We start from the raw sequence: 59,640 nt of genomic DNA, 5'->3' as shown, positions 1-59,640 counted from the left end.
TCAGACAAGATCGCACTAGAAGTATGTAAGAAGCTGTTTGAGACGCAGTATGTTGCCACTCAGCATCCACCCAGAAACACCTCGGGCATCTTTTGGGGCAGTTTTCCTGAAGTATTATCTAAAGAAAAGCAATCTTTAACGGTCACCGTGGCATAAAAGCTGCATGTAAAGAATCACCAGTAAAATCTGATGAATAACACTTAAAGGTTGGCTGACTTTACACGGAAACAAGGTTTTAGAAAAGTAGATAACTTAAACTTCTTCCACCATCTTTGCTGTTACAATTCCTCTCACAGGTTCAGGATCCACACTCAGTGGGAGTGCCTTTAGCTGAACATTGAATACAGAAATAGCAGACAAGCTGATGCACTGAAACAAGTTTAGATACTGTAACTAAAGTAGATTACTTTCGTTAGAGTAATCTTAGAGGTTGAGTGTGGAGGTGAACCTGCTCTTGACTTCCTCGTTTTATTCATTTAAAAAAGCCTCTGAACTCAATTAAAAGGAGGCGGGAAAGCCGGTTATTGGAATTTTATACTCTATTTGATTGCTCATGGTGCTTTCTTACTACTATCCTCAATCACACCAGAGGCCTATAACCTAACAGTTACACACTCACACTCTGATGGATGTATTGAGGGCGACTGTTGTGCCCAAGGATACTTCAAGGACCTCCAGCCTTCCAGTTAGCAGCTGACCCGCTCTACCTCCTGAGCCCCAGCCGCCCCAAATCAAACCATTTCTCACCTGCTGCACGACGTGAAGCTGTGAGCGGTGAGCAAACAGCACACGAAGGCATGTCTGAAGGTTTGTTTGTTCGTCCAAACCACAATAGTGAGTACAAAAACCTCCACAGGACCACGGTCAGAGGTCATCTAAGGTCGGGTCATTTCTAGTATGAAAACCTATTGCAGGTTGTTCACAGCACTCGGTTTGCTGGCGTATTTACCTTCCAAATGTTGTTTTCCTATCATCTTTATCTCTGGCTGTGACCTGCGGTCCTGTTTTTGGTTTTATTCATTTAGTTTATTCAATAAGTTTTTAAAAATGTATGACTTTTCAGGTGTTTTTGGAGTGAATTCGAGAGAATCTGTTCATTAATTACCCGCTGTTAATTCAAACACTGATAGATCGCCACCCACTGAGGTCACAACACCAGCAGACGCAGCCAGCATCAACAGAGTTACGTCCTGTACCTTTTTTAGCATGAAACCAAAACAGAACATGAAACAGGGTGCGAGGTGTCTGAGTTCAGTGACTGACGCTCTGACAGCTTTCATGGACGCTGCTGTTGGGAAGTTCTGAGGAAATGTTTAAAATAAGCTGACTCAACAGGTTTTTGGTCTTTGAGAAATCTCATCTGCCAGCATCAGTCAACTGAGCCGATAACAGACGGATATATCAGTGCGTCTCTAAAAGCGTTTTCTTCTCCCTGATGAACTTCTGAGCATCGCTGTCACACTCGGAAAGCTACAAATGAGATAATTTTAACAAAACCCTAAATCTGTTTCATTGCTGTGAAAGAGGTTTGTGTGAAGTTCAGCACCAGACTCGTTTTCATCAGGCTGACGTGTGAACCTGAATACGGGACCTTTAACCGTCTCTGAAGATATTTAAAGTGAGATCTTGCACACTGTGCTGAGTGTTAGTGCTGCATTTGTGTTCATCAGATGAACTAAATTACAATAATCCGTTTTTTTTAACAGTAGAGCTACTGTCAGTGTGCTTGACAGAGACGAGACAGGGAGAGAAAGAAGGGAGGGGGCAGAGGTGAAACTATCCGGACTCACTGGGCTTTCCTCTGAAGAAATGCCCAGTTTGAACCAGCCGCCGGCCCAACAACAGGACCCCGACCCACCGTTTGAGAAGCCGATCTGAGGAGAAACAAATCCAGCGACTTCCTGTTAATGTGTCTGTGTTAAATCTGTCCCACAGACTGTTCAGCTGCTCCGGTTTGACAGAAGAAGAAGGATGCTTTGAGAAAAGAAAACCCCCCAAAACTAAAACTTTCATCCTCTTTTCATGCTTCAGCCACGAAACACAAACCAGACGTCCACTTTCATCCTCGCACAGATCCCAGCACGCACAGCCAGTCGAAGTGTGCATCCCTAATCCTGTCAGATCCTGTTTAAAGGAGTTTTTTCTCCCCGCTCTCTCCGAGTCCTGGCTGATATTAAAAACAGCGTAATACTAAGATTCTTCAAACTCGATAAAATATAAAAATGTAATCATTCGGCTGGCCTGAAGTGCACTCGATAGTATTTCATATTATTTTAGTTCTGGTATTCAGATCGTTCCTTTAATCGAAAAGTCAACTCTTTATTTAATTACCTCTGGGCTGAACCACTGCAGTTAACTGTTGCTGGGCTCCTGACTGGTTCTAGTGGTCATTACACATGTCAACGTCACTGGATGACTTTTATCATTATTTAAAAAGCAGATTTGAGAGAAAAAATGCAGACAGAAATTTTTTTATCCCACATAAAATAAATTTGTGATTAAAATTGGACTCCACATTTTTTTCCTTTGGTTTTGAAAGTGTTTAGATTAATAGACACCAAGTGGCTCCAGGCTCTGTGCTTCTGACGCTTGACAAAACAGTCATGACCCTAATTTTAAGGCCTTGAAATCATCCAGATGGAGTTTTTAAAAAAGAACCTCTGTATGGTTCCATTGAAGGGGGAAACTATCCATACAGGTCAAAACTGTTTTTTGTGGCAGGCAGAAAACATGTTTATTTCTGCTCTAAAAGTAGACATTTTAACATGGGAGTCTATGGGGACGGACTCACCGGTGGAGCCGGCCTCAAGTGGCCACTAGAGGAACTGCAGTTTTTCATAACTTGGCTTTTGTCGCTTGATGATTTGAGAAAAACTCAATTTAAACTGCATAAATGAACTGACTTTAAAGGCACCTACACAGCTGAGTCTACCTGGAATGCAAGTGGTGACCTGGAAGAAAGGAAATCGATCAGATTGACGGCTGATGATGGGAGGTGATTAGCGGGAGTGAGCTGGTTTGGAATAGATGGACTGAAGCATGAAAAAAAGTCCCTTAAGAAAGCTGAGATGGGTGTCCTGCTGCTTTAATCAGTTCACACACCTGACCTCGCCGTCATCTCTTTGACTGTCAGGCTCCTCGCTGAGTCACATGACCCTTTTCATCCATACAGCTTCACTTCTGTGGTCCTCTTGCCCCCCCGAGTGTCTGTCAAACCTCCCCCTCCACCCTCCTTCAGCTACCACATGTACGTCTTTGTGGTGTCGATCTGACTCCCCCCTGCCTCCTCACCCCTCGCTCCTCCCTCCCTGTCTTCCTCCTCCTTGTCGTCTTTGTCCTTCTCGGTCTCGCTCTCCCACAGCGTGATGAGCGGCGGGTAAAGCTCATTCAGAGGGATGGATGTGGCGTGCTGCATGTACTTCTTCAGTGAGTGGCCGCAGGACTTGTGCTGCTGCACGCGCCGGCCCATGTACACCACCAGCAGCGCCATGATTGACAAAGCGAACATGGAGCCCATGACGGCCGCCAGTGCCACGCTGCTGCGCCGCGACGCCACCAGCTCCACTGAGAAACCCGCCTCTTTAGTGGTGATGTTCAGACAGGAGGTGTGGACAGGACCAGAGGGGAGGGAGGAGGAGGAGGATGGAGACAGAGGGGTAGGGGAGGTTCTAGGAGAGGAAGAAGGAGAGGTGGGGTGAGGAGGAGAGGAGGAGACAGTGAGGCAGACGTGGTACTCTGTGGCAGGAAGGAGATGAGTCAGGTTGTACTCCTGCACGTCGACTGGAACCTGGAGGGGGAGGGGGAGGCAGAGAGGAAAATGTAATTAGCCCATCGAGTGCCTCCTGCTGGGTGTAAACCGAGTGTGATAAGATAGGGTGTTGATGACAGAGCCCGAACAGGTTGAGCGATTGATAGCAAGTTTATATTATTCGTGTTTCCCACGCCACGCGTCAAACTTAGTTAAAGCTGAGTCAAAATAATCTGTAAATGCAAACTCCTGTGATGGCTTCACGACTTCCAGCAGTAATGTCATTGGGTGATATGTTCACCTTGGCCGTGTAGCTGATCTGAGGGTTGTCAATGTGCACGGTTGCACTGGTCCACCGGGGAAGAGGGCCGGGGATGTCATGATGGTTTGAACCCACAGCTGAAGCTCCTCCGCTGGGATATAACTTCCACTCCAACACCACAGACTGTGCGTGAACCACCTGCACATGAAACAAGAAACAGTGAATCACCAGATTCATGGAGGACAAACTGTCTGGAGCATTAGATAGTTTAATAGCAGAAGAATAGAAGGAGGCACTAGAAGAATAAAATATAACCAGAAGAAGTAAAGAAGAAAAACTAGATGAAGTAGAAGCTGAAGAACTAGAAAAAGAATAAATTATAGAAGAAGAAAGGACCAGAAGAAGACCTGAAGAAGAATAACGTAACAAACTGGCAGAAGTAGAAAAAAAATAAGTAGTAAGTTTGATGTAAAACTAGACAAATAATTAAACTAGAAGAACAACTTTAAGAACAAATAGCTAGAAGAAGAACAAGAATAACAAGAAACAAAAGAGGAGTAACTACTCGATGGCAAACATGAAGAAGAGGAAGAAGAACTTCATGAAAATATGGATAAAAATCACACGCTAGACGAAGAACAAAAGAGAAGAAGATGAAGAACTTGAAAAGGGCAAGAATAATAAGAAGGAGAAGATGCAGAAGATATAGATGAATTAGTGCAAGAACTGGAAAAATATTAAGAGCTCACAGCATATTTCTAATAACACCTACACCTGTTCGTATAGCACATGAAGGACAAAACGTACCTTAGCGAGCACCACCAGAGACCCTGCACCACTGGATGAGTTCCCCAACCAGGTCCTTTCTCTGCTGGGGTCATTCCCCCCACCAGACCAAGAGCCGGCATATCCCTGAGAGTCTACGAACACCGAGACACTCTTGGTGTCTGCTCCTTCGATGTTCCAAGCCACACAGGTGTACACACCTGTAAGAGAAGAGCAGCTTTTATGCCACTGAAGGTCCAAATTAAAAATCCACTTTAAACTGAACTGGATTTGAGCCTGCAGCTCAGACTGACCTGCGTCTGATGGCTCTGCGTGTTCGATCACCAGCGCACCAGGATCTGACATCCGATGCTTCTTCTTCCTCCTGCTCAGGCCACGCCCCTCCTCTGATATGATTGGTGAAGCCACTGCCTCTGAGCTCACCTGAGCAGATTCATAATGTCACTCTTTGGTGTCTCTTCACAGGATCATGCACTTTTTTAGTTCTCACTCATTGCATGAATTTATTTGACTAATTCGTTTTTTTTAGGTTAAATATGGTATACATCAGGTAGTTAAGGAATGGGCACATTCAGTTTTTATTAAATGTACGTTCAGTTTATGCCAGAGCTTTTTTTTCTTAATGATAAATTGTTTGGATAAATAAACCTTTAATTCTATTTCAGATGCCATTGCTCAAAATTTTTGCTTCATGTCATGTGAAGATACTTGTTTTGGGTTAAGAAAAGATTTTAGCTGGGGTACACGTACACACAACAGCAGACGTAGACTGTGACAATAGGACATGGAACACATGACGGACCGGGGAGACAGGATGAAACACGAGTAGAGGAACACGGGAACAGTCAAGGGGGCAAAACACAGAGAGCGAGAGGGGAACAAGTAGCCAAGAGAATGAAGAGAGCACAAGAGGGACATGACAGGCTGGGGAAATGTGGGATAAACAGGATAGAGGGGGGAACGTGAAATGGAAGACAAGACACAAAGACACACAAACCCAGACACACAGAGAGGGACACAGAGGACAAAGACTCAGGGGAACCTAATAACCAAGGAGCTAAACAGGACAACCTAGGCAATAAAGAATAAACTCAAGACTAACAAAATAAACCATAATACAAAAATGACATCAACATACAAGAAAACTCAAAACGGGTCAAATGACCCAGGACGATGACAGTAAGTGACTCCCACGACCCATCAGGGCACAGATGTCAAAGCTGTAAATGTACATGGCAGGAGATTGAGTCGCTGTGGTGATTTAAACCCATTTCCAGGGTGTCTCATGCTCTCACGCTGAAGCTGTGTCTGCTGGAGTGAGTCATTTAGTACAACTTAATGTTGCACTTGATTAATGTAGCTCTGTTATTAGCTAATCGCTAATTATACAGTGGAACAGACAGAACAGTGGAGATGCAGAGGGAACGACACACTGGGGAGTTTATTCACCACGTCCAGCATGAAGAGGAAGTAACGTGTAATAATCACTGTCTGTTGTGATAACTGATTAACTGAAATCAATGAAGTGAAAATGCTCAAAGCTTTGTGTTTCTCTCTGGGACTTGGACACACACAAAAGTTTCTGCCCACCTTGTCACCATTTGGCGTCACCCAATAGAACTGAGGGGCGGGGTCGGCGTCTGCCCAGCACTCCAGCGTAATTGGCTGCCCTGCGCTGACATTTATGGTCGGGGGGAAGGAGTGAGGAGTTATGTGAGGCAGGCAGCTGTTGGTACCTCCTCCGCCCCATCCAACCGCCACCACCTCCTGCAGCTCCTGACCGATCAGGTGAGGCGGGGAGGAGCAGATGGTGATGGAGGAATCCAGCAGCTTGAGGTGTGATTGGTTGCCAAGGTGAGGCCCCCAGGAGGAGAGGCAGTCGCACCGAAGAGGGTTCGAGTGAAGAGAAACCTCCTCAAGAGAATGGAGGGAGGAGAGGAGGTCTCCAGAGAGGAGGCTGAGCTGGTTATTATGGAGGAGGAGAGTCCGGAGGGAGGGCAGGTTACTGAGGGCAGAAGACCGAAAACAAAAGACATTGAATGAGGAAAAAGAAACGAAGAATATGGACAGATAGAAAAGAAAGAAGAGACGAAGAACTAGGAGAATGTGAAGAAGAAGATGAGGAGACAACAGCTGAAGGAGTTACAAATGTACAAAATCTAAAAAAAAAAAAATCTAAAAAAAAATCACTTTTACTCATGAAAAACATAACGTATGTAAAAATAAAACATAACATCAGTGTGGGGTGGCTCAGAGACCGTTAGACACTCACCTGAAGGCCTGTGGGTCCATGTAAGAGAGGCGTGGGTTGTTGCAGAGCTCCAATTTGGCAAGTTCTGGAAGGTTTTGAAAAGCTGCTCGCTCCACCATCAGCAGGTCCTCCATGTTGTTCAGACTGAAGCCAAACACAACACTGCATTTACTACAACGTGCAACCGTGGCAGCATCCTAAGGTGAAAAACAAAGCCAGAAAACTCCAACAGCTTGGAACAACGTGATCTCTACTTTGTGTTTTCCAGCCAACCTGAGTTCCTCCAGGTGCTCAAGGTTCTGGAAATCTCCCTGCTGGACTCGACCAATCGGGTTCCTGTTCAGGTCTAGGAACTTCAGGTTTGGGAGCACGCTCAGAGCATCGCGAGGAACAGACCTGCCATGAGAATGAAATTCAGCCATGGCTCCAGTGGCAGAAGGTTATGGAACTGAGACCTTATTTAATCATTGTACATCGCCTTGAAGCTAAAAGTGTGTTATTAGTGGACATTCAAGGCTCTGACTGCTGAGAACCCTTTAAAACAACTTTCCCCCCACCCTGTTACATCAACAGTATCCTTCACTACCACTCGTATCAATCACATCACCATTTTCCTTTGATAATGGCTATTTCATCTGTCAACAACTACAAGTTGCCATTTTCAATGCTCTCTGGTCACCACATTGCTTCTATTCTTGCCCTTTATGCATTTAAGACAGGAAAGTCTACTTAATAACAGGGTTATAGCTAGGTCTAACAGGCTAAGAGAAAGTAAACTAGGGGTCCTGTGCTGACGAACCTGAGCCGGTTGTCGTAGAAAGAGAGGCTCTCCAGGTAGTCAAGGCCCAAGAAAGCAGCAGAGGGAACAGAGGCCAGTCCCATTCCTGCCAGGACCAGGCTGTGGAGGCGAGACAGAGGCAAGAAGTTCTTCTCCTCAAGACCCAGGATAGGGTTTTCCCCAATCATCAGAATCTCCAGGGATGGCAGAGACTCGAACCAGCGACTGTCGATAGCCACCAGATGGTTGGAGTTCAGGTGGAGCCTAGGAGAAACATCAGAGAATAGAGAACTAATTCAGATGAAGCTGAATGGTAGCAACATGACAGGTTTTTGAAAGTTTTGGGGTGGATGTAGTCCCTGAGAGTGACCTAGTGAACCTTTAGGAACTTTCAAGATCTGATTATATTGGTCTTTGGTGTTTTTTTAAATTGCTTTTAATCTTATTTATCTTACTTCTACCGGTATAGTGAATTTGACATGAACAACGACCAACTTCACATTTGCTGGGCCCAGATCTTCGACAGTTAACATCAGAGATGGATGACTCCTAGATCCAGCCTTCAGATTTTGTCTGCTATGATTCTGTTCTCAGAGAAACCCCCACGTTCTACCTCCTGAGTCCTCACTGAGAAAGGTGTACTGGCTTTAGCTGGCTCTGGTGGTCTTTTTAAGGTTCTATTCATCTCATATGCAGTTCTGATGGTCATCTGCAAGATTCTGGGATAAGTTAACAGTCAGAATGAGGTTTGATAGAAGAAGTGGTGGTGGCGATTACCGCAGCAAGTTGGTGAGGCCGGCAAAGGCTTTGGGTCCGATGGAAGAGATGTGGTTATGGTTGATGTAGAGCTCTTCCAGACTGGAGAGATTCCTCAGACAGAAGTCCTCCAGCTCCTCAATGTGGTTCTCCTCCAGGTACAGAGTCACCAGGCGGCCAAGAGAGGACAGGCCCATGGAGCCCACCTGAACAGACAAGAAGAGACAGTATTTCGGTATGAAGCTGACTTAGAGCGGATTATCAAGTTGGACCAGGATGCAGATAAATGTAAACCACATTTTTTTCACTTCAGTTACAAGTTGTAAGCAAAATCCGGCATCTGGTGTAAAGATTTGATCTCAAATCAAACATGCAGACCTACCCACTGCGCCGAACCCCGTGTGAATATGTAGCAGCTGAAAGCTTTCATCCAGCTGTTACTGACATCTGTATCCTGCTGTTCAACAAGACTGTGGATAAATATTGAGAATCGAGAAGCGCATACCTGTGTGAAGTGGTTCTGAGACAGGTCGAGCTCTGTCAGGTTGGTCAGACTCTGCAGTTCAGTAGTTATAGAGGAGATGTTGTTACTCTGCAGCAGCAGCACCTGAAAGGAATGATGAAAAATCACATTCAGAATATATTAACAACATAATGACTGGTCAGTCTTTCAACTGGCTCATTAGAGTCAGGTCAGAGTCAGAACCCCAGTTTATGTTAATGTATGCAGGGTCTCATTAGTCAAGAACAGAAAATACTCTCCTTTTGATTCAATCCCAAAGCGATGCTCTCTGCAGGCATGAACTGAGAAAGACGCTACCTTGTTCTTTGGGTTCATGAACTAGAGCAGATGTAACAATCAAATTTCACAATAAATCTCTGTCATCTTTGTAAGTAGTTCGGTGTTGTCTGATCCTTGTGTGCCTGCAGACACCCCTGAGGGTCAAAAGAGCACAACCATACACTATATATAGTGATGGATTTGAAAGGTATGTAGGCCAGAAAAGTGAATCAAGTGCATGAATGCATTAAACCTGCTAACAGCCAGCAAGGAGGGTGGGGGGTGGGGTTCCTCTGGTTGCCATTGAAAAATTGATAGAAGTCTGGGAAATGAGCCTATTGCTCCCCTGCTCTATTACCACTGTAAAAATGTTCCTGATGAGTTTATGGTCTGACTTGCTCAAAGTCTCATGCTTTGTTTTGGGTAAATGATGGTCCCGAATAGAGCACAAAAAGGATAGAGCAACGTTTGCTTTGGGTTTGCATCCCGTGACTGACAGCCACTTCTCACATTGTTTAGCCCATGACTCAAGGAGTCTGAGTGTGTTATTAATATTTCTTAGCAATAAGTGAACCAAGCTGCTTCACACTTAAGCCTAAAAGTTGTTTTTTGTTACATTTTTATGACACTGTTGTATGAGCAGGCTTTTAAATTGAAGGCAAGCTAGAGACATAATACATAATAAGAAATGTATTGTAAAAGCTCATTTTTAGGCTCTGCATGGAGGTCCATCCATGCAGGGCTGTTACCTGCGTATCAGCAGAGATGTTGGCTGGTACTCTCTGCAGATGGAGTTCATTGCAGTCGACTGTCCTGGCCTGGTGATGCACAGACTGTGGGGTGTACCACGGCCGCGTCTCACATACACACTGCAGAGGGCACAGCACAGCGCCACCTGGAGGGAACACACACATGCACCAGGGCTGTCTTTAAACAACATCTGCGGATCATTAAATGTCCATTTGCATCCTTTATCCTAATCTTTACCTTGGCTGGTCCCGCTCATTTCAGCACACGCTGATGCTATAACCAGGGAGAGGAGGAGAATGGAGAGAACTTCAGATCCCATGATGCACTGGGCTGTGGCGCAGGATAAATAGCGATGACACGTGCCTCCAGATGGCTGGTCGGAGTTTCATCTACACAAATACTGAAAAAGTAAAGGATAGAATTTTTTTTTTTTTAAAGGAATTTACTCTGTTGAAGTTGCTGCTAGCAGATACAGTTAATCATTAGTTAGCCTAGCTTAGAATTTAATTAAATGTCTCTAAAGAAGTTGAGTAAGTGAAAACACCTGGGTTGATTATGTTGTAACAGCAGAAATGTGGAACCGTCACAGACTAAGCATGAAAAACTAAACTTTAAAGTGACAACGCTGCAGTTCCTTTAGTGGCCACTTGAAAATCAGAATCCTTTATTGATGCCTGAGGAAAGCACGTGGTCACAGAGAAAGTGAGAACATTAACTGAGTAACCTAAATTAAACAATACAATATATTACAAAGTTACAAAATACAACAAAACAGCTCAAATATATACAAATTATAAATAAATTAAAAATATATGGTTGAAACTGAGGTGCCCTTCTTATTTTCTCTGTAGAGGATGTGTAAATATAAAGGGTGTAAAGCTATTACACTGTGTACTGCGCTTTAGATGGAGGAGTTGTACAGGAATGATTTCCTGTGTCGTTCAGTGGTGCATTATGGGTAATCTCAGTCTCTGAGTGATTTGTAGTTGCATTTATTAAAATGTATCTGTACAGTTTATGCACAGGTACATTTGTCACTAGTAAACCAAACTTACTAGTGGCAGATGATAACTCTCTACCCTACCACGTTCCTAAAAAATAGGAACGTGGTTTATTCAAGCATCAGCTAAAACTGAAGCTTGAATAAACCAGTCGGCGGCATCATGTTGGCTAAGCCAGTGTTTTGTTTACAGCTTGTGACACACATTCGCAAACAAACATAAATATTTCATTAGCAGGAACTGTGTCAAACTCATGCTGCAGCATCCATCAACACACAGCAGCAATTAATCTGACAACGCAGAGGAGAGGAGGGGGCAGCGGCCTGGTGACACACAGGATCAAATCAAAGTGTGTCTGCAGCCGACCAGCCAATCCCAAAACACACACTCGCTCCTGTTTCCAACACTTCTGAGGACATTAAACTCTCTCACGCTCATTCACTGGGGCCACAACTTTAAAGTTTTACTCTACAGTTTTATTGCACAAGTTCCAGCTCTGGTCTTCATTATTTTTCTCTATTATATTTTATACATTTGTTTGCAAAGAAACCATTGAGGTTGTTTTTGCGTGTTTTTATGCAAAGTAGCAGCTCTGACATTGCACTGAGATGAACAGAATAGGATAAAAGAGCCATCAATATATCGGTCTAATTTAAAATGAAACCAAAATCAGGTCTTCAAATTAAAATGTCCTCAATGTGAAGAAGTTGAGTCCCCACAACATGAGTTATACAAGAACACACACACACACACACACACACACAGCCTCTGTTAATGTAACCAGACAGCCGTGCTGCTGTTGATGTTGCCCACACACACGCACACACACACACACACACACACACACACACACACGCACGCACAGCGGGATAGGAAATGGGGACACCTTGCCTCTGGTGCCATGGCAACCAGCCAGGAAGTGACATAGCAGGACAAAGGGGAGGGATTGACCTCAGTGCCGCCCCCTGATTGGTCCAGTTAGTTCTCACTGTGTCCCAAATCCACACTGAATATAATCACATGCACTTTATGTGTGTAACATAGACTAATGTTTGTATTTATCATATATGAAACCTTAAATTCTCTAGTTATTTATTTATTTGCTCAACTGGAATGATTTTGTAAACTTGGAAAACTGCACTAAAATAAAAATACAGAGAAAATGTCCTTAGTTGTAGCATTTCTTACTTTGGTAAAAAATGTATTCCAACTTGCCTGATGAGGCCATGATGGGCATGTTTATTGAGACTGCAAGACTGAGTCAACGGCTATCAGGAAGTTGTGTTTTTACTGTAATTGCTGTCCTGATTTTCCTAAATCTTCCATCTTATATATGCCATCCATACTACCGTATAATAATTAAAAGACTAAAATTAATACTGAAACTAATTAAAACAAAACATTTTCAAAAAGCAAAAACAAAACTGAATTAAAAATAAGATGTTAAAATGGCATTAAAATAAAACAAAGTTGAAAATTACAATTTTTTCCTCCCATCGAGTCCTATAATACCGAACACACTTTCAGCTGCCTGCTAGCTTTTAGAAAGAACGCACGATTATCACACTTCCATGTAGGCCTCAGTTTTCATACCTGGAAGCTACTTCAATTTTCACATACAGCCCATCATTCAGTTGTACTGAAATCATTCTATGAAGTCATCTTATTTTCAGGTTCAGCTCATACTCCCCAGTTCTTCGCTCCTTTCCTAATGTGGTCGCGTCTGCTTAAAAACAAACAGGACAAAAAGGAAAAACTTTAAAACAGTGGCTTCAAACAGTGTGTGTGTTTCTGTGGCAGGCTGATATGAAGCACGGCTGGTAGGTTGGACACAAAATAAGCCTCTACCTGCTGTCCTCCCCTGAGGCAGCATGCACATCATTTAAAAAAAAAAAAAAAAAATCATCAGAGAGATGAATGAACACAGAAAATCAGCTTGAACATCATGGGAAATACTACAAGGGGCTCTGGTTAGTTCACTATATCAAAGAACTTTGGGTCCTATGGAGCTGTAGACCAAAAATACACATTTTGGGAAGGGTAAACATTTATTTCTGGTAATTTCCTTCATGCTGTGGACTGATTTAATTGTGCTTCTGTGAATAAATTGAAGTTATTGTGCCAACATTTTCAAAATTCTTGATTAACCAATAAGTATGAATTAGCAGGACACTATTATTTTATGGATAATATGAGCTTTCCTGTGAGAAAACAGAAGAAAATGCCATTTTATTTCTCTTTGGTCATATTATTGATACCATGTTCTTTCTTGATACTGTCTTTCATAGTCTAAAAGCTGGTGTAAACAATTAATTTAGCAATTTATCTTAGTTTTGTGCCACTCTATGTGCCCTGGGCTGAATACCAGCCAATTAATGTGCAATAGTATTATCAGTAAAAGGAAAGGATTCTCTAATAACAGCCGGGCAGTCTAGCATCTGTGGTTAGTTCATGTCTGTATTAAGCTTTCAGGTTGTTTTTGCAGTAATTCTCATAAAACCCCAAATAAATGCTGACTTTGGAAGTCAGTCGTGTTTTCAGTCCGCTGCTGGTTCATAATAATACACTCCAAACAGTAATGATTGTCTGTGGCTTTCTGCCTTTTAATAAGCTTTTTGTGAGGATATAATGTGCAGTGAGTCAGACAGCAGAGCTACTGGGACAAAAGGTGCACAGGGGGGTGGGGCAGATTTGCCACTAGTTCGTTAGCATATTATTAAATATCGCTCATTAAGTTCAAAGGTTTGTTGATGAATTTGCGATGAACGTATCAAACCTGAACACAGCACGGTAAGAACATGTCAGCATTTGTCTGACAGATCGTTCAAATGTCTGAACCTCCTCCTTCTGGTTAGTGACAGACCAGAGGAGGTTCGTCTCTCTGCTCCAACATCTGAACACCCCCCCGCCCCTTTGCTGTTGAGCAGATGGAATATTGATGAGCTGATATTAATTATTTAAGCAGCTGTGAGTGCCTCATTTACTGTCCTTCTCTACAGGCTGTGATTGGAGGAAAGCAGGAGATGCTGGTTAATGAACTGTGACACACACACACACACACACACACACACACACACACACACACACGTCTGCCTTTGTAAGGACCATCACAAACATAATGCCAATCCGGGACCTGCCTGATTTTAGCTAAACAAATGTTTAAACACTCAGATAGGATTTAAAAGGTCTACTCTTGTTCTAATGTTCCAACAAATGTCCAATTTAAAAAAAAATGTCCTCACTTTTCACTGATGTTATTATTTTGTGAACATCTATTAACTTTTTTTAAGAAAATGTCCCCATTTTGTGTAAAGTTTTTCACTTTTTACAAATGTACTAAATGCTGTTGGGGTTGAACTCAAAAAAGTAGGAAAAAATACATTACTTTACTTAATTACTCCATAAATGAACTACTTTGTTGCAGTACCTCTTACATTGCTTTGTAACATGTCCTGAGATATATTACACTACAGCTACCATTTAACAATAAAAATGTTGTGCAACATTCCTGCACGCTGATATAACTTCCTATCCTAATGACAACACACGAGATCTTTCTTGTCGTGTTTAAGTATGAACCCAAAGCTTAAAATCAGCCTGAAGAGCATTTCACAGAAATTAAGGTTACAATGCTTCATGCCTGACTGTGCATCACTGCTTTTATTACCTGTGTGAAAAAGTGATTGCCACCTAAACCTAATAACTGGTTGGGTCACGCTTAGCAGCAACAACTGATGATTAAGCATTGAAGATAACTGGCAATGATTCTTTCACAGCGCCGTGGAGGAATGTTGGCCCACTCATCTCTGCATGATTGTTGTAATGAATTTTATAAAGAACTCCAACCCATTCAGGAATGCACTGTTAATGACTTGACTGGTTAAGTAAGGGTTAATGTGAGATTTAAAAGAGATTTAAAAAGTAAAAACCTTTTAGTCCTCTTCCCCTCAATCCCTAGCCACAGCAGACTGATGCCCCCCCCCCCCCCCCCTTCACTGTGGATTTTGCAGGGGTTTCTTCCTGTTAGAAGGATTTTTTTCTTTCCCACTGTTGCCAGATGCTAACTCTTATAATGCAGCAAGATGACTGGTGTTGTGATTTTGGACTAAAGAAAATAATATGAATACATTTTAATTGAATTGCTTAAATAAAGCTTGTAAATGTACTAATCTTGCAAAAAAATAATCAAATAATGGGCTAATCAGCTGTCATTTGAGCTCTAGAGTGGATATCATTGAATACTACTTGTCTACTTTTACATTTAACTACTATAACAATAAACTGTTACCAAAATTTGCCATTTTGTCTCTCTGTTGGTCATCGTGGCTTGAGCTGAAGCAAACCTGCCACGGCCTGCTAAGGCCCGAGTTTGAGCTCTTATGAAGTCTTCAAAGCCATAGATTTGTCATAATAGTCAACCTAATTTTGAAGTGCCTTAAACCTGCATTCTTTTTAACAGCCAGTAGGAGGCAGCACATCTGGTTGCATCAAAGTTTATGGACACTCGGCTCCTTCGACCAGTGACCTCACGGATCAGTCAGGTTGGTCTGATTAAATTATAAAGTTCAGTTTATAATTGAAACTGAAATTGAATTGAAACATCTCTCGTTTTAAAATTTTGGTCATTCTCCAGATTAAGAAAGCAGGATTATTTAGAGCAGGGGTGTCGAACTCCAGGCCTTGAGGGCCGGTGTCCTGCAGGTTTTAGATCTCACCCTGGGTCAACACACCTGAATCAAATGATTACCAGGCCTCAGGAGAACTTCAAAACATGTTGAGGAGGTCATTTAGCCATTTAAATCAGCTGTGTTGGATCAAGGACACATCTAAAACCTGCAGGACACCGGCTCTCGAGGCCTGGAGTTCGACACCTGTGATTTAGAGTATGAATATTAGCTGATGGTGTTTCACTCAGAAATTGTTACATAACGAGTGTGTGAGCTCGTCTCAGAGTCAGACCCACCCCCTTGCTCACAATGTCTCATCCCAAACTCCAAGACGGTGATGCTTCACTAACCGAGGAAAGGAGGAAGGAGGCGCAGCTGATTTATAACACGGGACACACCAGGAGCACTTTGTGAAAAGGAATGCATCAGAGTAATTGCTTTAACACAATTATCTAGTTTTCATAATCACAGGAAGCCATAACTGTAACTGAATGTGCATTTTGATTAATTCTTCTGCACTGCTGCAGGGACTTTTCAGTGTCTCTCGGTTAAATTCATCTGCTCTACAACCACAAAGAGACACAAAACAACCACAAAGGGACGGATTAACCTGTCTGAATCACTGCGAGCGTGTTGCTGCAGTCGTTCTGTGGAAAATAAACCTGAGGGTTAACTGAGAGTCGAAGAGGTAAGAGGTGATTACATAAAGCTGAGTCGGTGTTGCTGTGGAAACCTTGTGGATGTGAAACCAAGTCGACTGAAGTGCAGAAACTCTCTGACCTACTTTCATTCAGAAAAATCTATTATGCAACAATAAGTCAAGTCATCCTCCTTTCTGTCTGAATCTGCATCAAAATGCCAGAGGTTCACGTCTCCCGAGGAAGATGAGACGAGGGAGCTTCGTTTTAGACGGATGATGACGACTATATAGATGGATTTTGATTAAAATCTGCACAAAAAGCCAGAAAGTAGTTGCTGCTGGCCCGACACTGAAACGCCAGTCTGACTAAAGAAAAGAGTTGCCACTGACGGGTAAAACATTTACACGAGATATCTGTAATAAACTTAAATAGCTCGAAAAAAATTAGTGTTTTGTTTCATCGTTAGGGAATTAATTAGACTGAAAATACACATGCAAGGAGATGGAGTGAGACTCAAAAATACTGTTGATGACATCAAATCTACATTATAAACCCAGTAAATATTTTTACTTTAAGTGGTGCAACAACCTCACCCACAACACAATAAATTATGCAAACCTAATTAAAACAAAAGAATGACTAAAGTCTTAAAGCAGCACCACAAAAACTGCACACCTGGCCCACACTCAAACTGCTACCCTGAAACTGAACCCACGAGCCTGAACGCCAATAAAAGACTGGGGGCGGAGTCAAAAGAACCCCAAGAAACACAAAATCCAACAAACAAAACTCGAATCTAATAAAAGGAACCGGAGGAAAGAGGAATAGCAAGCTACACATACAGGTGGAACAAACAGGTGATACTAATAAAAGGTGTGGAAGATGATAAAAAGAAGGAAAAAGAACAACTGTAAAAACAAACACAACAAAAATACCAGGGACCATGACACCAAGTCTTAAAACTTTGTCAATCAGCCCATAAAAAGTGCAGACGGATCAAAGCAGCAAACACAGTTTATTAATACATCTGCAAGAACATCTGGAATAATAATGTTGATAAAAATGTGGAGGCACTGCAGACCGAGCGTCAACCTCACGGGCTGAAAGACGAAACTGCGGCTAAATAAAATCACTGAACCAGGCCTCTCAACCATGTTTGTACTGCTGGAACATTTTTTAAATGAGAAGTCCTGACAATTTCCATCTTTTATATACAGTCTTTGGATAGCCAGGGACAGGGTTTCTTCAAAAACACTCTTTCTACTCATTTTATAGCAAAGACTACAGTTCCCATGATCCCTGAATAAACTGGACTTTTGCTTCGAAACCCAAACTTCATAAAATGATTGTGTAGCACAATCAAGAGACAACAAGAATAACACACCTGTATAAACTTTAAAAAGACACCACATGAGACCCGATTTTTTTGTAAGTAGTTTTGATGTCATGTTTTATATCTAAAACTCTTAAAGTTAAAAATTAACAATGCCTGAAGACTGAAGTTGACTTTCCCTGCACAGTGCGGTAAACACAGAGACTGATTAGAGTCCCGTTCATCTTTTCTCTCTTTATCACTCAGTGTCATCAGCATCCAGCTGCATTTCGGCTCATTTAGGAACAAAGCTCGTGTTTCGCAGCAGCGACTCTTTTTCTTTGTGAAAATAAAGAAATGCTAAACTTTGAGGTGAGTACCCGGGATTAAACCCGGGTTTGATTCATGATTCGTCCCTCCGTCTCACTGTGGTGTCCCTGCAGAGCTCCGTGCTCCAGTGAGGACAGACGCCCATGTTCTCACCTTGCTCCTCCGCCTGCTGCTTCTCCTGCTCCCAGCCGCAGCTGCAGACACAGCCCGGGGCAAAGCCTCACAGAGCCGGGCAGAGCCTCACAGAGCCCGGGCGGAATGAGTCCGGTAGAAGCGGGCGGTTCTCCGGTCCGCTGATGTTTTGGTGATCCAGATGAGGGCGGGCCGAGTCCTGCTGCTGCTGGCGCTTTTATCTGAAGGATCCCTCCCTCTCTCCCTCCTGTCCTCTGTCAGGTCCGCGGCAGCTGACTTCCCATCAGCCAATGGGATTTATAGGCCACTGGACGAGGGACCAATCAGGGAGCTCGGATGCTGCACAGAAGCGCTGGAGGAGGAGGAGGGTGAACGATGATGATGAGGAGGAAGGGGAGGGTGGGTGTCTTCTGACATGACGTAATGCTCCAGATTCACCTAATGACTGAGAGTCTGCGCTCCCCTTGTTATCTCTCTCTACTTTGCTTCTTCTTCTTCTGTGGTGTCTCCGTGGTGCTGTCTGATCTGAGGCACGAACCAGCAGAAAGTTTAAACAGGAAGTTTGAAACTTCACAAGTCAAAATGTCTTCAGTCACACATCAGACGCAAAGAGTTTACTGTTAAACAGAGAGTATCTAAGCATGATGTCAGTGCTTTATAGCTTACATCGCACTTCATCTCTTTTTTATTGGGACATTTCATGGAAATTCAATCAGTGCCTATAAATATAAATTAAATACACTGAAATTAAAAGGTTTTTTAGTTTTAGTGAACAACAATGTAACAACACATTGCTTCATTTCCTCCATAAAACAAAACAATTTGGGGGCTTTGTTTGTATTTATTCTTATTTAGTATAAAAAAATAACCAAACAAACAAACAAACAAACAATGTTGATAACGAATCAAACAACAAACAAAAGAGAAAAGTTTGATAAGTTCTACAATTGTGATTGATCACATTTAGCAAATGTGTTCATGATAAAATGGAATAAATGAATTAATATTATCATTATCGCCTTCATAATACCAGCAACAATTCTAGGATTGTAACGCAATAAGTAAATAAGAAATTGTTAGTATTAAAAAAGCCACAGAGATTTGTGAGGAGCCACTGCTCTACATCAGAAGGAGCCAACTGAGGATTTTTTGCAATCCAGCCAGAAGGCGATCCCTCGACAGACCCAGAGCTTATTTCTGGGAACGCCTCGATATTCCCCAGAAAAGATGCAGACAGAAAGGTGAGAACATGAAGAAATCAAAAATGGAAAAAGGATCAAATATAAACACGCAGAAACATCCACAGTTATCTTTTAGTTACTGCATTTTTATTTAATTTCCACTGCGAGTCCCAGCGAGGTTCTCTGATCTCTGCGGACGTCCAGCACTCAACACTGTGAGGAAACCAAAGTAATGCGAGACACCTGCTGACATCATGAGTGATCTCACATTGATCCAGTAAATCCTCAGGGTGAGTCAGCGTTACTGTACATGGAGCGAAGGCGAGGATGAGGACATCGAGGTGACGATGGCTCACTTTAAAAATGACTGGACAGAGAGGAGGGAGATGATGAAGACGTTTAAACGGTGGTGAAAAGGAAAAAGAAAACAAGATGCTGAAGAATAAAAGAAGACTGATCGTCATTCTGATCACAGATATGAACCAAACTCCACACAAATATCAGCTAATTTAATATCAGTCAGGAGTTGTCACAGATTAGAGCAGTAAAAAATAAATCCACACCAAACACTTCTCGTCATATCAGACCTTAAATCTTTAAAACACTGACAAAGCAGTGTTTCAGCAGGACTTTTAAATATCTTTATTTTTTAAATCTGATTCTGATGGACATTATAAAGTCTTGAGACTTTGATCCAGTCAGGTTTCTGATGTCACAAAAGTTACTGATAAAAGCCTTTTAGAGCAGTTTCAAGTTCAGAGTGGTTCAGTTGGATTAAGTCCCCTCACTTCCTGTCATGGTCCGTGGGAGTTTTCCATCTGTGGCTGTGGGTCCTCCCCTTTTGGGTGGGGCCAGTGCCTCACCTGTATTCCATCTGCAAGCAATCAGCGGGAGAGCTACTTAAACCTGTGCAACCTGCCTTTCCTCACCAGTTTGTTATGCTCACTAGTGTGGTAACTAGAACGACCCTCTGAGACTCATGCTAGTTGCTTCTTCCTCGTGTAACTCTGTTTTCCCTGTGTTTGGAGGTGTTGCATTCCCTGGTTCAATCTCACCTGGATATTCTCCATCTCTTTGCCCTCCGACCTTCTCGTTTCACCTGCTTATGATTGTGAAGTTCCTGCCTCTCCGTCTGTTACAGAATCCCTCCTGTTCCTCTGATGCCTTTTCTGTGCCCGCTCCTGCAACCTGATTTACTAGGCCACTCCCTCTCCGTCCCAGTCACTGACCCTCCGTGGTTATTTACTTAAGGCTTTGCCCGCTCTGTATTCTGTTATTTGTTTGTTATTTATTTGGTGTGCATTTGGGTCCTTTCTTTGGGTGAACGTCTAGTTGATATTGTGGGGATGAACAAAAAGTATTTTACCAGCATAATATAATCTGCAGTATGATCATTGCTTTAACAATGTAACAGATAGCTTTAAGATGGCCTTAAGATGTTTATGATGATGTTAACTTTGTATTTCAGGTGCAGTTATAACTATTTTATACATATTGCATATCTGTGCTTATTTGAGTTGATGTTCAGGTTCTTTAAAGGTCGTAAGCCTCACTGACGTGACTGTTCAGGTGATACATGCTGAGGGAAAACTAGAACATAGAAGGAATTGCAATACATGCTTACAAAACACTTATATCAGTTTATTTTATTATCTTTTATATGTTCATATTCTTGTATTAAGCTTTTAGTAGGGGTTCTTGATTAAAACATTTATTTAGTAGAAGACATACACATAGTCTCAGTGAGCCTCTGGTCTGGTAAAAGGTCAGAAGTGCGAGAGGTGACATCGAGGCTGAGTGAGGTCGTGACACACACACTTTAAATTAGATTTATTTAGAGGATGTTTGGCTGTAACTGCAAAATTGTCTTGGTAAAAGAGGAACCGTTTCTTGGTGTCTCGGCAAGAAAGAGGAATAGGATAAGAACTGAAAGGTACACAGGAAGTGCCAGCCATGAAAATAGACGATGATGTTCTGTGTAAAAGGTCATTGTGGTGTTGATTTGACGTATGTATAAAATGTATCTGTGACGCATGAAGGGGCGTCAGTAAACAAACCCTGATGTTATAAAATAATTGTTTGTGCTTTAGTAAGTCGAAGATCAATTGCTGTTTCCAGTGATCTTCCCACGTGTGAATTAAAATCTTCGTTTGACTTCACCCGGCCGGACCAGTGTGGTTATTTTTCGATCACCTCTTGTACCCTTCCTCAATTTTTGAATCTTAACAATGACACTTGCTGTTTGCTATTATAACCTTTTCTCAATTTGTGGATAAAACATCATTTAAAAAATTCCCGTTTTGTTGGAGATGAATATGAAAATGAAAGCATGACTTAAATTAAAACAAAACAAAAACCAATTGCAAATATTTAGTGTTAAAAGCACTTCCTCAAAAGAAACGCCAGCAGTCCTGTGTTCACCTTCTTAGCCAATATGGGCGAGCCGGGGTCAAACTGCTGAGATAATTATTCAAACCTTTTTGTTTCAGTTTTCAGAGATGTAATATCAATAATCTTTTCTTTTTAAACATGAAAGCTAATTAGACCATAAAAACTGCACCTTGCAGAAAACAGTAACCATACATTAGCAGTACAGTTAAACCAGCGTGTGTGTGTATAGGAAGCAGCTGCTGGGGGTTGAAGCTGATGCTATCATGCTTCAAATCAAAATGCTGTAAGGTGGTAATGTGAGGTCTATGAGACTCGGGGCTTTAACTGCAATTGTTCTCCTCTATCGATGATGAAAATACATTTTTGGGCTACATCTCCTCAGAGCCTCCATTAATCTCTGTTCATACTGGAATAAATGATCAGCGTCTCCCGTAGAACAACAAGACCAACCACTGACAGCTCCAAGGCTCGTCCTTTCTTCTGGGTGGTTTAAGGACGCCAACAGGAGGATTTACTCCACCTGCTCTTTTCCTGACCAGAGGTGAACTCATGTTCAGAGGATCAGAGGTTTAATAAAAAGTAAAGCATGGATTCATGTTTTATTAAACCTCTGAGCTGCAGCTGGATGGAAGCACCGACATCTGATTCCCTCCTCGTTCGAGTTCAACCCAAATTCTCCCACAATGCAAAGTAGGTTTTTCCTCCAACCTGTTTTATCTGTAAATGTGTGTCAGCTTGTACCCTGAGAATCAGTGTGTGTGTGTAAGAAGACGCACACACACATCACATAAACTGTCATCAGCCTTCATGTTGTTATCTGCAGGAGATTTATGACAAATCAGGTCAAAGTTCAGTGTAAACAATAAAATGGAAGACTTATCTTTGAAAATTTGGTTGAGGCGAACACACACACACACACACACACACACACACACACACACACACACACACACAGAGCATCTTATGTGTGTGTGAGAGACTCGGTGTGAACTCCTGCTGAGTGAAAACAATCCTGCAGCCTCTCAAATCCAGGTTAGTCTGGATTAAAACTCACTATTCCCATCAGAAAAGTGTGTGTACTTGCATTACTGATGCTATGGGGACATTTGTCTGTTATCACACTGACATGTGGGGACAAAAAGAGGTCCTGGTAAACCTTTATCTTTAACTGTGAAGACTTGGTTTAAGGTTGGGACCTGCAGCCTCCGGCTCTCTAACCTCCACTGGGAGACTCTTGATGGAGAAATGGGAGCGTGTCACATGAGCGGCAAGTGAGGTGGCCCGAGTTAGCGCTAGCATTAGCAGAGATTAAATCCATGGCATTAAAGCGGTGCAGTAAAAGTACCCCACATCCACAGTGATCCACAATGCAACAATCAGCAAAATCCTGAGCGAGCGTTTCCTCTCAGAATTCTTACATTTCTAAATCTGAAGTTTATTGTTTTTTAACTAAGGGTAACTCATCACAAGCACTCAACATGTATGCTAGAAGTTTGAACTAAACGGCTTCCCGTGCCCAGGTATGCTTAGCATTCAAAAGTCATAAATGAGACAGTACTAACTGAACAGGACAAAATAGTTTTATTACCGTCCTCCCAGTGTGTGTGCATGTGTGTTTGTAGAAAACAAGAGGAATCATCAGCATAACATGGTACACCAACAAAAACTAAAGTCACGTCCATAAAAAATAGCTTTTCTTTTAAATGGTTCCAGTAAATAACATGTTAAACATGTAGCACTCTATCTCAGAAAAATAAAAGCAGGCCCCGCCACTTTACATCAATAAACTCCATGGCCAATCACAGCCGAGGAGGGGAGGGGCCACGCAGGATCTGACAGCAACGACAGGCCACAGGAACAACACGTCATTAACAACCCCCAGCCCATTGGTCAGGCCTGTCACATGGTACAGAATATATAGCAAATTCATATGTTCAGATTATATTTTGTGTCTATATACAGTGAAGATTTCCACACAAACTGTGGACAGAAAACCTCTTTACAATTAGGAGGCGCGTCAGCCATCGGCTTCCGGAGCTTTCTGTCTGTCATTCTGCTGCAAAGGATCATGGGTCAGTACTCTTTCTCTAAGTTTAAATTGCTAGTTTTGCCCTCAAGACTAGAAATTTAAACTGTGCAATTAAGGCTCAATAACCAAAGGATGAAACCGCTCGACAGACGTGCAAATGTTAATTCAAAATTGCAAAATTAAAAAAAAGTAACTGAATGACAGCATTTAAAAATTTTAATTTTTGCATAATGTTAAACTTTTCTGGCAAGAAAGATTTTAAGCTTAAATTCGAGTTATTTTCCACAAACCTTTGACATAAGGAGGCAGTTGTTGTTATAACAAAAAACTCTTCCCGGTGAAAACCAGAACCGTCATCATTTAATTTCTCTTTTTACGCCTTTTTTAAAACTTTTATTCTATCTTTGTCATTATAACAAGAAGCTGCTCATACTTCCCAGCATGAATGACCTATTTCATATTTAAATTACTAAAAAGTAAAGCAGATACATACATATGATAACAGGAAGCAGATTATAAATATTAGTTATAAAAAGAAATCACTGTCTTAAAAGAGGCGGGGATATTTATTCATTTTTCATGTTATGTTTTGTCATTGAACAAGTCATACATTAGATGTATTACCATATCAAAGTTACTATAATTCTAAACAGTGTTACAGTAAGACAAAGATTCATTAAGTTGCACTGAGCTGGTTTGCACACGAACAGTTTCTGAAGTGCAGCTGGACGGTACGCTCAAATGCAGAATGACCGGCAGCAAAGTCTGTCCAGGCTTTGGACGTCAACGTGAAAAACCCAAACAACTTTTGGTTTATGAGATGAAAACCACTGAGAAAACTCCAGGCCTCAAGTGAACAGACAGAAAGCTCAGGAACAACAGATGTTCCTCACTGGATTTAAGGAACGGCTTCCTTTATAAATGTCAAGAAACCAGAGCAGAAAATCTAACTGATGATGTTTATGAAGTGAAACTCATCACCAAATCCTGAGTACATGTCCACAGACCGCCTCTGACTGCAGGAACCAGCCGGCTGTTTTGGCTTTCAATCTTCGCATGTTCAGATCTCAGGAACCAACTCTACAGAAACCCTTTTCGGGGTAGGAACCGCTGAGTGGCTTCGATTCTGATTCTTTAAACCTGGAGAAAGCGCCCAAGAACTTTGTTAAGGCAGATACCTTTACAACACTTTGCCCCTACAGTGAAAAGATGCCTTATGTAACTGGAGGCAGGGGTTTGCTTTGCCTCTTCCATAACGTGCTTTCCTTTCAGTGATTCACATTCGAGAGAGACAGTTTAAGACTTCTGTGAATTAAAGACGTCTGAAAATATTGTTTTAAGACTTAAAGGCCTGCAGGTGAAGTATTTCCTCAAATGTCACTTTGCAAGCATCTTTCATCTGCATACAGGCAGCGTTTGCAAAGCAGACCCCTCGTCAAGTTCGCTCAGATGGTGATGAGTTTCAAAAACAGAAATCTGGACATTACCCAGAATGCAAAGCAGTTTCTAATCGATATAAAGACATTCGTCATGTTCTGCTGGTGAGAGAAAGGTTAGCTTGAAGTTAAACATGTCAGACTCAAACCCTGCGTCCAAAACTCGATACACAAAGTTATAAATGGCTTATTTTTCATCATCATGCTCTGAAAGAAAGATACACAACAGGTAGTATCTTTTTTCTTTCTTTCTTTTTTTAAATGAGGATGCATCTTTCTTCTGCTGCAGCTGAAATCTTTAAGGCTTCATCACTCTTTAAATCTTATACGCAATATAAACACATCATCTCTGATAGAAAAATAGAGTCATGCTGTAAAGAGAGAACAGTCGAACACGATGGCTTGGTGCTGCGTTTACGTCGCCGCAAAGGCTGGGAAATCCCGCCGTCAGGGACTGATCTGAGGCTGAATTCAGAGGAGCTGATGAAGGATGGTTCCAGCTTGGATCAGGTAGAGAAAACTAGAACCTCTATCTTGAATCAGATTTTTTGTTCCTTTTTAAACTTCACATTGTAAAAAAAATTAAGTAGTAAAGAAAGATGTTTCAGGTATTTAACGAGTTGCAGAATAACCTCAGTGAAGGTGGAAACACTGAATACGAGCTTCACTCAGTCCCTGACGCTCCAGCTGTGTGTGTGTGTGTGTGTGCGCGTGTGTGCTTGCACAGCTATCTTTGTGGGAACCAAATAGAGGGTCAACCTTGTGAGGACCCACCTTTGAAAGGTTGGGTAGTCGGGCTTTTCCTCTCATCTATGAACCATCTGTCCAAATCCAGAGCGCCCCTGTCCTCAGCCTGAACCTCACTGCAGACACTGCACTGCTCTTAGCTCAACCAACCTTGAACCTAAAAGCTTAGATACTTGATACTTGCTGCCATTACATTTGACTGTAAACAAAGACACATTTTTCCATTAAAAATAATCCAAAAAGTGCCAACAGCACACACAAGACAGGTCCAGTTCTACGACTAGCAGAGGGGAACATCTGTCAAATCAAAACAAATTACATTTTTCACAATAATATTTTGTAGGGTGCAAATAGGGCTGGGCCATATTATACCGTTCACGGTAATACCGGTATAATGTTAGGCAACGATAGGAAAATGAAATATCGCGATAGAATATGAGTAAAACGCGCATGCGCAGTGCCTTTGTTTTCATACACACATGGCCGATTGTTGAGTGAAACAGATGAACCAGAATTGGTTTGTAAAAATGGTGCAACTTCAGTGATGTGGAACTGGTTTGGTGTTTGTCCGTCAGATACACGACAAAGCACATTTTTTTGCAGAACATGCAAGCGGCCGTCGTTATTGTCGGACTAAGATGCTCTTAAATCTGGGAGTAATCTGGGTCCTAAACTCCGTATCGTTCAGGTCAAACAACACTGCAGCATCACTGAGAGTTAAAAACTGTCTAAATTCTTTCATCTTTAATAAAACGATCAGCATTGCTGCTTTACCAGGTGTAACTATAAAGTTTAACTTCCAGGCATCCATGAAAACAAAAGTTATTACATTTAACGGAGTTAGAAGTTAGCAGGAAGCTAGCGGAAGTTAGCTCGCTAGTTTTGCTAGTTACCTAAGCATGATATAGCATGTTCTGACAGAGATTTCTGAAAAAAAAAATCAAACGTACAGTTCTGCTATCACTTCCAACATAAATGAAGACAGGAAACTAAACAGCAGTGACGTTTGTAGGGTTACTGAAGTTGGGCTAGCTGGTATATAATGATGTGCTACGTGATCGCTAGCGACACAGCTATGTTAGCATAACATAAACAGTGAAGCTGGAGGACGAACACTAACACTTTTCCACTTATAAAAGTTAACGTTAAGGTTCTTCATGGTTAGAGACAAATGCAATCGCATGGCAGGATGCTGTAAACGGACCAAACTTCAGTCAGGAGAACAACTGAGATAATCCATCCACAATACGAGGTTAGTCATTAATATACTGCAACAACATGGGAATAGAGCAGCTGCCAGAGAATTCAACATTAATGAATCAATGGTACAGAAGTGGAGGAAGCAAGAAGAATGAGTTGAATAAAGTTTGATTTATCTGACTGCTTTGTTTCGCTTAATGTGCCTTATAATCCCGTGCACCTTATGGTCCGAAAAATGCGTACTGCACACTGCAGTTTAATGTTGCAAAGCACCTCTTTTTAACTTCAGTGGATATTATACATGGTTATGCTCAGGATATGTCAGCCCATTTCTACTGGAAATGCCTTTTGGTTAAACTTTCAGCAAGGAATTTGCATTTGCACTGTTACATTTTTATAAAGCTTTAATGTACATAAAAACCAGCTTCTTGTTTAAGTGAAAATAAATGGAAGGTTGTCTTTTTGCGCTAGTAATGTTGTGGAGTTGTATTTTGTCTCGCATCAATTATATCGTCGGTTATATCGTTATCGCAAATTTTCAAATATATATCGTGATAAATATTTTTGGCCATATCGCCCTGCTCTAGGTGCAAAGACCATTTTACCTAAGTTGGACATTTGAACATGAGTCAATAGTGACTGACTCACTTTGGCCATTAGTGGAAGTGCAGAAAAGTGCAGCTCCTGCTGCGCTTCAACGCCTGCCTAAATTTCTCCAACTTGTCTGTTGAACTTTAAACACTGTTGGAGCAAAGCAACTTCCGCTTTCTTGCCTTTTTCTGAACCGGTCTGCAACCCAAAGCATAGTATTGTACAGAAGAAATATGGATGACTGTGCATTTCTTTTGGCAGCCCTTCCCATAGAGACTACCACCAGTGGGCCTACCTTTGCCACCAAAAATCTCTTAGCTCAGTTAGTGCAGTATTTTCTTTCCCCCATCATACTTTTCAAGTAGAAACAGGTAGTTACAGATTTGGTAATGACACCATGCTGCTGGTAAAAAGCACAGCAGTGATGCTGCAGTAATTTGTGGCGTGGTCGGCACAGCAGTGCACCCTAAACTGTAATCTTAAGAGAAATGTCACTGAAATATCGAAACGTAATGTTATGAATTTGGAGAAAGGGGTAATTCAAATATGAACACAAGTTTTCGTTAACTTCTGTTTTCTTGGAGCATGTTCTGCACCTTCTGGGTATCTATGCCCGAGCTTCCTCCTCACCCTTGATGCAAACGTGGGAGATGATCTTATTTATGTGATAAAGACGTGTAAGTGCGCAACGAGCCAGAGCGCAAGATGTGCCAGCAGTAGCAACATCACAGCGAGTAACTGAGCAAAGCTTGAGTTAGCATGGACGGACCGACCCCTCCAATGAATCCTCACAAAGATTGCATTGTGCGTGTGTGTGTGTGTGTGTCTGCAGCCTTGGCGTCACACACAGAAGCATAGAAAAACGTTAACAGCTCCAGCAGCAACAACGATAACAACAGCAATGACAACAGCAACCTGCAGGGCGGCAACAGTCGGGTCAGGTTACCGTGGCAACCACAGCTAGCATTAGAAATAACACGAACAACAACAACAACATCAACAGTCTGGGTTTTTTTTTTTTTTTTTTTTTTTTTAAAGAGGAACATGAGTCAGTGTCTGTCTACAATTTTGGGGGAAACAAACAAACAAACAAACAAAACAAAACTTTTTTTTTGTCTCTGCAGGTTTTCGATGTTGCCACAAGTTCCCGTCAAACACGCTTTAAAAATCACATGTTCGTGTAAATCAAGCGAAACTACAGGTCATCGGAGAGAACCAAGTATCCAGTCTGATCTGCTCGGCTCGACTCTGTTTCAGTTGTTTTCTATTATAATACAACCGCATCAGTGTCCTTGGGGTTGCTGTGGCAACACCGCCAAAATTCCTGTGATGTCATTCGTATGCGCCACAACACAACAGGGGAGGATATCGAAGCGCTGGTATACCTGCTGCCAAACCGATGCCAAGTGTCTGCACCTCATCACCGGATCACGGTGTTGGTTTGTGTGGAGCCACTTTCCCTCACTGCCGGATTTCAAAAATGGCGGTTTGGAATTTTGTAAAGGACTTGCTCTCATGACACATCGAGGGACGCCACTGACTGGCCCATCTGCTGCATGCTGTCTGTTGACATGCAGTCACATTTTAGGACCATTCAGAACCCCAATGGAGCAGGTACCAGGTACTACCACCTAATGGGAAACCCTGAAAACCGAGCCGAGCAGGTATTAGTGGAAAAGGTCCGTAAACAAAACTAAAGACTGCACAAAATCCAACTAATCATTGTTCTAATGCATGAAGCCTCCTAGTTGTTTGTAAATCATGTACAGTAAAACTCATATGCTTCATAGCCGATGCTGAGAGAACAAAACATACGACCGCATGTCTCACAACCTAAAATTATCAAACTTTACCAGCAAGGATTTAAAAAATGTTTAAAACTGATAATCTGATACTTTGTTCTGCAGAGTTTTGATCTTTTAAAGTTCTTAAGTGGATAAAAATCACTGCGGTGCCCTGAAGATTAGAGGATGCTCATCTTTGAATAATCTCAAATCCAACTGTAAGAACTGACGGGACAACATTTAACACAGTTATGTTTAATCGTTAATCAGGTTTCAGTTCAATTTTAGTTTGTTTGAGTTTAGTTTTTAAATCAATGAAAGTGTTTAGTGTTAGTTGTTAGTTTTTAAAGGTTTCATTTCTTCCTTTTTCATTCAAATTTATTTAATTTAATTTAATTGGAATTAAATCAAAAAGAGTCTACGGGGTTGAAGAGAAAACCCCAACAATCAGCTGATCCCCTGTGTGCAACACAGAGGGCAGAAAGAACTTCTTTTTCTTTTTAAACATGAAGAGATCTCCAGAAGCACCAGGCTGAGGGAGGGGCAGACGTATACGTCACCCGAGAATCAAGAAAGAAAACGTTGCGATCTGCAGCAGGGAGTGAAGAGGTGGGAGAGGAGAAGGAACTCTCAGTGCATCATGGGAAGTCCTCCAGCAGGCTGAGCCTACAGCAGCAAAGCTGAGAGTCTGAAAGTGGAGATTAGCCTGAACACCGAAGGCTGTGCCTCTCACTCTAAATTTTAGAAACTCAGTAAACAGAAGTAAGCCAGCAGTCTGAGAGTAAGGTGTTGTGATGGGATTACATGGTACTACGAGGTCGTTGACATTTGATGTGGTCAGATTATTTATGACCTCGAGGAGTTTAAGTTCAACTCTGAGAGCAAATTTTACCAAACTGACAAAGACTAAAGTTAGAGCCAGTTCCTGTGTATTTGTATTTTATCTGAAAGTTTAGTTTTTATTTAAATTTCAGAGAACTAAATTTTTTTCACACACAGATAAACAGATAAATCAGCCCCTGCCATCAAGGATGTCTTCAGAGATCCAATTAAATACGCGTTTAAGCCATAAAGGAAAAAAAACATTTTCTTAGTCATCTTGTTCCAAGGTTGACACTAAAGACCATCTGATGCTTTTCTAATGCCTTTTTAATTTTGAAATGTTGTGCTGATGTTTGTACAAAATGAGGACGTAGACTTTGACTTGGATGTTGGAGAATTTATGTTTTTTATGGTTTTTGGTGCTTTATTAAACACAAATTGATCAAATTATTTGAAATGTTTCAATCATAAGCCCTGGTATGACAGAGTGTCATTAAACTCGGTCCTTTGTTGTTGGTTTTTGCACGGAAAAAGCTTTCAATATATTAAAGGCTATCCTACACTCTCAGTGAAAGGAGAATAAATGCGACTCTTTCAACTTGTGGCAACATGACTGCAGATTTGTTCCAAGGCTTTTGGAACAAAACATTTATTTTTCAGAGCTGCTCAAATAAAATCTCTGGAATGACTGCTGAGATTCAAACAATAAGCAGTTGTTAATAAGTAACGCAAACTCATCTATCACTGTTTTAAAAACCAAAGGAATGTGACTCTGTCCTCGGTAAAACCTTTAAATCAAGTCTGACAGACACTTCAGTTCAGTTTGGACATTAAACTCTGTGAGAAAATATACAATCTGTCACATTTAGACACTTTTATAGAGAAAGAACTTGGCTTTGAAAAACCTCAGGTCCACCGTCATCTTCATCCTTTGTGATTGGTCAGTTCGAAATGCTGCTGAGGAGTCCACTCGAAACAAAACAAACAATAAACAACCAAAAACAAAAAAAACAGGCCATGCAGAACCAGAGAAAGGCGTGACCTTTAAAATCGGCCAGTAAGAGCAAAGCAACAACCCTTAAATGGCTCTGAAAGTCGTTTCTGACGAAATCCAGCAGAAGGTGAGTTTATAAAATGTCAGTGTTGGTGCTGAAATTAAATTCCAACTGGGAGAGAGTCGCCTGGTAGCTTAAAAAATGAGGGAAAAAAAGATGAGACTGTTTTAAAAACAGTCAAGAACCTTTAAGGAATCTGCAGAGAAAGGTGCATTGAAAACAAGACAGAAATAAATAACCTCGAATTTAAAAAACAAAAGATCCCATCAGAAAAAATGTGAGATTATGAGGAACTGCAGATCCTTTTACACACAAACATGTGAACGTTCCCTCCTTCCAGTCCGCGATCAGTTACTCCCAGAAAACGTCAAGTCAAATCTTCTGTTTAGTAAAAACTCAAATAAGAGACGGCTCCAGCTTTTCTCCGGTTCCCCTCCGTCACACACTGAAGAAACCGTTTGAAAACAGACATTTGTTTGCTGTCAGTTTTCAGTAAGCAGACCGGCTATAAAAGCCATCTTCAAGGTTAAGCTGTTTTATTTGACAACAGTCACGTCAGAGCACTTTTGCATCGCAAGGTAAAGACCTCACAATATTATAGAAAGAAATCCAACGACAGGTTTAAAAAACACCAGTAGAAAAAGAGAAAAACATCCCTCCGTCTTCTCGTGGCCTTTAGTTGCCGTTTATGTCCTCGTGTCGGGTTCAAGTCGAGAGAAGCATCTGGTTCTCTCGAAACCCCGCTGTCATAGTGTTTGAGTACAAAGCTATGAAAGAAACAGGAAGGTGGAAGGAGGACAAAGCGCAGATTCCCACCTGTTGGAAAGTGTAAGAATCAGCAGAGGGTCTGACTGATCCTCGGCTGTGAACGCGTCCACCAGTGAAAGGCCCACACAAACCATGACACCTACCCAAAAAGAGTCAGCCGATGCAGCCTAAACTTCTCATGGCGTCGGGTTTTTAGTGATGCATTTCAGAGTCAGTGCAGATCCGGCTTTTCCTCCGACCCTCCAGGAGTTGAGGAGATCATTGGGCGAGGTTGTGCCCGGTGAAGAGCTGCTTCAGGCGGGCGGGGAGCTCAGGGCTTCTGGGGCCCCGGGGAGAGGACCACGGGGGTGGAGAGGCCGTCGACGCTCAGAGCCGGGATGTGGATCTGATTACTGCCGTTAGAGGGAAACTGAGAAGAGACAGAAAGAGACACTGAAGATGAAAACTTGACGTTTTATTTTGAAGGAATGTTAGAAAATATCCTGCCAACTTGGTAAAAATCAGCTGTTTTTCAGCTTCACTTTCTTTTTTGTCTTTCTGTAGAACATGATGCACACTGATGAGGTTTATGAATTATTTTTCTTCCTCAGTAGCCAATTTACCGATTCTAGGACATTTAAGGCATTTTTAAGCAAACTGAGCCCGTCGCTTCTGAACACTTTAAGGTTTGCACATTGACGGAAGAATGTGTAACTGATTCCTTTTTATTCAATTCAATTCAATTCAATTCAATTTTATTTATATAGCGCCAAATCACAACAAAAGTCGCCTCAAGGCGCTTCATTTTTATGCCTGCATGCCATTTTATCTGTAAACACAAACGCTTTGAATAAAGTTTTGATGTTAACAATCCATTAAAATTTGGTTCTGCAGTCTTTTATTTATTTATTGGTTGAAAACCGCCTCAACTTAGAAACCATGATTCTTACAAGTGTGGTGTGTGTTAAAGTAACATATTAAAATTTAAAGTATCATGTCACATTTGACCTCTGACCTCACACATCTGGGTTTCTTTCAAGTTGACCTATAAATATTTTATATCTTTAAAATATAGTCAAGAAAACGAGAATGAGCTGCCTAGTTAGAAATAAACTGTAGCATAATGTTACATCATAAGTTGGTGTTATTCATGCTGCTCTTAAACAATGTTTGCATACAAAATACAAACACTATTCCCTTAAAAGTAAATCGTGCCCAGAGACTGAGGTGTCTTGGTGGAGATTTGCGATCTTGCAGTTTATCTCGTCTCATTACGTTTTTCCAAGAATAACACATCACACAATGACTCAAATTAAACACTTTGTCTTCAGATTAAAGGTCGAACATTTGAGTCTCTGGAGAAAAGTACTTGAAATGGTTAAACTATATAAAAGCAAAACTCCCAAACAGTGCCTGTAAACTCTGTAAAGTCCCACTGGGCACGTGATGGAAGCTGAAAAAATATTCTGACACTTCATTTACTTAAAATACAGACATAACCCTGAGAAACCCAGGACTCAGGGGTACTTACTATGATTTAAGCCTGCCTGGTTTACCTGTTCTTTACTTACATTTTTAATGTAGTACTCATAATCTCAGGCCTCAAGGGTTACCTGTACCTCTGCCTGCTCTAAAACTGCACACTTTGCCCTTGTACACTGGTCTGTCTTGATAAAGAGGCAACCTGTTTAAATAACAGATATTTATTTATAGTCTCACTAGATCACTGAGGTCTGGTGAGCACATGGTGGAAAATCTTTCATATTTGAACATTTCCGCTCGGACACAGAACGCTTAAAAACTCTCCTTTTGGTTTCTTCACACTTGTAGCCCAAATCCTCATCTTACAATGTAAAAAACCAGCTGAACACTTTTTCCGTTACTGAAGAGTTAAAATGGGTTAAAACACAGCTTTTTCTAGCAGGTCATGAAAGATGTTACTGAGAAGCTGCAGGGTTTTCACAGCCTGCAGTTTTTAGCTGCACCACAAGGAGGCGACAAAGTATCACAGCGTCACGATACAAACAGCAGAGAAAACTTAACACCTTTGTTTCAGAACACAGGACGAAATGACTTAATGATACTAGTTATAGACAAATAAATGCTTAAACTACCCAACTGTGCACACAGGCATGCAAACATTAAAAAATATTTAACGTTTGAAGCTTTTCCCTCTTCTTTTTAAAACATTTTTTGGCCTAGATCCTCGCACCGCCCATCCTTCCTGCCTCCAACACATCAGCTTCAAGCGCTCCCTGTTCAACGGCTGTCTAATATAACCCACATCTTGACAGGTCCCATTGTAACGAGATAATGTGCAGTGTATTTTAGTGCATTATAATCATTATTACGACTCCGTCAGAGAGAAGACTCAGAATGTGCTGTTGTTTATGCACTGAGTGAACTGAACCTTTAATAACAGATAACAGACGGACTTCAAGCTGGGCCAGAAACCTGCAGACACACAAACCAGCTCTGTGTATTCTCGTTCATCTATCAATGTGGGGACTTGTGTGTATCTTAGATCATGCGAGGACGCCCCTCCTCACTTTGATTGAGACCTTCAGGTTTAAAGGGTTTACACCTGGATTTAGGATTCATGTTTAGAACTATATTCAGATTAAGGCTGACGTCAATACGAGTCTTCACATAGTATATGTGTGTGTTTGCGTGTGTGTATGTGTGTGCGTGCAGGCACCCTGGATCAGATTCAGGTACCCGCAGTGCACAGTAGCCGTGTGTGTGTGTGTGTGTGCTTGTGGTAGAGGAGCTTGTGTCCTGAAAACCAGTTTTTATACTTTGGTGATTCTGTGATGATGCTTTCCTCTTCAATGCCAAATAAGTAAAGATAAGGGCCTCCCATCAATGATGGTCATCCATAAATCGTCTTCTAATTTCACTACATAAAGCCAGTGTGGCCGGACACCATGCTACAGAGTCTCCACTGAACATATGACTGATGCTACGCTGATGCTTCATCGTGTCATTTTATCGCTCAGTAAATTGAAGGCGAGTCAGTTTTCATGAGCGAGCGACAGTTGTTGCTTCATACAGTTGACTTACTCGTTCTGAAAGTGTGTTAACGCACAGACTCCCATGTTAAAATGCACAACTTTACAGCATTAAAAGGCATGTTTACAGCCTGGTGCAAAATCCCTTTTGGGCCTCTATGAATATTTTCCACCTTCATAACAACTGAACAGGCAGTGAATGCATCACAGTGTGGGACCTGCTCAGTGCAGACGTCCATCAACACTTCCCAGAGAACCACCGGCTGCACATTGCCCTCCCTGGAGGACATCTCCAGATCTTGGTGTCTCAGCGGGGCGAGGAAAATAATTTAAGACCCTTTTCACCTTGGACATCTAACTGTTCAACCTCCTGCCCTGCAGCACAGGTGCACCAAGCGCCGGGTAAAACAAACTCAGTTTTTTCCCTTGAGCTATCACAAATTTGAGCTCGTATAAATAAACAAAACAAATGATGTGAAGTTCAACAGTGAATGGTGAATCCTTAATATGTGTGTGTGTCTTCTTTATAGCAGCCTTTATTCTTTACATAGTTTTATAAGCTTTCATTGTTTTCTCTCATTTTTCTACTTCAATGTTTTTGCACTGTACAGAATATTTCACCAAATCTTGGATATGTCTTATGTACAATGGCGATAAAGGCTTTCTACAGGGAGTGCAGAATTATTAGGCAAATGAGTATTTTGTCCACATCATCCTCTTCATGCATGTTGTCTTACTCCAAGCTGTATAGGCTCGAAAGCCTACTACCAATTAAGCATATTAGGTGATGTGCATCTCTGTAATGAGAAGGGGTGTGGTCTAATGACATCAACACCCTATATCAGGTGTGCATAATTATTAGGCAACGTCCTTTCCTTTGGCAAAATGGGTCAAAAGAAGGACTTGACAGGCTCAGAAAAGTCAAAAATAGTGAGATATCTTGCAGAGGGATGCAGCAGTCTCAAAATTGCAAAGCTTCTGAAGCGTGATCATCGAACAATCAAGCGTTTCATTCAAAATAGTCAACAGGGTCGCAAGAAGCGTGTGGAAAAACCAAGGCGCAAAATAACTGCCCATGAACTGAGAAAAGTCAAGCGTGCAGCTGCCAAGATGCCACTTGCCACCAGTTTGGCCATATTTCAGAGCTGCAACATCACTGGAGTGCCCAAAAGCACAAGGTGTGCAATACTCAGAGACATGGCCAAGGTAAGAAAGGCTGAAAGACGACCACCACTGAACAAGACACACAAGCTGAAACGTCAAGACTGGGCCAAGAAATATCTCAAGACTGGTTTTTCTAAGGTTTTATGGACTGATGAAATGAGAGTGAGTCTTGATGGGCCAGATGGATGGGCCTGTGGCTGGATTGGTAAAGGGCAGAGAGCTCCAGTCCGACTCAGACGCCAGCAAGGTGGAGGTGGAGTACTGGTTTGGGCTGGTATCATCAAAGATGAGCTTGTGGGGCCTTTTCGGATTGAGGATGGAGTCAAGCTCAACTCCCAGTCCTACTGCCAGTTTCTGGAAGACACCTTCTTCAAGCAGTGGTACAGGAAGAAGTCTGCATCCTTCAAGAAAAACATGATTTTCATGCAGGACAATGCTCCATCACACGCGTCCAAGTACTCCACAGCGTGGCTGCAAGAAAGGGTATAAAAGAAGAAAAACTAATGACATGGCCTCCTTGTTCACCTGATCTGAACCCCATTGAGAACCTGTGGTCCATCATCAAATGTGAGATTTACAAGGAAGGAAAACAGTACACCTCTCTGAACAGTGTCTGGGAGGCTGTGGTTGCTGCTGCACGCAATGTTGATGGTGAACAGATCAAAACACTGACAGAATCCATGGATGGCAGGCTTTTGAGTGTCCTTGCAAAGAAAGGTGGCTATATTGGTCGCTGATTTGTTTTTGTTTTTGAATGTCAGAAATGTATATTTGTGAATGTGGAGATGTTATATTGGTTTCACTGGTAAAAATAAATAATTGAAATGGGTATATATTTGTTTTTTGTCAAGTTGCCTAATAATTATGCACAGTAATAGTCACCTGCACACACAGATATCCCCCTAAAATAGCTCAAACTAAAAACAAACTAAAAACTACTTCCAAAAACATTCAGCTTTGATATTAATGAGTTTTTTTTGCTTCATTGAGAACATGGTTGTTGTTCAATAATAACATTATTCCTCAAAAATACAACTTGCCTAATAATTCTGCACTCCCTGTATTCTACAGTACGGCTCCTGCAAGAAGTTTGTGGTTCTGTTTTGTTGCACTAATTAGCCGGTGTCTGTGTGTGATGCACCCATACAGTCTGTAGCTGCAGCTTGCTGCAGAACCCAAAACCAAAGGGTGACATGATGGTGGCTACGTCCATCTTTTATACAGTTTATGCTTTTAACCACTCATTTCTACGCCGGGCTGTGAAAACACAGCCTTAGGGAAATAAGAGAATTTTTCTGCTTTTATGTTTATATTTGTTTAAAACTTGGCTGCAGAAAAATATTTCGGTGAAAATTTATTTAATGACAAACTCAACAGAAAACATGCACACAGAGATAAAGGGACGATAATGATGACAGACGGCCTCTAAAATGATCTTTTCAGCGCAGACTGAGACATGAATTGTTGCAGAAGGAATGAAGCGGATCACCACAGGCAGTAGGATTTCACTTCTGGTGTAAATGAGCATCTAAGTGTCTAAACTTCCCAACTAACAGCTGCTGATGTATTGAACGTGAACCAGTGTGCATGACGGCGTGCGTGAAGCGACAAGCAGAACTGCAAACTTGCTGCACAAACGTGTGAATTTTCTGTGAAACTGAAGCTGTGGTTTCATTTACCAAACCTGCATACAGACAAAGACCAAAGCATTATGTGGCTGTAAGGTAAGGTTCAGTGTGAGCTCTGCAAATGAACAACCGACAGATTATATTTTAAAAGACGAGTATCTTATTGTGAGAACCAGCTCTGAACACTTTTTTCTTTCAGTTTTCACCACAAACTTCACCTGCAGACTGATTCTTTTCTCTTTCACCAAAACAATATTGTCTTTTAGTTCCTGCACATGTTTCCAGCTGATTAAAGGATTTTACTGTGAAGGAGTTTTGGTACTGAAGTGAATTTTGTCGCACTTGTTATCGTCCATTTGTTTGTGGATTTGTGTTTCAGGATGTTGGAACTGCATGCAGTGGGCTCAGTGTATTTATTACCTGGAAGGAAAGTTTAGCTGGCGATCGAGGAGCGATGGGACTGAGCGTGCTCCAGAAGTGGATGGTGGAGGGAAGAGGGCTGGGAGTCAACAGGACCGGAGTCTGGAAGGATAAATGGACAGAAACATCCAAGAGTGTTTGACAGGAACGAACATTTCAAGGAAAAACAATTGACAAATGATTCAACTTCCTGTGTGGACGTCCCAACCAGATTCAGTTCTGTTTACATCAACAAGTCAGAGTATCTAACAGTGAAATCCGTCTTTATTCCTTTCTGTGGAAGGAATGCAGGTTGTTCCTATCAGCCGCTCTACAAATGCAGATGACACATTTAAAGACAGAAAATGTTAAAAAAAAAGAAAAAAAAGAAGAAGCTTTAATTCAAGAACTCCTGACACTGCAGAACAAATCAAAAACAGGAAGAATGACTCATCAAAACAAGCTTTAATATCAATGCAGCATTTGAGATGAAGGTTAACTGAACAATGGACTAAACCAGAGCTCAATCTGATCTCAGCCAGTTAAACTTAAACTTGAAAGTCTTCATATGTGCATATACTCTAAATTTGTTTTAGAGTGAACAAGAACAAGTTCTTAATGAAAATGTTTGAATTCAATGTACCATCCTTTTAGCTGATGGACAGGCTGAGATATTGGGAGAAAAACAGATCACAGAGGATTTATAAACACATACAAGACCTTCACATGTAATTAGGGACTGAAGAACAATATTTTGATTCACTTGTATTGAAAATGACTTTGAGGTCATTTCTAAAAACAACAACAACCAACAAGATGAAAAAAAATTATCATTTTATGAATAAAGTTATTTATGATTCAAACATGTTTCCCGAGACTTTGAACTTTGGGTACATTTCTGTTCCCGAACACTAAAATGCATGCTGCACGTTTGGCACCTCTATGCTAATTAGTTTTATTTATACAGCGCGAAATCACCACAACAGTCGCCTCAACGTGCTTTATATTGTAAGGTAGACCCTACAATAATACATACAGAGAAAAACCCAACAATCATACGACCACCTATGAGCAAGCGCTTTGGCGACAGTGGGAAGGAAAAACTCCCTTTTAACAGGAAGAAACCTCCAGCACAACCAGGCTCAGGGAGGGGCGGGGCCATCTGCTGCGACCGGTTGGGGTGAGAGAAGGAAGACAGGATAAAGACAAGCAGTGGAAGAGAGACAGAGGTTAATAATAACTTACAATTAAATGCAGAGAGGTGTATAAACACATAGTGAGTGAGAAAGGTGACTGAAGAAGAAACACTCAATGCATCATGGGAATCCCTGGCAGCCTACGTCTATTGCAGCATAACTAAGGAAGGATTCAGGGTCACCTGGTCCAGCCCTAACTTTATGCTTATAGTGTCTGTCTCCTGAATCCAAACTGGAAGCTGGTTCCATAGAAGAGGGGCCTGAAAACTGAAGGCTCTGCCTCTTGTTCTACTTTTAAATACTCTAGGAACAACAAGTAGGCCTGCAGAGCGAGAGCGAAGTTTTCTACACTAAACTCTCACAGTCTGCTGTGTGTTACGTGATTTGAAATAAAGATAATTTAAACAAACAGCTATAGACAAAACAACAGATAAGTGACGTTCCAGGGAATTCAAGGTCTGTGGTGCTGTAGAGGAAAGTGTTTCGTGTCAACTTGTTGTCAGCAGCAGCGATGCAAAGAGGATCGCTGCTAGAACGACACAATCCTCCAAGTTGCGAACAGACGCCTATATGAATAAAGACACGTGTGCCACACATAGACAAGCGAGTGTTTACCAGAGCGTGGGAGGTGATGACAGTCGGGGTGAGCGTGTTGGTCGCTGATCCAGGAGCCAATAAACTGTTAACTGCTGCATTCACCTGCAGAAGGAACAGGAAGCAACAGCACACGTTTACCTCTAAACACAGCACGATCATTCACTCATACACTTGCACATATACACAATATATATAAATCCCTATAATCCCATAGTTTGGAGAAAATAAATAAAAATGTTAAAAGCTCTGATGTGTTTTTGGATTTTTATTTAATCTTGTGACAGCCAAGGCTCACACGGAGTTAGAGTTCAGGGTGAAAGCGCCTACACGCTGTGAGATTTCAGCAAACCTAACAGTCGATTAGAAGTGTGTCACAGAGCTAACAAACAGACTGCAGAATGATTAAACTTATGAATCATGGACTGTGGAGACGATTTTTGTTTACGTGTCACATTCATCTTGGTGCGCTCATGATAAGGACTCGAGGACGCAGCACACAAAATATCTTCAGGGTTTTCCTGGATAAAAACATTTTTGGCAACCCGAAAACTTACACAGCTTTACTACAATATTCAAGACTTTAGAGCTCTTTAAAACGATCACCGAGGACTAAACTCTCTACTTAAATTATTTGTTTGTTAAACAACACGTTCTGGGCGTAGCAGGCCTGCTTTGTGTGGGCGTGTCCTATCGCTCCCTGACTCTGGTGCCATCCTTTCCTCCTGCAGAGTCAGCGCACAGACTCCACACAGCAAACGACACTCGAGTCCAAAAGCTGTGAAGAAGAGTCGGTCAGTGCCAGTGGGCAGGCTGGCAGTGTCGTTTCCTGCCGTGTGGAAAGGAGTGCATGTTCCGACTGTTTCATACTTTGTTAACAGCATCGACATCTTTCTGCTGATGTCGCTTTGCTTTTGACAGAAATAACTGCCCAGCTGTGTCCCTATTTAAGATCCTTTTAATAAAACCTAAATCAATAAAAGATATTTAAAGTGATTATTTATGCAGAAGTGGAAATATCTGGGTTTTTACAGAGTTAAAATGAGCCTCTGTGGGGGTGGCCACGGACTTCTGCATGACTGGCAATTAATTTTTGTTACTGTCTTAACAGTAGTCTCTGCATATTCCTGTTATTTGTTGTCATTTGTAGTAGATCCACTGCCACTTTAAAAATATGTATTACAATGTGTACAATAAAATATATATGGACTTTTACTCTTTGTTAGCAGGATATATGTTATAAATTTGTGGTTACACCTAATCTTGTTGTATTCTGAAGTTGTCTTATAGTCATTTACATTTGCAGTATGTGCTGCTGATGTTTAAAGAAAAGAAAACGAACACATCCAGAGCGGCTAAAAGCTTTAAGAGAAAAAGCTAAAAGCTTTTCGTCCTGGACGTTTTATTTAAGTGCTGTGAGACTCACATCACAGACTCAAAGGATTCTGGAAACTTCAATTTATCTGATAAATGTCTAACGTTCAAGTTGTTACATAGCACACATAGTGATGTTTCTCCATTTCACAACCAAAACCTGCATTTTTCCAATGTTAAAACATGACTATATGAGAAAATGTCTTTGAGGGATTCACAGCTAGATGATGAGCCTGGTATCAAAGCAGAGGTGAAAAGGTGACTGTAACTGTTTTGACCAGTCACTTATCCCGCCGGTTGCTATGACATTTGATTTTATGTCATAGAAACCCATAGCAGCCATAGTCTTCCTGACTTTCTGTTTTAAATATTTTTTTTATGTTTGTGAAGCACATCTGAACTTTTACATGTGATGTTTAGTAAAGTGACCAGCAGTGTTGCAGACCTTATCGAGGGAGAGGCCGGGGGGCAGGGAGGGAGAGGAGGGCAGCTCCAGGCCTCGTGGCTTCTTTTGTTTCGGAGGAACGGCGTCCGAGGATGAAGCTGCTGGAGAGGTCACCGGCAAGGACGTCGTCACCGGGGGGATGACTGGATCTGAAGGAAACAAATCGCAGGAATGAAATCTAATGAATTATGGGAATAGACATAAAAAGGCGGTCTCGGTGGGCTCCACCCAGAGAGGGAAGGAAAACCCTTTCCTCAATCAGGGAGATCATCTAAAATGCTTTCCTGTCACCTGTTAGCGTGTCCTGGCCCTCACCCTCTGTCCTCTCCTCCTCTGCTGGCTGCTGAACTCCAACCCCGGCATCAATGCAGGGCGGGGGCGGGCTTTCCACAATGGTGGGGGGAGGCTCTGGCTCTCCCGAGTCACAGATCAGCTGAGGAACCTGGATGGAAGAGCACAGGGCACCACCTTAGCACCATGTTTCTGTTAAACTTTTATTAAAAACCCAGAATTTCCTCCTCCTCTTACCTCCTCCACCCGTTTCCCATCCAGTGTCACCATCTCCAGCAGCTCCTGCTCTGACGGCAGATTCTCCTCCTTGATGACGATGGGTGGAGGACGGGCGGTGGGAGGAAGAGCGACAGAGGGAGGAGGAGCAGCAGTCGTCATCGGCACCTGTTGCTGCTGCTGATTGAGAGGTGGGTTGATAATAACGAACACAGGGGCAGGGTGAGACTGATGAGGAGCAGCATGCGGGTGGTGCGAGGGGAAGTTGGTGGGGTTGGTAAGGCCCCCACAATCCTCCTGCTGTGGGCCCTGTGTGCCCATTGAGACATGAGGAGGGGGGACGGGGCTCACCGTGCCCCCTCCGAGAGTGATGAGGGTGGACGGGTCCCCCATGTTGGTGAGATAAATCTGGGGAGGGTCGCTCAGCGGAGCAGCAGGAGGATTCTGGGAATGTCAACCAGAGACGAGAACGATGTTATTTTCCATCATATTTATAACGTTCCAGTGGTGGATGTTCATACTGAATACTGACAAAGGTGCAAATAATGACTTCAGTAGACGTACAAGTAACCCCTGTGAGTCAAAAACAGGCTTCGTTTAAAGTAGTTTTTTCTACTCTTGGATCTGTACGACGTCACTGAGAGCAGAGATATCTCATAAAGTCATCTAATGCTGGGCATGCACAGTGCGATTTTTGGCTCATTTTGAGCCGATTTTTTAGTCGTGCGACCGTTTTGGTGATCGGCCCGAATTTCGCCTTCATCGTGTATCGTGTAGTATACGTGAGGTAACGAGAAGCGATAAACACCTCACGACCAGCTCCCGATCATCAATCGTTTGGTCGTAAGAAAATCAAACCTGTTTGAAATCCTGTTGGCCGTCCTGAGGGCGTCACTGCAGCCTCTCACACTGCGCACACGCAAACACAGAAATGAAAGTGAAAAGACGGAGCAGCACGGCAGCGCAGCGGGTGATCTGGACACAAGCGATGGAGGCACAACTTGTAGGATGAGGCAAGCTCATCGCACAGTGTCTGTCCAGCTTTAGGTGTTCTCGGACAAGTAACCAAGTACCAGGCGTGACTTTTTACTGACCTGTGATTGGCCATTGGAGTTGGCTGGTATCTGTGGGCTGAGAGCCGGGGTCGGACAGGGAGACGTCTGAGTGACGATGACCTGGAGAACAGAGTCCGCAGCGCTCCCCACGGACGGAGAGGATTTAGACTCCGGTAACACACACACCTGAGGAGGAGGACACGCCAAAAAAGGCCTGGAGTTAGAGCAGCTGATTGCCACAAATAGTGCATGTGCACATGCGTGTGTTCGTCATATGGCACAGACATAGACATGGCACGGCAGCGCAAGGGTCAGGAAGAAAAAGTGTATTAGAGATCCATTTGAAAAATAGAAAAATAAATAAGAAAAAAAAAGCGTTTTAAAAAAGAAATAATACATTAACAGGAGAAAAAGCTAAATATTGCTTTTACTCCTAATCAACTTATAATGACTACGACCCTCAAGATGGGTGAAGTTAACGATAACAAGAAGAATACACTGATTTGACAAAGACTCTAACCAAATGTCATTGAAGACACAACCAGCCCCATCTATCTATGGGGCTCAAGCGCTGTGAGGCGATCGTGGCTCAAGAGTTGGCAGTTTGTCTTGTAATCGGAAGGTTGCCGGTTCGACCCCCTGCTCTCTCTGTCCTGGTCGTTGACTAAGTAAAGCGCTATACAAATACAGGCCATTTACCATCTATCTGTGCATAGACTGGCATTAGGAGCCCAACAAGATTAAATTTTCACTGCTTAAATGTACAAAGACAGTGATGTGAAAACAAGTGTCTAATATTTCCTATGAACAGCACCTCGTTTTTCTGTTCAATTTTGCTGTGATGTGACTCTGGATCAACTTCAGAAGCAGGTCACTTATTAACTGTGACTAGGTCCTCCTCTGGTAAAATAAATACGTTTGCAAAAAAAAAAGAAGCAAATCTTTTCACAACCCGCATAAATCACAGGAATTAAATAACAAAAAAATGTTAGCTGCACAACCTCAAGCAGTGTGAAACACAAAGTCCAGCAGCTGCGCTGAATTATTATTATTATTATTATTATGAAGTGCACAGAGGGGTCAGGGGGTAACATTTAACTCTTTTTACCTCTCTCGGTGTGCGATCAACTTTGGGGACAGGCTCTTGTTGCAGGAGGAGCTCTGATTTGATTGGCCGTGGATTGGGTGAGGCCTGCAGGGATTGGATGGTGAAGGTGGAGTAGAGGCCGGACTTCATGTAGTCGTTTCTGGAGCTCTTCTGGGAGCTGCTGGGTGACGAGCGCTGGTGATCCACGCAGACAGACGCAAAGAAAGAAAAAAAGCAATCAGCCAATTATTCATAACACCCTGTAGGAAACAAAGGAAGTGTGGACGTACCTGGGGCAAGCCCTTTGTCGGACAAGTTGGTGCCACGCCCCCAAGGCTTTTTGATTGGTTGTTTGAGTCGCTGACGTCCCTCCTCTGGCCCTCCTCTATACTGCGTATCCCATCGGGGAGGGAGGGGTCAGGCTGACTTACAAACTTATAGACAAACTTCTGGCCGCTCACCTTCTTTATGATATTCTGAAAGAGGGGGAAAAAATGGTGAGCCTGCCGACCTGGAGGTAACGTAGTACTCGTTTTGCTGCAGTAACAGTAGTATTATCAGCAGTACCTTGTCGTAGTAGTATCTCAGTGCCCGGCTCAGTTTGTCGTAGTTCATGTTGTGCTTGTTCTTGCGGAGCCCCCACAGGCGGGCCACCTCCTCGGCGTCTAGCAGCTTGAACTCGCCGTCCTCACTTGTCCAGGAGATCAGGTGACGCTGCCGCTGGTCCTCCAACAGATGAAGCAGGAACTGCCACAGCGTGATGGACGGGTCCATCGCTGAGGACACGGACAGACAGTTGAGGATTGTTTCAAAAATAAAGACCATGCTTATTATAGTCATTTATGGGCAGCTGAATAACCACTTAAATGCCACTTAAATCCAGCTATTAGTTATACTTTGGAAGAAAGGAGTTCTTTCACTGGCTGGCAGGAATAAATATTTAAGATTTCAAAATATTCTAAAAACACTTCAGCAACTGTATTTGAAGGAGACATGTGAGGCAAAACTTTGCTTTACATCTACACTCCCGGGCATTCCCAGGCGCGCCACACGCAAGCCTACAAAAACAAACAAACCAAAAAATAAAAATAATAAAAAAGACGAGGAGCACAAGTGTCACCGTCTGCACGGCTGCTACGCAGTCTGCTGCCCCCCGAACACCTTGTTGGCTCCGTCTGCATCCCAAGTGGAGGATGCAACCCAGAAGGAAACGGCGATCAATCCTGGGAGATGTGCTTTACATTCAAAACCATCTGCTACACTGGCTTCAACTCGCTTACAGATTAGCCAGCATATCACACCGCTCCTTTCTGTGCCCAATTTTTCATCTGTCAATTTTTGAAGAAGAATCATGTTTATTAAATCAATTACTTAAGACTGATTAAAATAATGGAGACTATGGTTTCCAGTCAGAAATCCAGCATAAAGCTCAGCGTAAAACTGCTGCAGGAAACCAAACAGGTCATCAGAGTAATGAATGACAGGTGAGAGCACAGGTGGGCCAGCTCACCTGAAACAAACATCAGTTTACGGTATAAAATCACAACAGAAAAATAATCTGCCACAGTTTTACGAGGAAATAATAAGTCATTTTAAAGCTGAAACTTGCTTAAAGCCTCGGAGTGTAATACTTTCTGACTGTCAGACACAATCACACAGTCAGGGGATTTAAGAGAATGAGTACTCTCCAGCAGAAGCCAGAGAGAGACTCCTCTGAGAAGGTCAACATTAAACAGATTACACAGAGGGAGATGCCTGTCAGCCATGGAAATGAACCTCATTACCATTGGCTGACCTGGTACACAACTAACCTATCGAACACCTTGGAAACCATCGCCATGGTGAGACCTTTCATCAATGGTAACCAAGGGTGAGGAGAGAAAAACAGAGCAATGAGGAGGGTTCACTGCTGACATCAGCTCACAGGCACTCAGTACAGCCACTGTGGTGTCAGCATGAATCTGACACACGGAGGACCAGGGATACTCGGAGGAGGATGTGAAGCCCTTATTAATGTTAATGATAACGCTGAAGATTATTATTGGTTTTTAGCAGTATTTACAGTTTGTTTACAGTTATTTGTTGTTGGCAGCAATAAAAAGCTGACCTCTATAGTGGGATGGTCACCGCTGTGAGAGAGGGATGTGATGTGGTCAGAGTGCGATAATATACATGTCCACATTTTGAAAGCAGGCGCAGTAGCTCATCTGGCCATCTTGATTCACAGGTTATTACGTGAAGTGACAAATGTGACCTTGACCTTCAGCACAATCACAGGATTCACAGAATCACCAATCAGCACACAGCGTGACCTGACCCTGGACGGGATAACCCACCCAAATATATTAAATATCTTAAATTTTTTTCTTGGATGTGTATTTTTTTATGCATCCAAGGGGACGCCACCATCCATGTTCAGCTTATCACTAGCTAATCCCCTCGCTCTTATTTTGAAAGTCCAGTTACTGCTAACTAGCTCTGACTCCTCTAGACTGGGCTCCATCTTCCCGAGCTTGCTGCGGTGCGTCACTGTGGAGCTGCACTCCAGTCCCAGAGTAAAGACTCTGCATTATGGTCTAATTTATTCTATACTGGACTATTAAAATATTTAAAGAGCAGAACCTTTAAATGAATATTTATCTAAATAAATAATTCAAGCAAATGTACATGAAACTTATTGCACCGTGCAAGTTAAAGACACTGATCCAACTTTTCCCAGTACTGAGCCAACACCCATGATAAAATGAATGATCTGTATCAATTACTATGAGGAGGCGGCTGGGATTCATTCTTTACACATACGGAAACATGTGGCTCCACTTAAACACAGATTTCCTAACTTTGTACAATAAAATGTGACAAACAAATGCATGAAAACTGAAAAGCATCCAAATGATCATAAGCTGTAAGCTTCTTCCATACTATGTGAGCCCTCCCTCCCAGCAACCCACAAACCACTGCTGGCATGCCACATAGTAAACAAAGAAGAACTGGATAAACCAGGTAATCAAGTTTGGGAGCGAGCATCAGATCCAAATCAAACACCGTTCCAGACTGTTACTGTTCGCTAGTGTAAGTGCACATAATTAGGCACAGTCAAACTCAATAAATCAGAACAAAAAGAATGTAAGTGAATGTGAAGAACTGCAGAGACGTCAACAGAAACAAGTTTTAACTAGCAGAGCAGAACGGTTTACTTTTTCTTTGAGAGGTTAAAAAAGGAAAAGCCTTTGCTCTTCAAACAACGCTATAGCTGCAGACAAAAGGGAAATAAAAGCACCACAAAAGCAGTACCTGGGTAAATACACTTTATTATCTTCCACCACTGCTGCTCAGTAATGATAGAGCAGAGGCTTCAGCAGAATTCTTGGTGTGCTGTTTACCTTGTGCAGGAACAGCAGAGCAAAACCGTGAACCTGATCTCTGCAGGAAAATTCACACAAACACATGACGACGATTACGCCAGATACAAGGGCGCTGCGCGAATTAATGAATGCAGCAGCTAATCTCTGCGCGCAGGTTTCAGCGTGGCACAGAGACGAGTCAGATTGCCCTCACACTGTGAGCTGACCATAACAACCACCGCCGCAGACGGTGGGAATCCCATTAGAAATTCTGGTTTCTGAAAAAGAAACTGCATCTGATGAGTTAAAAAATAAGAGCCGGAGCCGAGCGACTCGTGCACCTCTCTGCTGACAGTGCAGCGCATTTATTTAACCTTTATAAAAGCTTCTTCCTCCCCCCAGCTGCCTGATCTTCTGTTCCATCAATCCCTGTAAATAAATAATGTGAATGCTGTTTAAGCATTTCACATAACTAAAACCCTCTGCACTTTTTTGGCACTTAACTACTTCTGTATACTTTGTGCTACGGAAACCGTTCTTTTTATGAGTTTTATTTGTTGGTTTGAATGAAATGGAAAAATCTTCTAATCCTCTTTAAACCCACCCTACTTTGAAACGTAACTAGTTCCGCATACTTTGAGCTAGAGAAAAAACTTTAAACCGGTCCCAACACCATTAAGGTATTACTAGTTTTGTTATATCTTTTATGGTTTTCAAAAGCCCTGCATCATGGATGGATGGTTTTCAAACAGTGACATTTTAAAATTTATAAAAGAAAAACTAGAAACTTAGGCTACGTTCACACTGCAGGCGAAAGCGCATCAAATCCGATGTTTTTGACCCTATGCGACCCATATCCGATCATGGTGTGACAGTGTGAACGGCACAAATCCGATATTTTCAAATCCGATCTGGGTCACTTTCATATGTGGTACTGAATCCGATGCATATCCGATGTTTTAGAAAGCAACTGCTGTTTGATGGTCAAGTCGCATTAAATCCGTCTTTTATGTCACCGACACAAGACAGACGCCAATTATCAGCACCGGAGAAGCGCCCGAGAAGACATCGCAAACGCTTCCTGGCCATCCAGTGAAACTGTTGGGAAGACAACGTTGGAGAAACGTGAACATTTTATTTGTACTGTATAATCTGCAGATTCTGACAGAAATCTGCAACTATCCTTTGAAGCACCGCTCCTCTAAAACAGCAATAATGATCATTATTAGGCCAAATGTAAATAACAAAATAACTTTATAACTTAAAGCAAAATTGGGAAACGTAAAGTCCGAAACAAGTCTTTATATTAAGGGCCATCAGTCACACAATGCTGTGCGCGTTGTGTGTGACGTCTTCTTTTGCGCATGCGGGCTGTTTTGAGGGTTCACACTAGAGCGCGTTTGCTGTCACATTTTATTTGTAGTGTGAAGAAGCAGACAAAAAATCAGATTTGATCAAAAAATCTGAATAGAGCACGAAGACCTGCAGAGTGAACCTAGCCTAAGACTCAGTTCTCAAACCGATTACAACATCTCACTCTGTGTATTTGCACGAGTCTGAGCTTCGGTGTAGGATTTTTGCGACAGCTGCAGATCAATGCTCCAAGTTACAAAAATGAAGAGGTGACTGACTGACCAACGCGCTACAAAGATTGTCTCTCACAACACAGGATGTGATGTGAAAATCGTCATGTGACACCTGAGACACAAAGGATGCAGCATAAAAATGACTTAAGGATGCAGACACAAGCTGCTCCTGAAAGGTGGATTTAAATTCAGCAGATTCAGACCAGTGACTGTATAAAAGACCCTGGTTCAGACTGATTGGCATAGAAACACAGAGGCAGGTGTGTATCACAGTGTGTGTGTGTCCTTATGTGCAAACATTGCTGTGTGGGGACATGCGTGTCCACATTTGTGTGATAGGGGTGTTTACAAACTGCCACCAATCAGAAACTGCCTGCTGAGCTAATTTCTGCTCTTTTTCTCTTGTACAGCATTTATTTCAGCACTTCTTCATTTTGATGATCTTCAGCTCCAGTTCTGCTCTTTTTTTGTTTTGAAAAAGGAATTTTCAGCAATTGAAGCTCAGTTTAGCCACTACTTGTTTTTATTTAGTGCATTTTCAGTTTTTGGTACCCTTGCTTTTTATACTTAAACTGGCTGATATTTTAGTAATCTTAATTCTACTACAGCCAAGATACTTGAGCAACTGAAAAACGAAATGCCAGAGTCAACATCAGTTGCAGCCGTAGTTTTATAATGAACACGTTCACAAGTTCAGAAAATAAACTATTACACATCTAGATGCCAGAGTGTTCACCGGTATGACAGCTTTGCTCTGTCTTAATCCATATTCTGAATACGCAGACTTTTCTGAAGTTCCCACAGAACAAACGCTGAGAGGAAAACAGAAAAACCCAAACACAGACTGAGTCGAACCACTGGTTTGTTCCCAGAAACCACGTCCTGTTGCACTGTGGTTTCTCTGCTTCCTGACATCAGTTTGTCAGTCAGATCTCAACATACTGTTCTGGTTACAGGGGAAAGTGTCTGGTTTTACTAAAGGAAACTAGTCTTCAATCAAACTTTGTCTGATTGTGCAGCTTAAAAATATAAAAGATTAATTTGTCAATGATTTATAATATCAAAGGAAATTAAACAATATTTTGTTACCTTTTGGTCGGATAAAAAGCCTGATTGATTAATGGATTTAAAATTGAAATCACGATTTAAAACAATGGCAGTTTAAGATACCTCTTTTTCTAACACTGTCGGCTTTTCTGAAAATCGTTTTGTGGCTAATTCCTCAATGCCAATTAAACAGGAATCCATTCTGACAGTAGCTCTGCATGACTCACAGTTCAAAACAACCTTCATAAATCTTATACTGAGCCGTGGTGCAGCCCCTCAGTTCTTCCACTGACTGAAACAGGTCATTTTAGGTCGTCTCTCTAAGTCGAGATTCAGAGATGCCCCTGAAGTGCTTGTGGTTCGACAACCGATGAGCCAGAGCCGACAGACAGGCTGCTTTTAGGGATATTTGGACTGTGTCTGTAGCCCAGTTACTCAAATACTATATCACTGCTATTGATCTCTGTGTGGGTGAACAGTTGGCCACTTTCTGAGTTTTCACATCTCTTCTAAACCAGCCAAGTATGGCATAAAGTATGGAAACTGTGATGCCAAAAAAACAAAACAAGATAATAGAAATATGATTTAGTTTCATTAGAATATGTTCGTCATCTGTCATAGATAAAGGAAACAGTATATATTCCTGTATGAAATGCAATGGGGTAATAAATGACACCCACTTGGTCATTTTAGTCGCCTGATGATTAAGGCCATCTTAATCTTTAGACCTAAGAGTAGAAATAAACTCTCTGAAACTGGGTGTTTGGGCAGTCTGAAGCTCTTTTGGTGCACATATATGTCCTCGTATATACGCTGCCTTCATTATGTTGAAACTTTGACTGTGTTTAATATAATACAGCATTAATGCACTTCAATACGAGCTTTGACACCGATTCTATTTAAGAGGAAATGAAAAGAGTATCAGATAGCCCCTTCAAGAGCAGCAGGAAGGGGAGGAGTCAGAATATAACCTGCCAAGCAGGCAGGTTAGATTCGCAGATGCTCTGAACCTGGCAAGTGGCTCACAGTTTAAAATCAGCTCTTTTCTTGAACAGATAACCCAAAGATTCTCTTATTTCAGAGTCAACAAAGTCAAGAGGTGTCTGGAACATGGCAGTGAACATGTACTTTCCTCCAAAAACACAGACTGACACAGCAGATAAAGAACTGAAGACGAACATCCTGAAAGCTCAGAAGATACAAATCACCACTTCTGGTCAAAACTTTCAGAATAAAGTCAAAGCAAAAACAGGATGTTTGTGAGAGGGACCTTCAGCCTTGAAATGACGTGGAATCCAACCACACGATGGTCCCGATAGCACAGCTGACAGCGCTGTGACTCCTCATCAGCACGCATCATACCAGAAACATGTCACATCTCACAGCATCGCTCAACACACATCAGAATGAGTCAGTGTTGCCATGGCAGCAGGTGATATTACATCACAGACCTGACACTGTCTCCATGATAACAGTAGGCATCATGTCTGTGATAGGGCTGTGTTAATGACAGTTTTTACAGTGAAATTCAAGCAGACGCCACACTTCATAAACCACACAGGCCCAGAGCGCTTGGATCTTTACTGCAGTCTGTGCCCTAAACCTGCATTCGCTCTATTGGCCAGCAGGGGGCAAAACCTATGTTTGCAACACCCCCCCAAACAAAACAAAACCTTACTTTTTACTAGAGATGAACCGATCAGATATTACGTATCAGTATTGGTCCGATACTGACCTAAATTACTGGATCGGATATCGGAGAGTAATGAAAAATGTAATCCGATCCATTAAATATCACAAAAGCACCTCACAAAACTTGCAACATGGCGTAACTCAGCTCTAGGGCTGCCACAAACGATTATTTTGATAGTCGACTAGTAGGGCTGAACGATATATCGCATTTGCGATAATATCGCGACATGATCAAGTGCAATTTTCTAACCGCAAAGGCTGCGATTATACTCTGGACATGTCCAAATTCATGGGCTGCATCCTCCTGAGGCCGCATTTGTAGACCGATTACGTCACAGCGACGTGCCGAAGGCTGTCCAAATTACTACCATATCCCAGAATTCATAGCGCGGCCCAGCCAAACTCCAGTTTCCAGCAATGGCGGCCGCTACTAAGTTTTAAAATTACTCATACTAATCTTTCTGGGTCACAAAATAAACTTTTAACATATTTTCAGGCGAGAAAGTAGTTGTGTAAACATCAAATATCTGCTCGGTTTATCAAGATATCCCATATTTGCAAAAGTGCTTCGACGTTTTCAGAGGCGTCTGCTACCCACCAGCTCGACAGCTAGCCGGGAGCTCGAGGGTTACTGATGCGGCCGAGAACGGCACAACTCCCGGCACATCATTTTCAGATCACCGCGGAGTTTCGCTGCTCGGGTTAAACGTAATATATAAGTCACTTAGACAACCTAAAAATGTTATTGTTGGGCTTTTTTCAGTGTTTTGTTTGTTCGTGAGTAAATCGGTTTGGCTGAGATTAAAGTTATTAGATTAGATAAAATAAAACTTTATTAATCCCCCGGGTGGGTTCCTCCTTGGTTTTCACACAGCTGACTAAACGTCAAACAGAAAACTTATTAAACAGAAGTATGAGACAGTCGAGAATTTACGCCAGTGTCTGGTTATATTTTAGATAGCAAGAAGCAGACGGCCGAGTTTATTAAACTCCACCGAGACAGCGGTGACGCTAATCAGAAGGCTAGACCGTCCAATTTCACGCCTTTAAATTTTAAAGGCGTGTTTGTGTGTGTGTTTATACAATTGCTATTATGTTTGCACTTTATGTGTAATGTTACTGACTGCAGAGATCAGTAAGATGTGTGTATTTTTTATTTATTAGTTTTATTTATTTAATATTATTTTTTAATTGAATGACTGTCTAGTAGTTCACAGATGTCGAAAAACTGAGTGTGGTAAAGCCACTGATTTTTTTTATGTATATTTCTGCAATCTGCACATTGTACTGACTTTCATTTTAATGTTTACACCAGGGTTCCTTGTCAGCACTTTATGCTCAGATGTTTGTAAGCTAAAAATAAACTATTGTGTATGTTCAAATATACTGTTGTGATTGAAGAAGTTAAATAAAAATGTCAGTCATCAATTCATGCATCACCTCATGTCATCATAACAGAGGTCTGTCTTCCAGGAAAGAACAGTTTAAAATTAATGTAATATAGTATTGGCCATACTATATGATGTATTGCTTGTCTTTGTTTAATAATACAGAAGACAAAGACCTTAAAAAATAATCGCATATCGCATCGCAATATTGGGGCAAAAAATCGCAATTAGATTATTTTCCATAATCGTTCAGCCCTATCGACTAGTCACCGATTATTTTTGCGATTAGTCGACTAATCAGATCATCATCCATTGAACGTAAAACGTACAGCTTATTGCCCCAGCAGCATCTGCTCTTATATAACTATCATTAGCTTACAGCTTTAAGTGTTTAAGGTCTGTGCTAACTAAAAATAAAGACAAGTTGATGGGTTATTAAATTTTAATGACATTTGCAGATTGTTTCAGTGAAGTTTAATAAACTCCTTGCTATCTAAAATATAACAGGACACCGCAGTATATTCTCGAGCATCTCACACTTCTGATAATCAGCTGTCTCCTTGACGTTTATTCAGCTGTGTAAAAACTATAACTTTAATCTCAGCCAAACCGATTTACTCAGGAACTAATAAAATACTGAAAAAGCCAAACAATAACAGTTTTAAGGTATCTAAGTGAAAGCGAAAGACGGCAGTGGGTTTGAAAACGATTTGCCGGGAGTCCGGTGTTCTCACGGCTCTAGTGAGCCTAGCCCCCGGCTAGCTATCGAGCTGGTGGGTAACAGATGTCTCCGAAAACGTCGGAGCGCTTTTGAAAATATGTGGTGTCTTGTAGGGCTGCTCGATTATGGCTAAAATGATAATCACGATTATTTTCACTGAAATTGAGATCTCGATTATTTGACGATATTTATTTAACCCTTTAAGACCTACCATAGAACCAAGTCCGCCAGAGCTTATATTATTTTTTTACATGTTGTAGTGCCATTTGTGGGAGCATTTCAAGTTGCTATACAACTGTTATAGCCCATATTTTAATAATATGTATGCATTAAGTCCATAGTAACTACATTAATTGCAAAAAAGTGCAATAAACTACAAAAAAAATTGAAAATCGTTTTTGTTTTTTTTTACATATATTTCTACTTGGAGAAATTTAAGAGGTTTATCCCTCAAAACTTTAAATACAAAAAAGTTGCAAAAAATAGTTTACAACAACAGGAAATTAATTTTGAGTGTCTTCATAGTTTTATTTTGGAGATACAGCAATTTTTATATACACTGCAGGAAAAACAAAAACAATCCTATGATGCAAATTTGCAAAGAAAACAGCAGGTGCATCAAAATAAACTATTTCCAGCAGTGCAATTCGAGTTCTAAGCATCCCAGAAACTATTCAGAAAAGTCAAACATGACCAGTATAGGCTTTTAAGGCCTACAAGTAAAAAAAAACTACATTTTCCGCGAAAATGACATCACTTCCGGTTTCGGGCAGGAAATGGCGGACATGTGATAGTTAGCGGTGACTTCTGTTTCAATGTGCGAAGTGTTACGAACAGCTGATCGGATCGGCAAAGCGTGTTTCTGGAATATTATGTTTTTGTTCCTGCAAGCGCTTTTTATGCAATTTATGTGGAAGGAAACCGTGACCGAGGACAAGCTGATGACATAAGATGTAAGTTTCATATGCAAAACAAATTATTGCGCTAGCTTACACGGTTCAGGTTCTACAGGGATTTAAAAATAGTTACACAAAACGGAGCGTGCTGCTCTGACCGGCTTTAAAGGGTTAACAATAACAATGTATTGAATAATGACTTTAAAAAATAATATAAAATAGTGTGCAACACCACTGAAGTTTTTTTTTTTTTTTTTTTTACCTCTCTTTTCAACCAACGGCAGTCACTCTCCTCTCCAAATAACTTCTGCTTAGCTTTCCGAGCTTCCCTCGGGTCCTCTTAATCAGCGGTCTCAACCTTTTTTGCGCCACGGACCGGTTTATGCCCGACAATATTTTCACGGACCGGCCTTTAAGGTGTCGCGGGTAAATGAGGGAGGGGCTAATAATCGGCTCAGTCATTTTTAATGATCGTTGAAAGCCCAGATCGTAATCGTGATTAAAATTCGATTAATTGAGCAGCCCTAGTGTCTTGATAAACTGAGAAGATATTTGAGGTTTACACAGCTACATTCTCGCCTGAAAATATGCTAAACATTTATTTTGTGACCCAGAAAGAATAATAAGAGTAATATTAAAACTAACTAGCTGCCGCCATTGTTGGAAACTGAGCTGGGCTGCGATATGAATTCTGGGACACAGCTGCTTCTTCTTCTTCAGGGTTTAACGGCAGCTGGCATCCTTGTACATGCAGTGCTGCCATCTTCTGTTTCAGTCCGTTATTGCACTCTTAAATCATGCTACTTATTCCTGCGTCTTTTGTGATCTTACAAAGCTTCAAACGACGCGTCGACGATTAAACCAGTCGTCGACGATTTTGATAGTTGACGTAATCGTGACTAGTTGACTAATCGTGGCAGCCCTACTCAGCTCATAACCTTAGCCCGTCGGAGCAGTATGTGTCACGTGATAGAGCGGCTGTGGCACATCAAATCCGAAATTTTTGACCCTATGCGACCCATATCTGATCATGGTGTGACAGTGTGAACGGCACAAATCCGATATTTTCAAATCCGATCTGGGTCACTGTCATATGTGGTACTGAATCCGATACATATCCGATGTTTTAGAAAGCGACTGCTGTTTGAATAGTCATGTCGCATTAAATCCGTCTTTTACGTCACTGACACAAGACAGATGCTAATTATCAGCGCTGGAGAACACATCGTGAACGCTTCCTGGCCATCCAGAGTAGATGTCAGTGAAACTGTTGGGAAGACAACGTTAACATTTTATTTGTACTGTATAATCTGCAGATTCTGACAGAAATCTGCAACTATCCTTTGAAGCACCGCTCCTCTAAAACAGCAATAAGGATCATTATTAGGTTATTTACATTATTATGTAAATAACAAAATAACTTAAAGCAAAAATTGGGAAACGTAAAATCCGAAGTCTTTATATTAAGGGCCATCAGTCAAACAATATTGTTTGGTCTGGGTCTAAACAGAGCGCGTTGTGTGTGACATCTTTTGCTCATGCGGGCCGCTTTGAGCGTTCACATTAGAGCACGTTTGCTGTCGCATTTTATTCGTAGTGTGAACAAGCAGACAAAAAAAATCGGATTTGATCAAAAAATCGGAATTGAGCATTAAGACCTGCAAAGTGAACGTAGCCAAGGTTACACACGGTTTATTAATTTAATGCTGATAACAGGTATGCTGTATCACACACTCACAGCCAGAAAGTTGGCATCGGATTGGAAAAATGGGTCAGATCAGACAGATGGGCCACAGCTATGTGTCAGGGCTTTTGCTCTGGCTAGTGGTCAATGAAGTTGTGTCATTTTTGAACGAATAGATACTGCCGTTGTACATTATAAAACAAAAATCATTCATTTAGCCAACAGGTATTTCTGGTGCCAACTAGCAAAAGCAGAACACATGGAAGCAATCGATAACCTCAATTGCGGCCCAAAACCAATCAGTATCATCACAACGTTGTTCCATTTTGCACAGTACTGTAAAACTGTAGTGCATACTGTAGTATTTTTGCTCGACCACATTGCCAAGCACTTGCATTATATCTCGCCATGGTGTGCAGCATGTCCTTGAAAAATCTAAGAAAGTGGACAAGTTAAGGACAAAAGAAAAACTCGCAGAACTAAGAAACTGTTTACATCAGACAGACAGCATGTGAAAGTCACGTCCTTAAAACAAATCCAGCAAAAACCTGACACAGGACCTGAGAGATCACTGAAGTTTCAGCAATGATCTCAGTGGAAGGGTGGCAGTCAAGAAAGCAGTGAAAGGGAATGGAAAAGGAAAGGTTGATGTATGAAAATTACACAAGAACTCAAGTGAAAATCACTGACAAAGGGTCTAATTGAGCAATTAATCCAAATTTGATATTTCTGAGTCAAATCATCATCAGTATGTATGAAGGAGGTCAGGAGAAAGCTACAACAGTGTCTACAGCCACCTGTAAAACACTGTGGAGACTCTGTCATGGTTTGGAACTGTATTTCAACCAGTGGTGTTGATCTTTTCAAAAAAGATGTAATTAAAACTGCAGAGACGTACAAATAGATTTCGATTCACTATGCAATACCATCTCAGAAGTTACTGATTGACAATGTTTTTTTTTAGCATGCTGCATTTCCATTTATGTTCATATGAATTGATAAAATAAAGCAGAAACTGTCATTTTCATAACCCCTGTATTAATCTCTAGTAGTGTGCTCTGCTCCAAATCATAAACAGGTATTAGTGCTGTAGCAACAGTAAACATATAAACACACACCATCCCCCCTGCAGTGACTTTCTGCCCCCCTACTGTGAATAGTTAAAGAGCATTTAGTGTGGATTTTCTCTCTCAGGCTGCAAGTTTGTACACGCCTGCAGCAGCATGAAAACAATTCAGGTCCAACCCAGCTGCAGGCCACAGCAGCTTCCACACACCTGTTGCAAAGCTGCTGCTTCTTCCCTCCAAAGTGCACAGAAACACACGCAGGACTGCGGTACACACACGCACGCACGCAACTGTATCCTGCAGCAGTATTTCTCACCGTTAATCAGTGGGTTGGACTCCATCTTCAGCAAAACGATCCTTCTCGTTGCTGTTTTCTATCTCCCAGATGCCTCACACCACCTCCATGCTGCTGTCCTGCTGTCAGTCTGTCTGTGTTTGTTTGTGCGTCTGTGAGTCTGTTAGTGTGTGTGTGTATGCGCTGGAGGGGGTTTACAGCTGTCAGAGCCAGGCTGAGGAGGCTGAAGAGGAGGCGACGTTCAGCAGCTTCTCTACCGGCCTGCTGGCGTTATGTAACCGCTCCGAGCTGCCGCTGCCAGGCTCCCCTACCTCCATGATAACCACACTAACGGAAAGCAGAAGTTATCACAAAAACCGATATGACAAAACAGAAAAAAAGTCCCTCTTATGTGTCAAAAAACAATCTTCATCCGCTGATACCTCAGTGATTAATTAACATCCACTGTGTTAGTTAGCGTCCAATAGCTTTTCACTGGTTAACAACGCAAATTAGATCCATTCTGCGGATGTGCATGGGGCAAACTGAGGCGATTTTCTCCCGCTCACGTCCCTCTGCCAGAGCCTGGATGTGTTCAACAGCTAACTGGCTATAAGTCCGCTGCCAGGCTAACACTTTTTAGGAAAAAAAAAACTATAAAAATAATAGACGTCTGTGTATATTTGTCTCATCTGTGGAGTCCGTGGTTGTCGTTTAACCACTCCGGTGATGCTACTTCCGGTGTTGTACTCCACAAAGTTTACACAAGTTCAAGGTTTCTCCGGGCTGCAGCGCTTAGGTTAGCTTAGCCAGGCTTAGCCTAGCCTAGCCTAGCCTGCTGCTATGACAGCCCCCCGCCTTCCTGCGCTTCTGCTGGTGCGTCAGCCCCCCCAAACAGCCCCTCCGACTGCGGGACAGATCTAAAAGGAGTACACCAGGAACGGTCCACAGGCCTCCGGCATGGAGAAAAAGTAGTTTGTACCATCTGCCCCAGGCTGTTAGTAGGCTGTGTCCGAGGATATCGTATTTAATGCGTGTTTTCCCAGTTTCTTCCTGTTTGGAACCACACGCCTCCTCAACGCTTCCATTCTCGTCAGATTAGCCTCAACACAAACGGCATCACTTCCGGTGTACCTTCAGATTAAAACTAAAATGGCTCAAGCGCCCCACGCTCTCTCTGTAGGAAATGATCGTTTTTCATTCTTATTGCTACCATAGATCTTTTTAAACAAGCCTTGTAACTTTGATATTTTTAGATTACTTAAAATCGATTATTTGCCTAAACTCAGGAATGGAAGCTTGT

At 41.9% G+C, this 59,640-nt stretch overlaps 2 protein-coding genes across 4 annotated transcripts; both read right to left on the bottom strand.

Moving 5' to 3' along the window:
- Positions 1-3,238: 3,238 nt before the first annotated feature.
- LOC146551262 (leucine-rich repeat neuronal protein 1) lies at positions 3,239-18,403 on the bottom strand. 2 transcript variants are annotated; one of them, XM_085260438.1, is made up of 14 exons: positions 18,217-18,403; positions 12,707-12,836; positions 10,350-10,512; positions 10,112-10,257; positions 9,087-9,188; positions 8,603-8,787; positions 7,847-8,089; positions 7,321-7,443; positions 7,069-7,191; positions 6,387-6,801; positions 5,090-5,219; positions 4,818-4,996; positions 4,050-4,208; positions 3,239-3,787 (listed from the first exon to the last, which is right to left on the bottom strand). In XM_085260438.1, exons 3-14 carry the CDS (start codon positions 10,429-10,431, stop codon positions 3,239-3,241), a joined length of 2,436 nt encoding a protein of 811 aa, XP_085116564.1. In that variant the 5' UTR covers positions 10,432-10,512; positions 12,707-12,836; positions 18,217-18,403. The 2 variants fall into 2 exon arrangements, with proteins under 2 accessions (XP_085116564.1, XP_085116563.1); XM_085260437.1 differs by lacking the exon at positions 12,707-12,836.
- An 863-nt stretch (positions 18,404-19,266) lies between these two features.
- On the bottom strand, positions 19,267-59,440 carry elk1 (ETS transcription factor ELK1). 2 transcript variants are annotated; one of them, XR_014890134.1, is made up of 12 exons: positions 58,380-59,440; positions 45,206-45,414; positions 44,929-45,114; positions 44,660-44,833; positions 43,591-43,737; positions 42,518-42,940; positions 42,281-42,431; positions 41,990-42,138; positions 40,192-40,275; positions 38,402-38,503; positions 32,343-32,608; positions 19,267-19,743 (listed from the first exon to the last, which is right to left on the bottom strand). XR_014890134.1 is itself a non-coding variant. In XM_085258986.1 (12 exons), the coding sequence occupies exons 2-12, from the start codon at positions 58,402-58,404 to the stop codon at positions 32,510-32,512; spliced, it is 1,749 nt and encodes a 582-aa protein (XP_085115112.1). In that variant the 5' UTR covers positions 58,405-58,685; positions 58,781-59,440; the 3' UTR covers positions 23,333-32,509. The 2 variants fall into 2 exon arrangements, 1 of the variants encoding a protein (XP_085115112.1); XM_085258986.1 differs by lacking the exon at positions 19,267-19,743 and having other exon boundaries at positions 23,333-32,608; positions 58,380-58,685; positions 58,781-59,440.
- Between the last annotated feature and the right edge of the window lie 200 nt (positions 59,441-59,640).

This window comes from Mchenga conophoros, linkage group LG20 (assembly GCF_057382185.1).
Source record: "Mchenga conophoros isolate Kocher_MC1m ecotype Shallow Benthic linkage group LG20, M_conophoros_male_GT1.1, whole genome shotgun sequence".
In the NCBI taxonomy this organism is placed as follows: Eukaryota; Metazoa; Chordata; class Actinopteri; order Cichliformes; family Cichlidae; genus Mchenga; species Mchenga conophoros.
The sequence above is the reverse complement of the archived record's forward strand: the minus strand, read 5'-3'. Positions and strand labels throughout refer to the sequence as shown.

Excerpts from the sequence above, each read along its gene's own strand:
- LOC146551262 (XM_085260438.1), bottom strand. The coding sequence starts at position 10,431 with ATGGGATCTGAAGTTCTCTCCATTCTCCTCCTCTCCCTGGTTATAGCA. Across the intron at positions 8,090-8,602 it reads GGCCTCACCAACTTGCTGCG|GCTCCACCTGAACTCCAACC; the intron begins GTAATCGCCACC and ends TGTTTCTCCTAG. Across the intron at positions 4,209-4,817 it reads CTCTGGTGGTGCTCGCTAAG|GTGGTTCACGCACAGTCTGT; the intron begins GTACGTTTTGTC and ends TTTCATGTGCAG.
- elk1 (XM_085258986.1), bottom strand. The coding sequence starts at position 58,404 with ATGGAGTCCAACCCACTGATTAACG. Across the intron at positions 45,415-58,379 it reads GTCCAACCCACTGATTAACG|CGATGGACCCGTCCATCACG; the intron begins GTGAGAAATACT and ends CCGTGTCCTCAG. Across the intron at positions 44,834-44,928 it reads CGACAAAGGGCTTGCCCCAG|CGCTCGTCACCCAGCAGCTC; the intron begins GTACGTCCACAC and ends GTGGATCACCAG.